The sequence below is a fragment of the Coloeus monedula genome (genome assembly GCF_965178545.1).
Source record: "Coloeus monedula genome assembly, chromosome: 24".
Taxonomy (NCBI): Eukaryota; Metazoa; Chordata; class Aves; order Passeriformes; family Corvidae; genus Coloeus; species Coloeus monedula.
In genome coordinates this window covers 1,023,465-1,093,966 of record NC_138804.1, presented here as the reverse complement: position 1 = coordinate 1,093,966, position 70,502 = coordinate 1,023,465, and the positions used below count along the sequence as shown (strand labels likewise).

The 70,502-nt window shown below is 55.7% G+C and overlaps 1 protein-coding gene across 1 annotated transcript; it reads right to left on the bottom strand.

Moving 5' to 3' along the window:
* Nucleotides 1–11,865: 11,865 nt before the first annotated feature.
* RUNX3 (RUNX family transcription factor 3) lies at nt 11,866–56,309 on the bottom strand (the record flags this gene model as incomplete). Its single annotated transcript, XM_082296519.1, has 6 exons — nt 11,866–12,389; nt 23,211–23,375; nt 38,628–38,732; nt 43,155–43,311; nt 44,270–44,514; nt 56,252–56,309. 6 exons carry the CDS (start codon nt 56,307–56,309, stop codon nt 11,866–11,868), a joined length of 1,254 nt encoding a protein of 417 aa, XP_082152645.1.
* Nucleotides 56,310–70,502: the final 14,193 nt, after the last annotated feature.

Sequence of the window (70,502 nt, the reverse complement as noted above, 5' to 3'; positions counted from 1 at the left end):
GACTCAGGGGGTGAGGTAGGGGAGCAAAGAGTTGCATTTATTCCCTCCACCTGTATATTTTTCCCAAGCCTTCCAACAGCAATCGGGAATGCAGGAAATGCTGCATCGAAGGGGTCTGAATTTGCCAAAACTGTGCCACGAGTCAAACTTACAAAGCAAAGTTTATTTGTGAGGTTACAGCAGGCTGAGGTATCTCCTTGGAAGGGCTGAGTTCTTTAAACCTGTCCCAGGCTGGTTTTTTTTTCCATCTCTGCCTTTTAAAGTGACTGGGCTTGGGAAGAGGGAGAGGATTCATGGAGAGGGGCTTGGCTTTAATTTAATAAGGGTTTTTTTCCCCCGTAGGCAAATGCTGGAGCTCTTCAAGGCACAGATCAGGCCCGGGCTGGGTTACAGAGGGGTCTTTGAGTGGGATAATTTCAGCTTGTTTGGAGCCTTGGGAGGGACCTGGGGGGGCTCAGCCATTGCCCAGCTGTGGCTGCCCAGCTCCAGAGGGGCTCAGCACCACCCGAATCTGTGGGATGCTCTGTGGGATGCTGGTTTGGGATGCTGTGCTGGGATGCTGTTTTGGGATGCTGTGGTGGTCCATGGCCACACAAGGACCTTGGTTATTAACCCAGCCCAGCTCCGTGTGCTAATTAGCAATTAACAAAGATGCTCAAATCCATAAAGGCTCCGTGGGGGTGTTCATAACCTCTCCACTCCAGTGGCAGCTGCTGTGCCCCTCGTGCCAGGGGAGCACATTAAAACTTCTTAATTAGATATTAAAAAATTAATGATATTTGTATTTCTTGTGGCAGGGGGGAGCCGGGTGCTGGGTTTGGCTTCTTGCTCGGGGCTCTGGGCATTCCCAGCTTGGAACCGGCCTCGTGTCTGCTGCTGGTGCCTGCCCGGAGTGAGAGGGGAGCGTGTCCCGTCCTTATCCCGTCCTCATCCCGCCCTGGAGAGGCGGCAGCTCCTCCTGCCTACGTGAGCTCTGGCACACTCCCGCTCTCCTCAGCTCCCGGAGCTGGAGCAGGGAGCCGGGATAGGAACTGGGATGGGCAGAGCTGTCACCCCCTGCCCTGGCAGCCCAGGAGCTCTGGAGGGGACAAGGAGAAGCCGCGACTCCGCGTTGTTCCCACCCTTGGATGGGCTCATCCCTGCCTGGGGAAGCGCAGCCCCATGGCCAGGCTCCCATGGAACCACATCCCATGGAACCACATCCCATGGAACCACATCCCAGCCCCCCAGACCGCTGCTGCTCGGACCCCAGCACCCGCGGGGAGCCCGACTCGGGGAGCAGCTCCAAACCCAGCTCCAAACCCTCTTCCCAAGGCGCTGGGTCAGCACGGCACGGCTGGGACCGGGGTTTGGCACCTCGTGCTCGGCTCCCTCGGGTTTATTCAAATCCCTCTAATCGCAGGGGAGGAATCGAGGATAAAGCCAGGCTGGGAGCGCTGCAGGTGCTCCCCGGGAGCGGGCAGCGGGGCCGGGCACCCGCGGTGGCACCGGGCCACCACAGCTTGGGTGGCCCTTTCTGGGGCGGCGATTAATGAGCGGTAATTGAGCTGAGCTGAGGCTGAGCTGCCACCTGGGGAGGGGCAGGGACAGCGATAGGGGCGAGCACGGCGTGTCTGGGTGCCCCGGGCACGGCTCAGCCGGCCCGACCGGTCTGACCAGCCCGGCACGGTGCCCAATTTCGGCACCAGCCGCCCAGGGCTGAGCTCGCACCTCCTCCTCCCCCTCCCGCGTGCCCAGAGCCGCACCGAGGTGCAGGAAAGGGGTTTGGTTTGGGGTTTCCTGCAGGAAAAAGCACAAAGCCACCCCAAAATGCCAGTTCGGGTGGGGTTTGTGTGAGGAGGGGAGCGCTGGCTTCTGGCGAGGTCTGGAGGGTGACACTGGTGGTGACTTGGACACAGCGGCAGAAAAAAGCTGGAATAAAGCTGCGTGCAGAGATCCCTGTGGATGGCTGGGCCCTGGGGACATTCCCTGGGGTGGGGGTGACCCCTGGCTCAGGAGGGGACACGGAGCTGTCTCAGCCTGGCACCGGAGCATGTGCAGCACCCTGCGGCTCCTCGGGCATCGCTGGCACCAGGTGAGCTTGGGGGTGATGGAAAGGGGCACCTCAGCTCTCTCCAGCCCTTTAAACCTCACCCTCAGCAATGCCAAGGCCAGGAACCTACTTTACACTCACTAAAAAAATGGAATTAAATTACATTAAAAGGCTGATCTCCTATAAAACGGGATTTAGAAAAGCCACCAGCTGGCACACCCAGGAGCAGGGATGGAACAGGGCAATAAAATCATCTCTTTAGGCAATCTCCACAAAGCTGGAGATGATTTAGAGAGTTGGAAATGCCTCTCAGCTCCATAGCTCAGAGAGGTACGTGGGTGCCTGCATGTGCTGAGTGACCCCGCTTCCTCTCCATGGAAAAAAAAAATTAAAATCCCCCTTGAAGAAAATTCCTGCAGCGTTTTCCACCCATTTCTTTTCCCCCCACATGGATTATCTCCTCTGGTTCCAAAGCCACAAGAAAATATCATCACAGTTTTAAACCGAAACCTCAAGGTAAATAAAGGAAAGGGTTTGGATCTGCACCCAGCCCTCTCCACTTCTATCAGGGAGAAAAACTCCGGTGCAGTTCCCCGCCGATATAAGATAGAAAGGTGGAGAACATTTTTTAAATGTTCTGAAAACATTCCATCATCTATAGGAATCAAAGCCCCATTGAAAGCTACAGAACCCCTCACATTCGAGGGTTTTAATGAAAACCAAATTTTTTTTCAGGCCTTGTGTTTTTCTTTGCGAGGATTTCCAGGGGAATACAACTGGAGCAGGGGGCGGACGTGGGGAACTTGGCTGGAGTTTCTCCTGCCCCAATAGGGCTTTCACTGTGGGGCTTTTAAAAAATGGTTTAAAGATAATATGGCCTCGTGTTTTTGGGCTTGTCAAAGTGCTCTGGATCAGCACTGGGTTATTTTCCACTGGAAAATAAATGATGGAGCAGGGGCAGGAGGGGAGTTGGAGGTCTTGGGCACTTGCCATGAGAGAAGGGCTCCCGAGGTCGGGCTGCCAGGCTGCGGGCAGGAAAGCAAAGACCAAATTCTGGGCTTAATCTTTAATGGTGTGGAGCTGGGCAAACCTCCTGCCTTCCGTGCCAGGGAAAAACATCCCCTGAGCTGCAAACTGCCCGGCCCCGGGAGCGGAAACCTCTGCCCACCCTCCTCGGAAAGCAGCAGGGGTTGTGTCCCCGTGAAAAAACTCGGCATAAAAACCCCCCAGTTGCTTTGGGTCAGCTGAAAGGCTGCTGGTAACAAACATCTCTTTGGTCTGGGTTTGTTTTTCCCCATTCCTTTTAGTCTATCCCCACGTGGAAGTGCTGCTGTGATGAGGATGAGGAGATGAGGATGAGGAGGATGCTGGTGATGAGGGACTGGCAGAGCTCTCCAGCAGCCTCATCCACAGCACGGACCTTCCCTCGGGTCTCTCCCTTAGCCACCAGTGCCCCAAATCCCCCGGAGTCACTCCGTGCCCGGAGGGGCCCCTGGTGGGGTTCGGGTGAAGTTCTGTTGCCGCCCCAGGCGGGGACAGGGTGCTGGACCACACAGGTCCGAGGCAGCACAAGGGAGGGGTGCAGGGAGCCCCAAAAATGCCCAGTGACAGTCGGGGCAGCCTGGGGAACCTCAGGACTCGCAGGAACATTTAATCCCCTCGTTAACGTCCCCCATTAGAACAATTCATTCTTTCACTCCGGCTTAAACACCCAACTTTGCTTTACAGCTCATTTCATTTATGGCTGAGAAATGAAATTACTGTATCGATTTCATGGCAGACAGAGAAAAAAAACCTGGGTGTTCCCGGCCGTAATAAACCCACGGGCTGCAAAACAAACAGCAAAAGCTGCCAAGGTGGGGTCTGGGCTGCAGCCACCCTCGGGACACACCGGGAACAGCACCGGGAGCTGCACCGGGACCGGCACCTCCGGGACCGCCCTCCGGAGCCAAACCCAGCTCTGCTGTGGTTATTTTCCTGCCCGAATTAAAACCCTCGCTGTGTATGTTTGCAGGGACCCGGGGGCTTTGCAAATCGCTCGGATGGAAAGGAAATACTGCGCCTGGTAGCGCTGGTGTGAAATATCCCTCCTGGAGCGCCGCCAGAGCCCGGCCGGGGCTGGGGAAGGGGCTCCCGGCATCTCCGGAGGGGGATCACTGAATCTCCGTGCGGTGATGGAGACCCCGAGCTGATCCTTGGCCGCCCACCCCGTCGGCATCGCGATGTGGGTGATCCCAGGGCCGGGATTTGGGTCATCCAGCCCCCAAAATATGCCTGGGGTTTCCTTGCCCTCCTGCTTTGCTGCACGGTGGTGCTTTGGGCAGGAGCTCAGGGCAGCACCCGCTGCTCCCAGCGCTCTCCTGATGCCCCGGCGCCATCCCAGGGGTGGTTTGGTTGCCCAACCAAGAGTTCCGTGGCTTTTCCAGCCCCGCCGGGCTGAAGGCACACTGTACTGCCTGCCAGGAGCCCAGGGAACATCACCAACAACCCCAGCAGCCGTGCGAGCGCCCTGCCTGACCCTCGGGGGCTGCAGCAGCGGGGGGGACGCTCCCAACCCGCTCCCCAGGCGGATCCCGCCCCGCCAGCGCCCAGCATCCCGGGGGGAGCGGCGCATCCCGAGGGGACCCGCCGGCCGGGGGTGCCCGGGTGGGGCTGGCGGGAGGCGGAGGGAGCTGCGGGTGCTGCGGGTGCCTCCGGGAGGCTCCGGGAGCCGCCGGGCGCGCGTCCCCCGCCACACGGGCCTGCCCCGTCCCGCGTGAGCCCGGCCCACGCAGCAGGTGCCCGCCCGGGGCGCTCACCTGGGGGATGCTCCGGGACGGCCCCGCGCACTCACACACGGGGCGCGGCCCCGGCTCCCCTGCCCGCCCCTCCTGCCCTAATTAGAGCCCGCTATCGGCCCATCTAACGCAGTCCCAGGGTTAATGAGGCCTCGCTCTCCGTCGTGCCCTGCCCCGGCGCTTTGAAGTGGAGCTGCGCTCAGGGCCGGGTGTCTGACAGCGGCGGGATCCCGGCGCTGCGTCGCTTAACAGCGTTTTTAGCTTCTGTGGGCTAAGCCAAGAATAAAGACTCACATGAGCCTATTTTAATTTAAACTCTTCTGATCTTCCAGCCCAGCCCAGCCTCTGCAGAAGAAAACACCTTCGCTGCGTCCCAGGCTGCTGCTGGCAGGAATTAACTGTTACACGGGGGCCTTGGTTTGCATGGACTAAAAAAAAATAAAATGTGCGATTAAGCCACAGAACAGCACACGAGGTGCTTGCTGAGGCTTTCAAGATGTGGTTTTTGGGGCTGCCAGCGCCTGGATGCAGGTCTTGGTGCCATCAGGAGGTGACACGGTCCTGCTTGGTGGCATCTCTGATGTGGCTCAGGGCTGGAGGGGTGGTGTCAGGACAGGCTGAAGCTGGGGACAAAGAGCTCCCTGAAAAATGAAACCTCCTGAACAAAGCAGCCCCTATGACCACGGAACAATGTTTTTATTGGGTTGGTTTTGTATTGCATCAAACTGGAGAAATTCTGAGTTATCAGGAATGAAGGATTGGGAGGTTTTTTTAGGGTTTTATACTTTGGGCACTGGACCAGCCCTCCACCTGCTGCTCCTCTCCCAGCTCCCATCCTCCCCAAGGCAGCACTGAAGGAACAGCCAGTTGGGGATCCCAGCCAGCAAGTCCTGGCCTGGCCGTGGATTTGCCCTTTATGGATCCTGCGTTAAGAGCTCCTGGCTTTTCCAAACAGTGGGAATGGCACCAGTTACCTCTCAGGGGTGGGAAGGGGACAGAGCCCAGAGAGCCCAGGCTGAGGGGGCCAGCGAGTTTTGAAGAGAAGCAAAAAGTCTCATTTCTGTGCCTGTCCGGGAATTAAATGGAGGGGAAAAACCCCCCAATCACTCCTCTATATAAAATACACGTATATAAATGTATATAAATATATCTCTACCCCAAGGCGCGAGGTCCTGCTGAGTAAGTGGATGTGAATGACGTGTAACCCAACACTTGCCCAGACACCCTAATGAATTTTCCATGTTTTCCATCATTTAGCTTCTAAATAGGCAGCATTCACAAAAACACCCGGCCCAACCCCACAAACCTCCCATCCTTTCCAGCAGGAAGGCCCTGCAGCAGGATTAACCCCCCGTGGATGCCCACGGAGGTGATGCCAAAGTGGGAATCTCACTCTGTTCCAGCTGGGTGCCCACAGGTCCACGGGGTCCCTGGTGGTGCTGGATGGGTGCTCTGCACCTCTCAGGGCCATCTGGTTCCATTTCAGAGGAACTGGATTTCATTCCTATTTCAGATGAACAGAAGTGGGCCTTAATGATGCTGATTTGCACATTTGGGCACGGTTCATTAAGGGCTTGATGTGGGCAAGGCAAGAGACAGGATCTTTCCCCTACATCCTGTGTAGCCCCAGAATTTGTGCAAGTTAAAAGATTATTTACCAAGGCAATCTGGACACAACAGAGTTGTTGAAACAGAGGCTGGGCTTTAGAGTTCGGGCTGGAATGAGAACATAACAAGTTTTTTGCTGAGACTTTTGTTAGCTCTGATCTCAAAGGAAATAGTCTTCATTTTCCCTAGGAGATTTTTTAGTCCAAACTCCACACAATTTAATATCTGAATGCTCAAAAAATAGCTTTCCAAGCTCCAGCTATTTTTTTTCCCTCTTTCAGTTTTCTGTTGCAAAAGAAAACCCAAACATTCCTGCTCTGACTGCCCCACTCTGTTGCTTCCAGCCCTGTTTTTCAGCGTGCCCCTGGAACAGTGGGAGTCCTCAGAGCCTCTGGGAGAGGCTGATGCACCCCACAGCCCCACACTGCTGTGCTGAGGTCCAGCTTTCCCATTTAAATTCATCAAATTGGGGCAAAACCTGTGTGTAAGCACAATGCAGCAGCAGCATGTTGGATGTTGAGCGTGGTAGGTGGCCTGGGTAAAAATATCTCCCATATAAAAACATCAGCCTTATGAAAGTATCACCCATATAATCATACAAATAACAATAATGCCGATATAAAAATAATGCCCATATAAAAATCACACCCCTCTGGCCCTCAGGTGCTGGGCACATTTAGCACCATCAGCTCCCTTGGCCTCCCATCAGGATTTTAGGTGCTCTTGTTCCCCTGGCACTGGTTTGGTCCAGCTCATCCTCATCCCCTCCATGGGCACCAGCACCAGAACCACTTGGCAGAGGGCTTGGACCCCACGGATCTCATGGATGATCCACTGCATGTCAGGACAATAAAATCCTTTTTATTTATCCTCTTCATTCCCCCTTTTCCTTCTCCTTCTCTCTTCCCACAGCAGCCCTAACCGAGGCTGCGAGAAAAGCACGGATCCGTTTGGAACAGAAAGTTCCTGTAAATAACAGCTACACCTCAGGGTGTTTCCTCTCCCGGTAGCTGTGAAGAAAAGGCAGCTATGTCTCGGGTTTTCCTTGGAACATATTCCCGCTGGCCAGGGCTGAGGAGCCGGGTACGAGCATTTATTGTGGTTTGGTTTGGGCTTTTCCTAATTTTTTTTCTTTTTCGTTTTCTTTTTTTTTTTTTTTTTTTTTTTTTTTTTTTTTTTTTTTTTTTTTTTTCTCTTTCCACTCAAACGCCGCTGTGGGCTACGCTCACGGAGATGCTGCAGAGGGGAGACAGAGCTTTGGGAATGGCTCATGAATAATTCTGGCGCTGAGTGCCCCGGCTCCTCGGGAGCCCCGGCCCGCAGCGCCTTGGCATCGGATCCTATTGTGGGCTGGGATCTTTTTCGTTTTGCCTTTCAGCTGTCATTTGGGCTCCGGAGGCGAGCGCTGAGTGCTGAGGAGTCTGGGCTCGCTCCGCCCGGGAGTTTGGGTCCTGCTGGATTTGTGTGGAGCTTTTGCGGCTCGGGACGGCGCTTACAGGCGGAGAGCAGGGAGGGGATGCAGGGATCACCCCACCAGGGCTGCCCCCAGGCACGGGGAGTGCTCCAGACCCCTCTGGAGAGGTTTAAATGGGTTTTCAAGGAGCTCAGGTCATCCCATCGCATCCCATCGCATCGCATCCCATCCCATCCCATCCCATCCCATCCCATCCCATCCCATCCCATCCCATCCCATCCCCATCCCATCCCACGCCATCCCATCCCATCCCATCGCATCCCATCGCATCCCATCCCATCGCATCCCATCGCATCCCATCCCATCCCATCCCATCCCATCCCATCCCATCCCATCCCATCCCCATCCCATCCCACGCCATCCCATCCCATCCCATCGCATCCCATCGCATCCCATCCCATCCCATCCCATCCCATCCCATCCCATCCCATCCCCATCCCCATCCCATCGCATCCCATCGCATCCCATCGCATCCCATCCCATCCCATCCCATCCCATCCCATCCCATCCCATCCCATCCCATCCCATCCCATCCCATCCCATCCCATCCCCATCCCATCCCCATCCCATCCCATCCCATCCCATCCCATCCCATCCCATCCCATCGCATCGCATCCCATCGCATCCCATCCCATCCCATCCCATCCCATCCCATCCCATCCCATCCCATCCCATCCCATCCCATCCCATCCCATCCCATCCCCATCCCATCCCATCCCCATCCCATCCCACCCCATGCCATCCCGTCCCATCCCCATCCCATCCCATCCCATCCCATCCCATCCCATCCCATCCCATCCCATCCCATCCCATCCCTGCCTGCTCTCCCCCTGGACACCCTTGGGGTGCCAAACTGTGGCCAAGAGCAGCTCCCAGGCACCGGATCTGGCACCGGGGTGTGCTATGAATGAGCGGAAAATCAGAGCCTGGAGAAAGAGCAGCGCGAGGAACTTTTCTCTGCACCGGGGCAGAGCAAGAGCCCCGTGAGGAGCCTCCCCCTGCCCCGGGCACGGCCCCCGGCGAGAAGTGACAGGCGGGAGGCAGCGCGGCCACTTGTAACCATTTGTTTATTGTTCCACATGGCATTGACAGGATTACACGGCGGCCCGAGGCCACGGCCACGGCCATCGGAGCAGAAATGACCCCATCCCAGAAAAGCAGAGCTGTCCCCCGAGCCGTGGCTCTGTCCCCACGCCATCCCCGCGGAGCCCGGCCGTTCTCAGGGGAGCCAGAGCAGGGAGACTCCTCCAGCCACAGCTTTCCCTAGGACTTCTCCAGGAGCAGCCCCTCCTCTTCCTCTCCCCCTCCCCACCTCCCCCCTCCCCAGTGACAAGTGCTACAGGTTAAAAATTGGGCTACATATTAAATATAGGGCATTACCTTCAGTAGGGCTGGGGTATTACACAAATAACCACATTTTTTGGTATCACTAGCATTTTTTTTTTTAATGTCCATCGTGAGACACCATTAAAAAACCCAATAACTTTAGCCTTCTTTATCTACAAAGATCTCTGATCTCATCTCCTTAGTCTGGTGTTATTTTACCCTGCACATACAAGTATTAGAAGCATTATTAAGAATCGTATCCTTCAACACATTTAAGAATTATATTATTATAACAAGTAAGATCAAAAATTAGATTTTATAGTTAAATATTCTGTGAGCCAGACAAAGGGGCTTTACTGTACAAGCGATTGTGCATTTAAAAAAAAAAAAAAAAAAAGCAAATTATAGTGCAAAGCAAAAAACATTGGCCTGTCTCGTGACCATTTGCATACAACAGAGGTGCATCTATTTACACCTTCACATGACAATATGTCATAAAAACAACATCGTTGCCATTCTTTTTATTATTTTCTCTTTTAAAACTCACTACAAACAGTCTTAAATTAACCTACAACTACGAATGCCTTGTTTCCTTTGTGCTTTCAACCAGTGGGATGGGATGACAAATGTAAAAAGGCATCAAAACACAGGCTGCCCTGTGCAGCTCCAGAGCCAGCGTGTGCCGGCGCTAAGGCAAGGGGAGGTTGCAGTTTTGCTGGGGTAAGGCTTTTAAAAAAAATTATTATCATTATTATTATTATTATTATTATTATTATTGAAAAGAGTTGTTCTTTGTTGCTTATGGAACTCTGAGTGGTCATGGCAGCTCTCCAGGGCAGCCAGGACGTGCTGCTCCAGCCTCGCCGTGGTAGTGCAATTACAGCGCTCGGTGCTGAGGGTGACCGGCTGCCAGCTGGGAGCTGGGGACAGGTGACAAAGCTGGGATGGTGTCACTGAGGCACAGGGGCTGGGAGGGCAGCTCTGGGGGCTCAATTTTCTTAGATTTATGGGAAATTTTTTTAAAAAGGTGTGCTTACTGGTGGCACTGGGACTGTCCTCTTGCTGCGGGAAGGGTTCTGCAGGGCAGTGGGTACTGCAGTTATGGATCCCCAAGAACCTGTCTGTTCTGGCACCCTCAGCCCTGCCAGCACGAGGAATCCTGAATCCAGCCCCAATTCCCATGCCAGCAGAAGGCACAGCTGGCCTGCTGGAGGTGACAAACCCTGTGTTGTGCATCAGAGCCAAGCCCCTGACCTGGCCTTGGAGAAGCCCACACCACCTCTCCAGCTGCCTCCCATCATGGCCCTGTTTGGTTGCAATCTCTTTGGTATCAGCTGTGAGGGTGGGTGGTGCTTGGCAGACCTGGTTCCTGCAAATGCCACCTGATGCCACTGCCACCAAAGGCACCTTGAGTGCCCCCTCTTCAGCTTATTCCTCTACAGCAAGATCCCCGTGCTCGGGGTCACCTGGGGGAGGGACAGGAGGGTGAGGGGATGGAAAAGGCTGCACAGAGTCAATTCACAACATTCCCACCACCAGAAGTTGCTCCTTTCTCCAGATCTCAGGGCTTTCAGGATGAACTGACACGCGTGAGTCAGAATAAGAAGTTGTGTTAATCCTCTGTGGGTGAACATGGGAAAGGACTGTAACAGAATTGTGATGCTTTGCCACTAGCTGTGAGTGTTGCCACTGAGAAGGGATGAAAGGAACACCTGGAGAACGGTGGCAAGGCCTTCTGAGCCCCTTGGAAGTGCATCTCAAACATCTTGGATTGTCCTGAAAGCCGCCTTCACTTCAGCCACCATCACTGAGGTTTGCTAAGGGGAGCAAAGAGCTGAATGGTGAGGTCAGGACAAGAGAGCAAACACACAAAACAAAACATCTCCGTAAAAAGTACATCTCATGTGTAAACATAGAGGGGAGGGGTCGGCCAGGCCCGGGGTCAGCCACGTTACTGATTGACAAACGACGACAATGACACGAAAATGAACAATACAACCTCTGTCGTCAACAAATAATAACAATAATCACATCACAGCTCCTGTTCACATGGCTGACTGAGCCCCAGTGCCCCTGGCTGTGCTGCAAACCCCACTGCTCTTTGGTGCTCAGGGACCCTTCACCAGAGGGGAGGGAAGGACAGGAGACAATGGGGGGTTTTTTTCTATTTTTTCTCCTTTTTTTTTCAGTTCGGTCCTCCTGCACTGGCAGAGAGATGGCTCGGACGACTCCCTGGTGTTTTCTCTTCTCGGAACCATTTTGCAGAGGAAGGGTGAGCTTCTTCTCACTTTTGAATGCTTTATGTGGGGAAGAGGTGTGAGTGAGATGAACGAGAAGTGTTCTGCAAGTACCGAACATCTGATTCCACATGTCCTCGGGGTTTTTTTCCCTATGTACAGTCCACATACCTAAAACATACGGAAGGAACCACATCAAGCGACACATTCAAGCCTCGTGGGTGTTCACCTTGAAATGTAACGAAGGTCTTGGTCCATCTTCGCCTGATGTTTGCATGCAGAGGATCCTGGTTTGCTTTGGGTTTGGGAGACTTTGGTTTACCTTTTCCCTCGGCATCGCTTTGGTCGCTCCCAAAAGGAGCCACGATGGTTGATTAAGTTAAAGACATCGGTGCCCCGCTGAGTTCCTCCTTAGTAGGGTCTCCAGACGGACTCATCCATCCTCCCCGTGGTGCTCATGGTGGTGGGGGAGTTGCTGTGGCTGCCGTCCGCGTCCACGCCGTCGTTCTGCGCGCCCAGGCTGGGGTTCATCAGGTTGTTCCCTGCCGAGGCGCTTGTGCAGGACGAGAGCATGCGGGTGGGCGAGCGCTCGCCTCCCGCCACCATGGAGAACTGGTAGGAGCCCGAGGACGTCCCGTAGTACAAGTGGTAGGGAGAGGGGTTGGCCTGGAAGGGCCCGCTCTGGTTCTGCGTGGAGCCGGGGTACGGGGGCGGCAGGTAGGTGTGGTGGAAGCGGGTGGTGGTGGGCATGCTGGTCATGCTGATGCCCCCGATGCCCGTGGCAGAGGGCGTGGCCGTGTAGGGGAAGGCGGCGGACATGGCGCCGGGGTAATGCATCCGCGGGTCGGAGAAGCGCGTCTCCGTCAGCGCCGGCAGCGTCGGGAAGGAGCGCTCGAACTGCCGCGGGTCCGAGAAGGGGCTCAGCTCCGACGTGCCTGGCGGGGTGCAGGAGGAGAGGGGGTGGTTAGATCATTCCCAAGGAATTAGAAGGAAAAGCACCTCTTGGATCTGCCAGGGAAGAGAGCTGGGGGGACTTATATAAAAACCCTAAACCCATTTGTTTAAGTTGCTCCCATTTCCTGTCCTAAAATTTGTTGTTTCCTATCCAAGAAGGGACACGGCTAAGCTGACTTCTCTTAGGGGTCTATTCATCTCCGGCAGATTAAAGCAGCACACCCCATAAACACAGAAAAAAGATGTTTAGCCATGACATCAGCTGTGTAGTAAATAAATGGAGGCAGGCCCCAGACGGCCGGGCCCTGGGATCATCCATCCCTGCTGTATACACACACACACACACACGGAGACAGGCAGGAAAAGCTGGAGCCCAGACCAGCCTGCTAAGCCTTCTTGTGGGTGGCCTGTTCGTGCTGATACCATCAGGGGATGGAGCTGATAAACACACAGCTGAAAACTCCCAAGCCAGGAGCCACAATATCCCTCTGCTTGAGTTCTCTGTGTATTTTTCTCCTTCCAAGAGGATAAAGAGAGTGAGAAATTCAGGCTCTCTGCTGGGGGAAGGGAGACTCGGGGCAGCGTGGTGGGGATGTTCCCCAGCTCTGTTGGATAATGGAGCCCCTCATGCCTTTTCCTGGAGGGTCTAACCCCAAAAGGGGTCACAGCCAGCTTGGAACTGGAGAGGAACCTTGGCTTTGGATCCCATCCTCCTGCGGGAAGCTAAGGTTAGAGGTGGGAATCCACAGCAGAGGCTCCTTTGAGGAGCTGGAGGCATTCCTGTGGCTCTCTCCGCTGTCCCAAGGCTGGTGCCATCCCCAACAGAGCCCAGGAACCTCTGGCCTCCGTGAATCAAGGCAGGGAGAAATGAGTTTTGTGCTCCAAGCAGAGAAGCAAAACCTCTGAGACCTCCTTTATTTTCCTCTTGTTAAAAGCAGGGCCTTTCTCCTTTGCTAGTGGGATGCCATCCAGCCTCCAAAGTGACTTTTTTTGGTCACATCAGCTGGATTTTGTATCCCTCAGAGCAAGAGAATGCGAGGTGAGTATGCTAAACACGCTCATTGGTTTTGGAGATGCGTATCCATACAAACACACACACACAGGATTGTGTGGCTGCTCTGCATGCACAGGGACGTGTGTTTTAGACTTTTAATTACAATGAAGCATTTTAACTTCTCAGGGCTGGTGTTCCAGGCCCCGAAGCATTTCCCCAGGAGAAAACACTTGATTTAATCCCTTCCAGCTACCCAGTGACACGGGCACGCTCTGGAGGAGCAGGTATGGAGGGGATTTGATGTGAACCTCCCTTCTGATCCCAGGTGAGTCCTTCAGCCGTGGAAGGAGAAGGGGAGGCGAGCATCCTCCCTCCCCTGCAGCCCTTTTGCGGGCGCCCGGCAGCGCCTGCCTTCCCACGCAGGCTCCACAGAGGGGAAAGGCGGGGGAGCACCTGGTTTGTGAACGTGGCTGTGGCTTTGGGGCGAGATAAGAGAGGAGCAGCTCAAAGCTGTCCCGAACCGCACTGCTCTGCACACACCCGGCGCTGGAAAGCGCCCGTGGAAGCGTGCTGGGCCGTGCTGGAAAAGCACAGTGCTGGGAAAAGTGCTCCCAACCTGATTTCACAGCCCAGCAGGATGCTGGGACCCATCCCAGAGCCGTGCTACGGCCACAGCTGCTGCCAGGCACTGGGAGCTGAGGTTTGGAGACCAGCTCTGCAAGAAAGAAGCAGCCTGACCACAGCCCCGTGGCTTTAGCAATCCAGCAGCATCACAGCTTGAGATAGGAGCATGGCACAGAAACCCTGCCTGCACCTGGGCTGGAAAGAAAAAGTGCTGTTTTCTGAATGCCTCCCCCAAAATTCAGCAGACCTGCACTGAGAAAAAGCAGCCTCCAAATCCCCCTCAGCCCCCAAAACAGCCAGATTGCTGCTCGCTGCCTTCCCAGATGAAAATCTCCAGTGCTCAGACCATGCTCCTTCATTACTTTTCACAGCTCCATAAATAATATTCCATAAAATGCAAATCGAAATCAAACCTGAGCGCTCAGGGCACATTTCCCTTTTCCTCTACAACGCACTCGAAGAGGGTTTTTTTAGAGGCTACATTTTATTGGCCTGAACTTGCACTGTTTGGCAGTGGGTCCCTGCTACTAATTTAGACAGGAGTGTGTAAGAGTGTTAATTACGGGCTCTGTGTGCGCGATGGGCACGGCACAGCGAGGCCGTGGGGTCTGGAGATACTCAGGTACTGCCTGCCAAACACGGGTGGGCAGAGAGGGAGCTCTGCCAGGCTCTGGACCCCTGGAGAGAGCACTCTGCAGAGCTGGGAGCTGCGAATTTGGATCCCTCAAAAAAGCGAATCCCTCAGTGCGAACCCCTCAAAGGGAACCCACACCCAGCAGAGCCATGAGGTGTCCGAGTGGCCGTGACCAGCTCGCTTTCATCCCCGCCGGCCTTGGGCTCTAAGTCTGACCCAGAATAAAGCTCCGTGACCGGTATGAAGTTAAAAATAAACCCTCAAACCACCCCAAAAACAAAACCCCGGTGCCCCGGCCCGCGCAGGGCCCTCCTGAGGCGGCCGCGGCCCCGCCGCCAGCAGGGGGCGCCCGCCGGGCCCCGGTGAGGCGGGAAGGAGGCGGGAGGGAGGCGGCCGCCAGAGGGGGCCGGGGCCTCGCCTTCGCCTCAGGTCCGGCACCTCGGGGCTGCCCTCTGTCCAGTGTCCTTCACCTCGGGGCTGCCCTTCTGTCCAGTGTCCTTCACCTCCAGGCTGCCCTCTGTCCAGTGTCCTTCACCTCCAGGCTGCCCCTCCATCATGTCTCCTTCATCTCACAACCGTCTCTCCAGCTCAGCACCCTCACCTCAGCATCCCCTCCATCCTGGCTCTGTCACCTCAGGGTTTTCCCTCCATCCCATCTTCTTCACCTCAGGGTTTCCCCTCCATCTTGGTCCTTGCCTCAGGGCTGCCCCTCCATCCCATCTCCTTCACCTCATGGCTGTCCCTCCACGCCAACACCGTCACCTCACAACTGGCCCTTCTGTCTTGGTCCTCGCCTCAAGGTTTCCTCTCCATTCCATCTCCTTCACTTCAGGGCTGCCCCTCCATCCTGGCTGCCTCAGATCAGACCCACACAGCCCCAGCCCCTGCCCTGCATCCGAGGAAATCTCCATTGAAAAAACCCCAGCGAGATCCAAATAAAACATGGCCATTAATGCCCTCCATAACCACCTAACTCAGCAGCAAGAACTCTTTGTCACAGCCAGGATCAAACAGCAACCTGGAGCAAGCAGCTGCTGAGAAAAGCCAGGGAAAAAGGAGTGGGTGAAGCTGCACACTCAGACCCCGTGTTCCCTTTGGAATCACAGCTGAAAATGGGCTTTAAAAACCCCATCTCGCCGTCCCCTTCCCCAGCACATCTCACACACATCTGCTCCGTAGTGCTGCCTCTGAGGATTTACTACGGTTTTCCCTCACTTACTCGTTGTCCAGCCCCCATTTGCTTTTTTGGACCCTGGCAATACGAGCTTGAGTATTTCAGTTGTCCAGTTGCCAATCAAAATATTTGAAGGAAATGTTTATTTTCTTCTCGAAATCACACCAGCTGCTGCACTAACTGAATAAGCCCATTTAGCTGTAAGAATTTAACCATTGTAAGAGTGAATTGAGTCCCCCAACTACTCCAAAATCTGACCCAATCTATCAGCGGAAATGTCAACGTTTTGGATGGGAGTTTGGGGAAGTGTGGAATGTGTATTAAATAAAAGCCATGTAAAGGTCAAAGCCCTGATTAGTAATGCCACTGTCTCCTCCTTAGGGCTGAGCTGCCCCGGGGACCGCGGAGGCCGGGACACACCCCGTGATTTAATTGTGCAGCTGCAATTTGCACCTTTTGAGGACCCCCAAGTCCCCCTGCACGTGGGGCCGGATAGAAACAGGCTTTGAAAGCTGCTCAGCCCCTTTCCAGCAGCTCTCTCTCTCTCTGCCTCGGAGACAATACAGGTCTTTCCTTGGGTGGGTGGTGAGGAGATAAACGCAAAGAGATGCCCTGATGGGAGCCAAACCTCAGCTGGGTCATGGTGGTAAGGGCTGGCCATGAGGTGGGAAGGGCTGGTTCGTGAGGCTGCTAACCACAGAGGTTTCTCTGGGTGTGTTCAGCCGTCTCCCTTAAGACCATGCTGGGTTTGGGAGCTGCCTTGGATGGAGTGGAACTGGTCCCTGCACCCTGGCTGGGTCAGGGCTAGTGGATGTGCTCTGAGGTCGCTGGAAGCCTCGAGGAGATGAGGCAATGGACCCTGCAGATAGTTTTAGGGATTAATGTGCATCCATCCCAACGGAGCAGTGGGTGCTTCCACTGGAACACGTCTGCTCTGCCTGGAGGGAGGAAAGGGCAGCAAAAGCAATGTCAGGACATCTTCAGTGCTGCAGGGACACCTAAACAAGCAGCTCACTCCGGGCACGTGGCAGAGCACAGCACCGGGGCCTGATGTACAGCAGGATCATCATTATCAGATCGTCTGGCTGGGGCCAGGCAGCGACGACGAACGTGTGGAACCTGAGCAGCTCCTCAGCACCGCAGATGCCACCCTCTGGTCCCCACCTTAGAGATGTGGAGAGCGCACAGCGGCTGATGAACGCAGTCAGCAATAAACATGAGCTTGGGTGGGTGTTACACAACAAATACTCCCAGTGTGTGAGACACACAGAGGATAAAGGGAATTTAAAGGGAACTTGATAATGTGGCACTCTCCAAGTGGGTAGAATATAAAATATCTTCAGTCTGGCCGTATATCACTGTTCTAATTCTATGCATATGTGCGCCTTGCAAAATTGTCATGAAAAATCTACCCCGGGGGAAAAAGCTCTCCTTTCCTGTCTTACTCCACAATGATTGACGACAATGTAAACACTAATGATACTTTATGCTTCTGTATATAACACACCAGCATGTGTGTGACGAGTGGGGACAGACATTCCTGCTCTGGATATATGTTTGGCTGGTTTTCCTCTACTCACTTCTGTCATGTTGGACATCCAAAACCATCTTTGAGCATTTTTCTGACCTTTGTCCCTCTCTGCTTCCTTCCCCTGATCACAGCACTCCATGTGGGAGCATGGAGAGGCAGGTGGCCAGAGAGGGAGAGAATCTCCATGGGAAGGTGCACGAGATGCATCTGATCTGTGAAGCCCCAGCTCATCTCTAGAGAAGGCGCCGCTCTCCTCCCCACCCACGCATGCAGGCACGCTCTCACGCCTCTGTCATGTATGTTAACAAGTTCATTTGTTTCCAAGTCAGAGCCAACTAAAAAAGAAAACGGCCCCTTCCTCCCAGCCCACGTAAAATAGAGCAAAATATATTTTGGGGGAGGAGGGGAGGTGTTGAAAAAAAAAGGAGGGTGTGAACAGCATCCGTTGTTACACGCCCATGGAGCGCTGCTCTGTATCTGATAGAACCAGCTCACTAACTGGGTGCACGGACTTCCTCTGCAGAGTCTGAAAAAAACCCAAACCCCAAACCAAAACACAACAACACACAGGCCCTTATCACAGCATCGCCAGGCACCACCTCAACACTGCCAAGCACGTTTGCTGCTCAGTTTTGTGATTCTCCCCGAACACCATGTGCTGTCGTGCACACACACACATGGCCCCAAACCCACCCCGCTGAACAGCACAAACCCAGCTCCTGGGTCCCCTCCCAGCACTTTCAATCCCACCCCAAATATGCTGGGCAGCAGCAGAGCAGGGAAATTCCCAGGTGTTCCCAGCTCAGTGAATCATGCACTGCATCTCAACCTCCTTTGCCAGCCCTTCCAGGTCCATTGGGATGCTCCAATTCACTGGACCCATTCTTCTGGGGAGGACCCTGTTCCTAATTCCAGTGTGGATTTATCCAGAACCATTTCAGCCCCATGTCCTGTGCCTGCAGTGTCCTCCCGAGCTTACATTAGCTCCTCTGCCTCGCCGTGCTCACCCCCTCGACGTATTTACACAGAACAATCAGCTCCGCTCCCCGCCTGCCCTTTGCTAGACTAAACAAGCCCAGCTCTCCCCGCTTCCTCTCCCGGCACAGCCTCGCTCATCCCAGAGCTCTCTGCCCGCATCCCCCTGCCTGGCACATCCCCGCAATCCCCGCCGCTGCATCCCGCCGAGCTAATGAATAACGGTGCTAATTGGAGCGGGTGGGTGGGCTGAGCAGGGATCGCAGGCACTCCCCTCCGCCCTGCCTGCGCTTTGCTCTTTACCTGTATTCAAAGGGTATTAAAACAAATTAACAAGCCCTGACTACATAAAAGGAAGCTGCTGGATTTACAACCCAGCCTGCAGCTAGACCACCTTGCCTGCCGAGCAGGTTTGGGCCAGGCCACGTCTGCCATGGGAATCCCACTGCGGAGGGGTGATGGCACGGGGGGCTGCAGCGGCCAAGAGCCCGGCAAGGCAGCGGCACCCCGGGCTGGGGGCTCCCCACCCCGCTCTGAGTCTGGCACTGCGGATCCCAGCACACTGGAAAATCCCACGTTAAAGGCGGGATGGCAGCGCTGAGGCAAATTCCGAGGGACTCCTTGCTGTTCTGTAGGGATGCAGCACCCTGAGCTGTGGCTTGGGGACGGCCACACGGGCACGGCACAAACGCAGCGGTCATGGGTGCCTGGACTCTGTCCTGGGGGAAGCTCCCATCCAGCACTGCTCTGTGGTTCATCTGTGACAGTTCCATGCCAAATTCACTGAAGGGGCATCACAAATGTAACGGAGAGGAGCAGAAAAGCAGTTTAAAGATAGACACAGAAGCCTGAAAGCAGGCAGGAAACCCATCTCGAGCGTGTTCCTTCCTTTGAGGCTGAAGCTGAATCCCACAATATGTTTTCTTCCCACTAATGCTTGCCTAGCTTCCTTTGGAAACAATTTAGTCTCTGCCCGTGGTAGAATGTTTTTATCCATTAAGAAACGGATATTTTAAAGAAACCATAAGTCAATCTGGACAGGGATTAGGAAGCAGCAATTCAGTGTATTTGCTGGGCCCATAATTCAGGACTTAACCTCAGAGCAGCCACGTTGCATTTCGGAAACAATAGGGGCACTTGCTGCCTATGCCAAGAGGCTTCTTAAAAGTAATGTAATACTTTAAAAATGTATATTTAAAAAGAGAAAGAGAGAGAAAGACTTGACTTTAAATGGCGAAGCATTCTGCTGATGATAAAAATGTTGCGCTGGCCTGAAGTACTGGATTGGGAATGAAGCTGGTTAAAGCTGAGCAGTTTCCAGATCAGGAGATCTGAAGCTCCTCACCAGTGAACACAGAGTCTCCCAAAAACCATTCAGCAGGCACTGGGGCTAGGAGAGGCTTGCAAAAGGGTCCAGTATTTACTGTCCTCCCTGTGAAACCAAGGGAGTTTGGCTTCTCTGGAGCAAAAAGAAGAGTGTGCCAGGGGGATGTGAAGTGCATCAATCAAAACAGCTCGCTCTGGCACCGAGGAGATCCAATCTAAAATCCCTTTGCAATTGTCCTGGTGAGCGCAAGGCCCCTCAATGCTGCTGGACAATGCACACAATTGCTTTTGAGTGGTTGAAGATGTTTCCACCACAGAACTCAAGCGTGGGCGGTCCTGCTCTGCTGCACTGGGAACAAAATGGTTCAGCCTGAGCCACTGCCGAAATGTGGGCAAGGGAGGACACGGAGAATTGGGGGCTGCTCCTGGGGAGGACGTGTGTCTGCCACCATCCCACCCCCCCTGAGCCAGGGGGCCCCGAGCCACAGCTGAAGGCAGACAGAAGAAGTCCCTTTAACATCTTGCTTCACTTCTGAGAGCTACTTGATTTTTTTAAGCTAAAAGGCAAAACTCGACTGAAGCAGGCACGCAAGGCTCTGGCTTCGCATGCCCCGTAATAAGGAACCATTTCAAGCCATCCTAATGACAGCTTGGTGTCTCGCTGCGGGGATGGCAGAGCTGGGATTGCAAAAGCTCAGATTTTCCAGACCTCTCTGGAGAAGCATTGGGCCAAATCCTGAACAGAGGCTCTGCTCAGTTGAAGCCAGGGAAGCAGAGCTGGATGAGGATGGGGGTCTGCCTGTCTGACCTGCCCAGCCACTGGGCCAGATTCTCATCACAGCTACAGGGGATGAACCCAGAGTTACCCTATTTACCCCCCTAAAGCAGTGCAAGTGGGAATGAGATGGTGTGTGCAGGCTTGCCAGTGTCCATCCCATTTGGGGGCAGGCATGGGAAGGGATCAGGTCTCTGCCCATCTGAGTGGGGCAAGGCAAGGCCAGAGCCACTGAAATACCCTGACAGTGGAGAGAGCAGGATCCGACCTGCTCAGCCTCGGAGCTGCGCTCTCTCCTCCCATATTTCCTGGCATGCCCTTCAGGAACCATCGGCTTTCTCTTACCGGGAGGGTTTTGGTTTGAGACCATTTAACCTCAGGATGATCATTTTACATGGGGGCTATTTATAACCTCCAGGGGCTGCTTTACTGAAAGCCTCTGCGAGTGGCTGAGGGCCAGACCCTTCTCCCACTCACAGCAGCGTCCTTGCTGTGATCTCCACCGCGGCCACGGCTTTCGCTCCCAAGGAGGAGAGATTGGACTGGGCCAGAGCAAACACATCTCCCAAGAACCCCGCTTCTCCCAAATTAAAACACTGTCTCCTGCCTGTCTAAAAACCCAAACTCCACGGGCTGTGTTCAGGGATTTGGGGTGCCGGGATCCTGCCAAGGCTGTTTCTGAGCATCCCAGCTCCCAGCCTGGTTTTGCCAGGAGCGGATTAGGCAGCTTGTACAAACTGCTTGGTCAGCAGAACAGGGAGGCCGAGCACCCCCAGCACACGAGTGGAGGGAGCCGGGCACTGGTGGAGAGAAAACCTCCCTGGCCTCCTTTTAATCCCTGCACAGGGATGCTAAAAACATTAACCTTGGGAAGCACCCCCATCAAAGATAGCGGGGGCTGGATGAACCCCAGCCTGCCCCGTCGCCCCTCCCAGCTGGTATCTCGTTCTGCTTTCCACTAATCGGCCTCTCCTGTGTGTTACCCAAGAACGTGCCAAGTCGTGAGAATTACAGGCCTGTTAACTCCCCTGTTATTCTTGGCACGGGCCGGGCTCCACTTGCTCGGGTAAAAATTATGATCTTTGTGAATAAGCTGTGTGTGTGCGAGAGAAAGAGGGGTTTTAAAAATTATGATTATGATTGGTCATAGCCAGAGCTGTGTCAAAAGGACAGGGCTGAGATGAAAATTACTGAGCTGGTCCTGCTCCGAGTTACGCTGGTAGGAACCCACAGTCATTTTAAGACGGTTCCTCCAACTTGGGAACAAGGGAGCCAAGAGCAGAGCGTGCACAAACCGCCTTTTGCAGCATTCCTGGGACTTCGGATTCACTCCGCAGGAATGATTTCAGAGGCTAATTTTGTGTGTCTCCACTCCTGCTGTCACTTGACATTTGGGAATTTGGCAGGGGCGGTAGCTTGTGGCCAACTTCATTTTTTTTCTCGTTGAATTTGTGTCATCACCTGATTCTTTGCTCCAAACGACGCTCTTCGGGTTTCTGGCACTGCAGGGGGCTGTGCTAATTTAAAATACAAATCTATTTTTCTTCCCCCAAGAATCTCTTTCTTTATGATGTGGCCAACGGGACCAGCCTGGAAAACCCTTTCTCTCTCTTGCTTTTGTAAAAAAACTCAAATGATAATCCTACACAAAATGCCCGTGTTCTTCTCCTAAACTGTGCTAATATCAACGAAAATTCCAAGCATGGAGATTTGCATTTCAATGAGAAATAAATTAAATTTTCACTGTAATTTTGGGTTGGGAGGAGCAGCGCAGCTTTTACAGTTCGGCTAACATTTTCAAACATGTTTTTACACCCAAAACCCCCTCTTTGCCAATGACACCGAGCCTTTCAAACAAACACATCCCTTCTGAAAATGCAGCACGAAGGCTTTGGGAGCTTTTTCTAGGAAACCTTCCCAGAAGGGCCACTTCTCACCAAAATTCCAAATACAGACAGCTTAAATGCTATTCCTTGACCTGTTAGTATCTCTGCTGATTTCTGAAGGAAAAGAACCAGTGAGACTAAAAGTGCATGGAAAAGGAGCACGGAAAAGGACAGGAGAAGAGTCTCTTAATTCATCCTGGTGGCATCTGCCTGTGCAGAGAGATGGGAGCAGCACAGCAGCTCGATACTTCCAAATGCCTTGCTTAGTTTGGGACTGAAATTCCAGGATTAGCAGCCTGATCTCTCTCAGGTAACTGCAGTGGCAATTCCTCCCCCTGTCCTGGCAGCAAGCTGCAGATTCCTGGGGAACGCCCAGGGACTCGGGCGCTCGTTGCCGCTGGCAGATCTGGGAAGAGCAAAGGCTCTGTGTGTGTGTGTGTGTGTGCCCGTGCAGGTGTGCATCCGTGTGGGGAATTATGCTGGAGCTGGGCGAGGGATCACCACACTTGGCACCCACACAATGATAAGAAACCGTTGGGATTAGCATGTAAAGCACGGAACAGCCTCTCTGGCTGATGCATAACCATAGCGCGGCTGCCTTCATGTCAGAGGAGCTGCTGGGTTCAAAGTGTGCTGCTCTCATCTCCCTTGCGCTCCTGCTGCTCAGTTGTTCCTCAAAACCCAGATCTCATGGTGCTCAGAGTGATTTAATGGGTGCAAAAAGGCTTCCAAGGTCAAGAAATCCACACAACCCCCTCCGTGGCGCCTTAACCAGGGGAGAGCCGGACTCCAGCTCTAAAATACCAGCCACAGGGCTGTTCCCACTCAGCCATGTCAGGAACACGAGGGTTTGGGGGTGACACTGGGACACCCAGGCAGTTACCTTGGATTGGAGTTTGAGCCTGGGAGCCGAAGTGGCTCGGGGTGCTGAGGGATCCGCGGGGGTTGGGTGTTGTCGGGGTGACTCTCATGGACTGGCGCAGCCGTTCCAGCTCTCCGTAGCGGTCGGTGAAGGGTTTGGCTTGGTCTTCCAGCTTTTGTCTGTGCCCTGGAACATGATAAAAGAGTCTGGTATCTGATCAGTTCCCCTTTGGCTGCAGCACCCTGGTTACACAGGGAGCCAGCAGAGCCTCTGTCTCTGTGGTTTGCTGCTATTCAATGGGTGGCAGCCCCGGCAGAGAGCGGCTCTCAGGGGAGATGGACACAGAGTGACCCCCGGGGGAGGCCCCAGATCATCCAGGAAGTCTCTGGTCAAGGAGCTGGATCAGGATGCCCCTGCCCGAGTGACCAGCCTCCACCAGCCCTCACTGATCCTGAACATGGAGGGGAGACGTGTAAGGCAGGAGAAACCATGTCCTGGTGAAGTGGGGACCGGGGAACCAGCAAACATTGATTTTAAGTATTTTCTACAGCGTTTGCTCATTGCTTAAAGAACAAACTCTCATCTTACTCCAGTCCTCTCCCAGCTCTGCCCACCCAGCGGGGTCAGAGCCAAGTGGGGCTGGAGGAGGCACAGGAGGGATGGGATCAGCCCTCGCTGGTACCACACCTTGGCCACCTCACTTTGCTTCTCTCTGTTCCTCTTTCCTAGCCTTAAAACGAGCAGACTAATCACCCACCTCCCCCAGGCAGGGCAGCAGCTAATGAGCGTTCCTAAAGCACTCCCAGCTCCTTAGGTAGCAGCTGCTGGCACAGGGCAATAATTATTAAATTTATGCTAATTGTCCTGAGGCGAGAGGCGCATGAAATGCACTTGATACATAACTTTCACATTTTACTGTATTAATCATCGCCAAACGGCTTCGCTCTCTCTGGGCCGGATTCCAGTCTCAGTTACACCCGCACAAAGCTGGAGGGGCTCCAGAGGAGCCTCAGCTTTACATCAGTGCGGGGTTCAGACCTTGGTTTCTCCTTGTGCCTTCCCTGCTGCAGCCAGGCTGCCCCACAACACCCCCAGCTCTGCAGCTGCTGCGAAGGGACCTTCCCAAGGTGGCACCGCCTCATCCCGGCACAACCCCAGCGCTCAGGGGCACCGGAGATGTGCAGGCACGCCGGGAGATAGGCTGGGAAGAAACCCTTCTGCAGCACTTCAGAGAGCTGGGCCTTATCAGATCCTGCAGCCCGACATTCACCAAGCCAAGCTCAGTTCTTGGTGGCTTTTAAAGAAGAAAAGCAAAGCAAAGCAGCGCGTTTAAAAGGCGATAAACTCAGGCACCTCTCGCTCGCACCCCCCCTGCCCTTCCCCCTCACATCTGCACAGCTCTGTGAGCCCGGTGTCAGTTTATAGCAAAGTCACAGAAAGTCCCCACACTTCCCCCTCTTTAAATCCAGCATCTGATGTTTCCTGATCTCCCATTTGCTCAGCTCAGGCTGCACTTGCCAGGCTGTCTGTGAAGACGCCGCATGGCTGGGATGGGAGGGAAGAGCATCAGCTCCAGAGGGGAACTCACACGCCCAGCTGGGCTCCCACCAGCAAACCCCTCCCAGCCACAGTTTCTGAGGGGCTTTGACCCCCCTCTGCCATCTCCACACGCACCAGCCCCTCCAAGCTCTATAATCCCTTCCAGGGGTGTGAGAATCCAAACTGGACGGAAAACATGCTGGCACCAGAGAGGAAAACTTGGTGAGGACGAGCCCGGCAGAAAGCAAAAACCCAGCAGTATTTTGAAAATGTATTTTCCCTGCTGTGTGAAGTAAACCAAGGAAACCTCAAAGCAATGCCATAAACGATCTCTTCTCATCTCTGTGTGTCCCCAGACCTCAGGCACCTCTGCATTATCCAGGGCCTTTGGAGTCAGGAACAGCATCAGTCACACGTTGCTTTCCCCAGGGGAAAAGTATGTGCACTGAGGTGTCTTGTTTTTGCCCACATTTTATTATTTCACTATACAGTTAAGCACAGAAGAAGAAAAATAGGGTTATATTTCACCTTTAACCAGTTTTTTTTGGGGGGCAGAGCTTCACAGGAAAGCCAAAAGGACTTCAAAGACCCAGAAATCGAATGGAAATTAAATTCCCTTCCTCTATCTCAGCACAAACTCTATCCTGTGGTGGTATCTGGCATGTGACGGGGAAAATCCTGAAAAAATATATCAAGTGATCTCTATGCTGATAATGTTTTTAGAGATTATTCAGCCGTGCAACCCGACCAAGGACTTCATGTGGCTGTGTCATGCTGCACTGTGGTTGCTCCCGTCCCCGCGCTGTCTGAACACGGGCACAGCCCCGTGGGCTTTGTTACCCTCGAGCAAACACCCTCTAGAAGGGGCTGGTTTGTGGGGAAACCCACCAATTACCATCAAAAGCCCCAAACCCCTGAAACTATCTTGCTGAAAAGAAAGTGGAAAACTTGATGCAAATGTAAGTCAAGGCGAACACGGGGGTGGTGGGATCAGGGCTCTTCCCAGCTCTCCTAGACCCTCTCCAATCTGTGTCCCCACATGTGGGATCTGGCAGCCCCAAACCCTGTGAAACAAGGCAGAGAATGAGTTAAAAAACCACCAACTTGGCCTGCCAGCCCTCTTTAGCTCAGGCTGTCTCCCCAGGACTTCCTGCCGCTTGTCACTTAGGGCTGGGGACGTCAGACTTTGTCACGCAAGAGAGAATCGCTGTTAATGGGTTTCTTTCATCAGAACAACCTGAGCTTTTTAATTTCTGCAGCGGTTGGCTTCATTAAAAGCCCTTCCCCATCTGCCCACAGCTGTCATGGAGAGGAAACCAGTGAACAATAGCTCATACCTTAGAGAACAGGAAGGTGGTTTCTACCTTCACCCAAGCACTGACTCAAAGCCTCCCGAAGCCAGTGGGCGGATTTTCACTCAACTTCAAACAGCCCCAGCCCTCATCCCAAGAAATCTGTCTGAGAAGCCTTAATCACCTCAGCCTGTGAATTTTGGGGCACAAAAGCTGCTGCTGGGGTTGGAGATTCTGCACTGCATTTCCAGCTGGGCCAGCGCTGGCTTGCAGGTCAATATTTATGGAAACAGCAGAGCTCAGTACGATCAAATGGTGGCAGCTCCTGACCTTGGGCACTCCTTGTCAGCAGCACCAGGGTTTTAACGCTGGATCGGGTTTCAGAATCGGTTAACTCCAGTATTGAACATGACATGATGTAAACATTGACAGATCACCTACGATCCTGATGTAATAACAAGATCTGTATCAGCATATCAAACAAACGATCCCATTGAACACTTCCCAGCTGGAAGAGCCGACGTGAATTTGACACTTTAGGCCAGTAATAAGAAGCATACTGGAAGTTTTGGGTGTTTCCTTGGAATGCAGACAGCGAAGCAGTGTGTGCCACACGAGCTCGAGCCCTCAGAGCTATGATTTAGAGACATGCTTTCTGCATTAAAATATTTCAAAGACCAAACAGAGCCTGCTCTTCCTTCTAAGAGTGTGCAACCTGATGTGGCTTCCCAAGCCGGGACTGGGATGGGGTTTCCAGGCTGTGGAGGGGGAGTTCCAAAAAGCAGCTGATTTTCCCCAGATCACTGAGATGCAGAATATAAAGTTGATCAAAGGTACAAAGGAGCTCCAGGAACTTGATGGCTCGAGTGACACCAAAATCCCACAGCTGAGAGATTTGCTTCAAAAAACCCCTCCCTGGGGTGAGTGGGAGCCCCAGCCCCCTGATTTCTCTGTAGATGAAGTCAGATGAGAGCCGAGGAGCTGCACAGTCTCCTCCCACCCCTGCTGGGCTCAGAGCTGGGTGTCACGTTCATCCCCAGCCCCTGGCTCAGCCCCGTGCTGCCGGGGGCCGGGAGAGCAGATGTTGGGAAGTGGCTTGGCCCTCCCCGGGAGCCTGGCTGCGGAATGCTGGCGGCAAGCTGGAGCGGAGGAAACGCCGAGGGACGCTCATGAACACACACACACACACTGCAGATCAGTGCCTCAGCCCCACACAGGAGGAGACGAGAGCCAGGAGAGGGCATGGGCTGGCACAGCAGCTTGAGCCACGCTCAGCCACCTTCAAAGCATCCAAGCATCCCCCTGGCATTCCATCGTCCTCCCACCAAAGCTCCCACCAAGGCTCTGCCCAAACATTCCCAGCCTGACTCCAGGGCTGAGCCAAGCTCACCAGGAGCAGTCCCTGCACACAAAGCCATGGCTTCGTCTCTACACGTCCGTGAGAAGGGACCACAAGAAAGCAATCAGCAGTGGATAAACTCCATCTCAATGTGCAAAACACCTTTCAAATCCCTGCCGTAGCCCTGGAAATAGGTACTTCAGAGAGACACGCCAGTCCTCTGCAGAGGCTGGAATTTTTCCCCAGTCTGAGTCTCGGCTAGACTATCAAGTCCCAGCATGTGCTCCAGAAAGAAGCCACATGTGAAACTCCTGTGTTATGGGAACAGCAGGCCTGTCCCTTGCAGCAGATGCTGGGCTGGTTTCATCTTCGCACACCTCTAACACAGGGCAAGAACATCGCTCAGGTCCTCCCTGGAATCCCACCTCCAGCTCGAGACCTGCCAGGGGAAATTCCCAGCCAAGAAGACTTCGGTGGAGCCCCACTGCCAGGGAAGGAGGGAAGGGAGGACAGTGCAGAGCAGGGAGCTGGAAGGGACTCAAAGATGACGCAGGATGACGGAGGTGCCCTCCGAGCCCCGGTGAGCGCCAACCCCACTGCTAAAATCAGAGCTCAGGAGTTCACAGGAGGGAGCAGGAGGGAAATGTTGGGAGGCACCGTCCCTTGTGCTGCTGAACAAAGTCAGGCACAGATAACTCATTATTCACATGTTTGAAGTTGGCCTGCTTACGCCATTTGGAAGGAGAATCAGTCACGGCCGGGCTTTGCTTTGGTTTCCTCTGGCTTTCGTGAGACACTGCTGCTACTGTGTTTCTGCAGCTCGGGGAGAAAGGGGAGTGTGGCGCAATGCACCCCGGCTCGCATGTCCTGGCACAGCGTTTACACCAACAACCAAAGGAAAATAATATTTAAAGGGGTGGGGGAGAGAATTAGGAGGGGGGAAAAAAAGGAAAAAGAAAAAAAGGCTGCTAATTTATAAAGCTTTTTTAGCTGGTGGTGGTCTGAGATGAATTGGCTGCCTCTAAAAGGATGAAAATAAATATCCCTCTTTTTGAAGGAAATAGGCTGGCTCCGGGCCAGCTGGCAGGAAGCACAGAGATATGTTGCATTTACAGTAGGTTTTTTAGTGTCTGAAGCTCCAGCAGCGGGAGAGATGTTCGTTCTGGGCAGGCTGGTATTGATTAGGAGGCTTTGGGAGCCCCTGATCTCCTCTCACTCCTGGCTTAGTGCTGAGACTTTGCCTCTGCCTCTCTCCTTGCCCACCCTGTGCCCGCCCTGGTGAGTCTCTGATAAACCCTGTCGGGGCCTTTGATTGTGCTGGGAGACCCCAAAACTGAGCCCTCTGGAAGGAAAACAAAGCAGGGCATTAATTTAAACAGAAATCCAGAGTAGTGCTTCCAAAAGCTCTGGGGACGGGAGAGCTGTGGCCCGTTCCCAAATCAAAGGGAACATCATGCCCAAATTTCCACGCAACTGCTGCTCAAATGCCTGAAGGACTCGGGCTCTCCATTCCCAGAGTTTCAAGAGTCTTTCTGGATTTGCAAAAATATTTGAAGCCCTTTGGAACACAGGGAAAGCTGGGGGCATTCTCAGCAGTGGGTAAAATTCAGCAGGTTTAAGCATTCAGCCCACTTGTGCCTTGTTGAGAACCCTCACCAGTGCTTTCCTGCCTTTTTCAATCCGTAAGAACTCTGAAAATCTGCCCCGAGACTGCGGAGCGAACAGGGTGGGGGTTAAAAGTTGTGATTTACAGATGTGAAAGCTGCAGCCCGGGTGTCACAGAGCAGCAGGTGGGTGCACATCTGCGGGAAATCGGGCAGCTTTCAGAACAGGGTGCAAAAACCACCAGCCCTGACGGCCTCTCTGCAGTCACTCCCCGTTCCAGGAAGGCAAAATTCACTTATGGGCTGTGACCTGGTTCTCATGGAATCAGGCAAACTCCCTGATTCCAATATTCCCAAGCTGGGTGCTGGGGAGGAAGCAGACAGATCTCAAGGACATCCAGCTGGTATTGCCTCAGCCCTGGCTGAGATCAGATTTTCAGATTCCATAGATCCATGGAGAGATGCCAGTCCCGGTGAGTTCCTGCTGCTATCTAACAACCTGGACTGGGACCTACCAGTAGAGCTGGTTTCTCCCAGTTTGCAACCTGTTCCATTAGGGCAAGCACATCACATTCCTTGGGGTGACACTGGTTAAGGACACTCTGCCTGGGATGGGGAGGACCAGCTGCTGGGTTCAGCCCTGTGCAAGGAATGTGCCGTGGTTCAGCTGATGGAGCTGAGATGTCCCTGGCGCTGTGGGGAGGGAGCAGCACTTTGCCAGCCCAGCCTGTCCCGTTGGGAGCAGACCTGAACTTTCTCAAGGTTTGAGGATGCTGAGCGCTGCTTTTCCCCTTTGCCCCAGGACAGAGCTGGAGCTGAGCCCTGGCATTTGAATACTGATACCCTTGATCCCAGGACTGAGCTCCAAGCTCCATCTCCAGAGCCTGGCTGGAATTATCCTGCTGGATAATTACAGCTCCTGCTGAGCTTTGCACGGGAAGGAGGAGCCCCAGAGGGATGGCACCTGCACAGCACCCTCACCTTCCCTGCATCCTCCCCAAAACCACGGGAGCAGAGCTAAGCACGGGAAAAGGGGCTGCCTGCTCCCACACCTGATTTGGGGATGGGGAACCTCCCAGCACGGAGGTTCCCATCCCGCTGCCACCATCCCCAGAGGCTGGGAAGGGCACCAAGGACACTCCCTGCTCACTGTGCTCCTCTTCTTCCCCCCCTCTCTGCCCCCTCCCACCACGGCACGTAGAGACACTGGAAAGAGTAAGAGAAAATAATGCAAACTCATGTCTGAGCCCCTTCCGCTGCAGGAGGTGATTGATCTGGGGCTGACTGCAGGACAGGTGACTCCAGCAGCGGAAGAGAAGGGTCTTAGGAACTGAATTTCATCTCATTCTGAGTCAAATCCTCTTCCTCCCTCCGCCACATCATTAAAGTGATTGGTTGCGCTGATAAGCCCTTTTGGGAGGGAGGAACAAGATGTGTCCTGCCTGACATCTGATGTGATCTTGCGGTTTTGTTTGATAGTTCTGGTCCTTTAGCTGTTGTCTTCCCTGAAACAAAACTTGCCTTTTAGCACTGGCTGTATTTTCCCCCCCTCTCTCCTTTCCAATCTGTGACCCTTTGCTCTGTCCTCCCGAGCTCCCCAATCCTCCCTGAGTGAGCTGGGGCCACGCTGCATTAACAACCCTGCAAATCCTCCCTGGCAGCCTCCTCCACATCCCCTGCTGCCCACCAGGAGTTACAGACAGGTAAACTGAGGCACGGGGCAAAACGCTGCTCCTTTGGGAAGGAGCAAAGTTCACCAATGGCCTTGCTGTGATGCTCACAGATATTCCTTTTTGCTGCCACCTGCCTCCCATACCAGCCCACTCATCCTCCTGCACAGCTCCCTTTGGATCATGCCACTGGACTGAGCAGGAATTTCTTTTGCTGTGTATTTGAACAGCCCCCGGCACAACCCGACACAGAGCACCACCAACATCCTGGAAAAAACCTTCAATGTAATTAATCCCCCAAACATCCCTAGATGACCCCCAGATCCCACCAGAAAACCCTTTCGCTCAGTTTAATCTCTCCCAATTACTTTATCAATGCCCATTTCTCTGATTCTGAGTTACTTCCAATGCCACCCCAGGGCCAGGTTTGCCTCTTCCACCCCAGCCCAGAACTGTGCCCTGAGGTTTTCCCAAAGCTTTCAAAAGCAGGACGTGTTGCAACCAATTCCAACAAAGATTCCTTTGTAGGACGCAAGCAAAAATAATTTCCCTGCTCTGACTCCCAATATTGCTGCACTTAGAAAATATTGGCCGTTTTCAAGCAAAATGATTTCGAAGTTATTACGCAGCAGGCGATTGGAAAAGAGAGGTGGAATTTACTGTGTGTGGCAAATAAAATAATGAGAGGAGTGGATTTACTGGAGCCCAGATAATTTCAGCTGCTTTATTATTCCTTTTGAGGCTGGATTACAGCCTCCAGCTGCAGCACCAAAGGCCCTGGTGATGCAAACCCAGTGCTTGGAGCACTGTCAGGCAACTTCCATTCCTGCTCTGCTCTCCCCAGGGAATTCTCCACACCCTGGTGTCCCCTGGCACATCCCCGTGTCCCACTGAGGGGCCGCAGGTGCCCCCTGGGGCTGGGGGTTTTTGTCCCTGAGGGGTTTTTATCCACCCCCAGGAGCCGAGCACTACTCCCCCTGGCAGGATTGGCCCCAGCAGGGTTAACTGGGATAGGAACGGGAGGAGGAGGTGGTTTCACATAATTGCCTTCCCTGCGTGTATGGACAGCGGCCCCACTGCCCCAGCAGGAGCACAGGGCCCTGGACGGCCCCGGCGCATCCCAAAGGGGGCGAATTTCCCTGCTGGGATCAAAACACGTTAGAGATGGGAATATAGAGAGAGAAACCTCCTGGGCAACAAGTGCCGACCTGCAGAGGCTCCTGCAGGAATTGAGGAGCCCCAAGGCTCCCCCAAAGGCTCCTGAATGAACCGAAGCCCTTCCACTCCTGCAGGCAGGGCTGGATCAGCACAGGGAGCAGACACCCACGAGCTGCACGGGCTCCATCCCACAAAACCAGAGGCTGGAGCACAGCTGGGATTAGTCTGATGTGTCAGAGCACCATCCCAAGAACATGCACAGGATATCCAAGGATATCCCAAGGGAAGCACCACGGCAGGTCCCTCAGCAGCAGGAGCCATGCCAAAGCTCCGGGGTGGGTGCACGGAGTTTCCTTAAACACCCTCCTCAAAGGGCCTCGGCAGTGCCAGAACTCAGGCAATGGGGAAGCCATAAAGGGCCACGCAGGATTTCCTCCTCTTCCTCCCCAGGGAAGGGGACAGGGCTCCAGAAGTGGGAAATCAGCTTGTTTTAAGTACTGAGTATTAAATTAGATTACAGCAATTTTACATGGACAAATCACTGTCCAGGAAGTGCTGAGGTCATTTATTTGTTGAAATTATCTTGGATTGATTTTGCTGCATCTTTTTTTTCTTTTATTTTTTCCTTCTTTTTGCCATTTCCCTTTTGGTTTTTTTTCCTTCCTTATTCCCAGACAATCTGGGAACTGTCTGTGTCTTTATTTCTAGGTAAGGACAAGCAGGGAAATAAAACAAAAGACCTCAATAATACCCAAAACTATCACCCCACAGGAGCAATTCAGCACCGAGTCTGCTTTTAATTACAGAAAACATCTCCAGCTCAAGTTTTACACAGCTCCACGAGGGAGCCTTTTGGCCAAGATAAAGATCTGGAATTGGACAATACTGGCACAACCTACCCCTGTCCTGGGTCTCCACTTGAGCTTCTGAGAGGCACAAGACCCTCCAATAATTTATTCTCCAAGCAATTCCCAAAACTCTGAGGACAAAAGGTGCAGAAAGCACAGGATCTCTGCCTCGAGGTCCAAAAGCTGCTTGTAGGAATATGGGAACAGGGGATCATCTTGCCCCTGCTCATCTTTGGCTCCCATCCTATAACCCCACTCCCTCTTCCTCACCCTCAGCTGTTTCAGGCTGTCCCCACTGACACTCGTCTGCCACTCAGTAAATCCCAATTTCCCTGTGTCCCAGGAATGGGAGAACTCCAGGTTTTATTTCGCCCTCTCCAGACTCGCAGAGCTGCCATCCCAGAGAGCATCATCCCAACCTTCCCACTGCGCTCCCAAACCCTGCAGAGCTCTCCCAGCTCCCCATCTCCCCTCAAAGTTACTTCAAATCATAACAAGACCTGTATTTATCCCTTCTGAGGAGCAAACACAGCACAGATTGACACGAATCCCCTCGGAGCACAGGTCCAGGCCACACAGCATCCCGAGGCAGGCCTAAAGCCCCCCAGGCTGAGAAGCCGCTTTGCTGGGGGGTTCCCAGCCCTGCACAGATAATCCACTTTTCCCAAAGGTAACAGGAAGGTTTCAGTTTCATATTTTCCTCTTCTTTCCCCCAAAACAAAGAGGGAAGCCCTAAGAGATGCTTTTTGTTACAAGCAACGACCAGGACTCAGAAACCTCACCAGAAACCATCCCTGCTTTGAAAGAATCCAAAATTTAGCACAGAAATAACCAGCTCTGTGATACATTAAAGAACATGTTGTACTTTTGGTGGCATTGAAGCCATGAAGGCATGAAAATAGGATGCTGCTAACCAAGTACAATACTGCATCTCTCTTCCCCTCCCTGAGTCAAACAGGGTTTCAGTTTTGCTGTTTCTGGGAATAAATCTCAGCCACGAGGGATGGGGAAGGCAGACTCGTTTTTCTAGCACAACCCTGTGCTTCTTTTTTCTCTCTAGCTTCCAACTGGAGCTTCTACTAGGAATAAAAGGGGGAAAAAATCCCTTCTACTGGCAGGTGTGGGTTGGAATAAGATGGTTTTTAGGGTCCTTCCCAAGCCTGTGATTCTGTGAAAAGCCTCGCAGCACAGACTCCTCTGAACCTGAGAAACTGATTCAGATGCACCCTCAGTCAATAAATAAAGAAGTGAGAGAGGCTTTTGCAGGGTGGTTTGCAGCCACTCTGCGGTTCAGGGAGCCGGGGCCGGGCCGGGTGTGGGATGGAGGTGCCATCCCAGGGGTGAGATCGGGCTGTGGGCAGCGGGGCTGAGGTGCGGCCGGGGCAGGTCAGGACCCTGCTTTTATCCCTTCAAGGTGGAGAGAGGAGCCCCAGCGAGCTGTGTGTCATCCCAGGGAGTGCTGAGAGAACCCTTCCTCTTCCCAGGTTCCCAACTGGGCAGCACAAACTGGGAAGAGATGTCCCAGCAGCCGGGCTGGGGCACCCAGGGCCACGGGCACCCTCCTCCCACAGCCACCTCAGCACTGCTGTTAACAGAGCCCAGCCCAGGCTGGATTTACAGACAAGGTTTCCCCTTTCCACTCCATCTTTCTCCCAGTTTTTTGCTTTTTAACCTCATATTCAAGCCAAGAGCTCACAATGCATGAGGTGAGGGCAACCAGCACCCACCAACCACCAGCCCCGCGGGGACAGCGATGCCACAAACACCTCCACAGGCAGGGACAGGGGGGTCCCACCCTCTGCTCATCCCAAACTCTGCATTTCTGCTCATCCCAAACTCCTCATTTCCCAGCTCAGAGCGCAGGGCCGGGCTGTGAGTCCTCGTGGGAGGGAAACCCTCGCTCAGCTGAGGCTCTGAGAAGTCTGAAAGCCAAAGAGCAGCAGCGGTTCCTGGAAATGCCTCGGCACCGGGGGAGGTGAGAAGCCTCCCACCCGCTGGCTACGTGACAGGACAGCAGCTGCCTGGGGGCAGCCAGAGCCTGGTGGGGGCAAGGAGCCTTTTTTGGGGAGGAAAAAGCAACCACTGAGGGAATTTGGGGCTGTGCAGGATGGGCCCAGCCAGAAAAACCCTGCAAGGACAACGAGGTGGGAGAGGGGATGTGAAATGCCCACATGCCACAAGCCCCCTCCTCCCAGTCCAAGCCACGCTGAGGACACGTTACTGCCACTCATTGCGGTCACACCAAGCAGGGACATGACTGAAAGCACGGAATCTCTGATGCACACCCCAAAAATGAACAGGGCAGGAGGCCCCAACAGCCAGCACGTCCACAGTGCTGCCAGGGCCGAGCAGGCAACGAGGGGGGACACAGGGATCCCGTGGGGACAAATCTTGGTCTCCCTCCTCAACAAGGACAGCAGGGATGGGGTGGCAGACAGAAAGAAGGGATTAAATCCAGAAGGGATTTAGAAAATGGGGAGAGAGGTTAAAGACTGAATGGTGGCAAAAAAAGAGTCAAAGAGGGGAGGAAAGGAATTTAAAAGGGGGGAAAAAGACTTTGCACAAGAGTTCTGGGCAGAAAGGGGCTGGAGCTGTGAGAAGGAGCTGGGAGGGAGAAGGGAAAAGTGAGAGCAGAGAAGGTGAGAGCCTTGAGAAGGAAAGGAAGGGGAAGGGAAGGCAGCCAGCAGTGGGCTGTGAGGGGGAGGCCTGGGGATGCTCCCATTTCCCCAGGAATGGACTGAACGTCCCTGTACAGCTCCCAACCGTTCATTTCTCCCTGTTCTGCCTGCTGGGGGTGATTTTGCAGCAGCTGTGGATGTGAGAGGGTTTTGCAGCAGGGCTCCTGCTGAACACGGGGCTGCAGAAAGGGGGGGAAAGAAGGAAATTCCACAGGAAGTTCAAATATTTTATTACTTCCTGTTTGTACAAAGTATGTCAACACTTGGCACCCGCTGTGCTATTTGTTTAGAGCTAAGGTGCCAACTTGACAGAATGTCCTTTTTTTTCCCTCCAGATCTAACCCAGAAGGAGCTGGAGCACAAGGAAAAGGAGCTCAGAGTGAGCGGGGCACTGGGAGGAGCCTGGCTTGGAGGAGATGCTGAAGGAAAGCCAGCGCTGCTGTCACCCCTGGTGCTGCTCCTGGAGGCTCCCAAGGGAGCCTCCTCCTGCGCCAGCTCTCCTGCTCCCTCTTTCCCTGGCAGGGCTCTGCCCGTCACTCGCTTCCCTGGGATCTCCCACCCACCCCTGCTCGGCCTCAGACTCCTCAGAAGTTTTTTCTGGGCACAGCCTGAGTTAAAAGCCTTGCTCAAGGGCTGAGATAAAGCGATGGGCCAGGGCAGAAGATGAATGGGATGCTCAGAGGTGGAGCCCAGCCACAGTTCTGGCCCCTGGAGCCCACAAGGACGTTTGCTGGAGGGATTCTGCTGCAGCTGAGAAGACGCTGCCCAGGGCTTTCCCAGGACACCCAGACAAATGGCCAATTCTTTCCACGTTAAGGATGGGTTTTGTCCTCTCCACCAGCCCCACATCAGCCTCCAGCCCTGCCCAGTGCTGATCCTCACAAGAGGAGCCAACACACACCGTGGCCCATCTTTTGAAGCCAAGAAGGGGAAAAAATTCCATGTATCCACACACAGATTAACATATGTGTTAAAAAGTGTATATAATAGATATAAATATAAAAATTGCAGCTCCTGCTGGCAGCTCTCACCCCCCCCACAGCCAAACAAGGCAGAGCAGCACCAGCCACGGTGTTTGGCCCAAGGTGGGGATCACCAGGGCTGTGCCAGCCCCAAATGCCACGCCGGGTGCCAGTGCTGGCACTGCCAGGGTGCTGTGCCCGGGAGCCACCCAGTGGCAGGTGAACCAGGAAAACCTCGGCTTTCCAGGATCATTTTACAGCTGCTGTTTCCACACCCAGGGCTTCTGCAGAGCGGGAAGGGGGGAAAGGCGTTATTTGATTTTTTTTTTTTTCCTTTCGAAATTTTCGTCTTCATTAGAAAATGTGGCAAAAAAGAGATTTTCTAAAAAATGTTTTTCTTCCACTGGAACTTCATCAACCATGAGTTCAAGCCCCAGGGTCAAAGTGGGAGCCAAAACATGACCTTTACTGCCAACAAATCTATGATTGCCTGAAAAAAAATCCCAAAACAGACACAAATTGGGTCTGAACCTTTTTTTATCAGCAATTTATGGGCTGGGGGGTGCAGGGATGGGGGGAAATCAACCTTTGGGGGCCACACAAGGCAAGGGCACAAGCAGCAAATAAACACCACTCAGATCTCCTCAAGAAGCCGACACTTCCAGCACATTTGGAGGTGCAGAAATCATCACCAAAAAAAGAAAAGCCCCAAAAACTGCTGCCCTTGCACCTGGGCTGTGTCCCACAGAGGGCATCCCTCGGGCACCCCACACCAGAGCCAGGACAAGCTGCTCCATCCTCAGCTGTGGCCGAATTGCCACGGCCTCCGTATCAGAAAATTGAAATGAGGGATGGGGAGCTCTGGGGTGAAATGCTGAAATTCAGGAGGAACGGGTGTGATTCACTGGGGTTTGGCTGTCGGGGAGGCCAAACCAAGCTCCGGGAGTAGCAACTATCTCGCCTTGTATTATTATTTATGTATTCCTGATGATGATGATGATGATTATTATTATTATTAGAAAGGCGATCTGATGAAGCTGATAAGGGGCTGAGCCAGCAGTCAGGAGGGCTGATTTCTATTCCTGACACTCCTGGCAGAGTTGTGAAATTCCCTGCCCAGCCCCAGCACCCACCACGACCCACAGGTGCTCCACACCACGGACCTGCCTGGTGTTTCTGGCTTCAAAAAACTCCCCACAACAGCAGCGTTGGATTTCCTGCATTCCAGCTTCCAAATCCATCCTCGACAGGCTCCAAAATAAAATCGAGGGGGAAGAAAATCCACCAAAGCTCGATGCAAATGAAACCCCCTGGCCGAGGTAGCAGCCTCCACCTGGCCTGACATCAAGGGGCACCGATGGCCCGGCGACAGCATCAACAGAAAATGTTTTCTGAGGCGTTTTTCGAAGGATCAAACCGCTTCCCCTCAATGTGGGCACTGACAGCCTCACACGCAAAGGGAACAAACTCGGCTTTATAGTCCCGGGCTGGTGCCGAGCGAGCAGGAAGGTGAAGCCGGAGCGAAAAGCCGGAGATGGAGGCCCCGGGGACAAGGTCCCACCGAGCAGGGGCGTCCCACAGGGCAAATAATCCTCGTGGCGAGAGGAAACTCCCGCGGGCGACAGCTCAGAGCGTTTCCCTGGATGGCTGGGAGCGCCGGGGGGAGCTCCGAGCAGCCCGACGCCGAAACCCAACGCAGCCAGGGCAGCTCCCGGAGCCTCCCTCAACCACGAGGCACCATCCTGCCCCCGGGAGAGCCTCCCCGATCACAACAGAGACGGTTCTGCGGTCGCAGAGTCTCTTTGGTTTCTCCAGGCTCAGCCCCCGGCCGCGGGCGCTGCCAGCCCCAGCCTTTGACAGCCCGAAAGCGAAACCACCGCGAAGCCGAGGTGAAGGAGCTGTGCCAGAGCAGACACCGGCTCAGCACCGCGGGAACCTGCACCGTTTTTAGTTTAATCACCAGCAATCAGCCCCAAGCCGAGCACAGACCTGATTTCACAACTCCCCGAACCCCCCCGTGCAGCGCCAGGTTGGGTCCTTTGTCCTTTCGCCATCGAAGACCAAAGAGTTTTCCCAACATCCCAACCCGGAGCTGTAAAATTGTCCCTCCAAGATGGGTCAGGGAACAGGGCAAGGAGCTAGAAACCATCCCTCCGTGGTGGGATACGGAGCAAGAGGCAGGGAGGGAGGGACACACGGGGAAATCCGAGCAGCAAACGGTGCCTCCCCAAGCCCATCCCTCAGCTCCGAGCGCCGGCTCCGCATCCTGCACCCCTCAGCCAGGGGGAGCTCGGCCCCTGCACCCCCTCCCCGCAATTATCAGCTGCCACATCCAACCCTTCACTTACTCCGGGGCTCCCGGGGTCCGTCCACGGTCACTTTGATGGCTCGGTGGTAGGTGGCCACTTGCGTGGGGTTGGTGAACACGGTGATGGTCAGGGTGAAGCTTTTCCCTAAGGACGGTGGGGAGGGAGGGAGGGAGGGAAAAAAAACCACAACATGAGTGAGGATCCTCCCCATGGGTTCAGCTCCTGTGGGAGAGAGAGAGGCTCCTGCCCGAGCGGCTCGGACACAAATCCCCGCACACATCACTGCGTTTAACGAGCCCTGATTGCCGGGACACAAAGCCCGGCGGCTCCCGCTGGGGCTCCGCTGGCTGCGGCAGACACAGCCCTGGAGCCGCTCCAGGGCAGGAGCCGGCACCTTCCCGCATGGAAAAGTCACTCGTCCCCCCTCCCCTGCCCTGTGCCCGTACCGACCCCTCCACCCAGAGCAGCTTTCTGGGGTTTTCCCCCTCGGAAGCTTCTCCTTTTCCCGTGATAACCCAGCCCTGAAACAGCGCTGGATGTGGGATCGCCTCCGTGGGGGGATGTGGGGCCTGGTGCCCATGGGATGCTCCCTTGGGAAGGAGCTGGGGAGGTGGGATCAGCCGGCAGGAGACTGGGGATCCATGGCCTGGTCCCTGTGGATGCTCCCACTTGGAGGGAGCTGTGCTCGGCCTCAGCACCCACGGGAGGGTCAAAAACTGGGAACTGCAAAATGAGAACTGATTCCGGCCAGCTTTGGCCACCAGAAGTGGTCACCAGACAGGCAGGGACTGTCCCGTCTCCCAGCCCTGCCCAGAGAGCAGGAATCTGCTGCTGGGAAGGGCTTTGGATACCCTCAGGGGGGTTTCAGAGATGCTTTTGAAGCACCGAGCTTGTCACCTTTTATACAAAAAACCACAAGGAATAAAGCAGTGAAAAGCTCTTGGGATCCAAATTTTGCAAGAAGAGCCCCCCCTTGCCCCAGCAGAAGTTTCCATCCGCAGCCTGAAAATGCCTTTATCATCACAGAGGGTGTTACCACCCCGACCCCAAACCCTTCACCTCCCGCAGCCTGGGCATCCTCATGCCAGCCCGTCTGCCCTGTCCCTGCCTGGCTGTGGCTGGAACCCGATATCCAGCCGAGGGGAGGCTGCGGGAGAACAGAAATCCCCGCAGGAAGGGCCTCAGCTCTCCCTCAGGCTCCCCAAATTCAGGAAACCCTCGGGTAAAGGAAGGAGGCTGCACAAACCACTTCTGACCAAGCCCCCAGCAGCAATCCCTGCGGGATTTCAAAGGTCTCAGGTACTCCAGAGGGCTCAACCCCAGCAGGATATGAGGAATAAACCTCTGTGTGATGGATTTCTGCTCCTCCAGCCTTTATTCCTCTAATAAAAGCAGTAAGAAACCACCTCCTTTCCCTTTTCTCCTAAAGCAATCAGGGGTTTTCAGATCCCGACCATCACCTCTCCACAGGGTCGGACCTGAGAACATCCACAGCAAAACAAAACAGGATTTATCCAGCTAGGAGGAAAAAAAGGAACAAACCGAAAAAATGAAATTATCTCCCGCGGAGAACACCCTGGAATTATCCCAGGTGGGAGAATTCCTCCAGGGAGCACGGAAAGAGGGGAATGCCGGCTCTAAAACCGACAGCAAGCACCAATCCCCGCCTCACCTCGGCTTTCCAGCCGGGACTGAACAACGCACAAACCTTCGGCTGATGTTCTGCACAGAAAGGAGGGCAAAAGAACTGTAATGCTGTCAGTGCGAATCGCCAAGGATACAGCCCCTGCTGCCAACCTGCAGGGACGGGACGGGACGAGCCCGCGGAGCCCGGAGGCTCCCGGCGCCGCCACGGCCGCGGAAAAAACAACCAGCACCGAGGGTTTGCTGGTGAAACCTTTGCAGAGCCAGAGCCCGGGATGAGGAGGATGAGGAGCGATTTATTTAGGGAATTCTGCAGGAGGAGAGGGAAGGGTTCGCAGGCAGCGTGCGGGAAAACCCGGCTGTGAAGCACAGAACCCCAGAACCTCCGTGTGCCCGTTTATACTGCATTAAAAGGGATTTATTTTATTTATTATTATCATTATTATTATCTTTAATTTTGTATTCTCCACGGAAAACAACCTCCCTGCCTCGGAGTCCCTCGCTGCAGACACAAACCCAGCCCGGGCCGGTTCTGCCTCTCTCAAACCCTGAACCGAAAATGATGATTCTGCCCCAGCATCATTTTTACTCATTTCCCGCCTTCTCAGGAAGCCGGGCTGGGGTTTCTCACCCCCACCGTGCCCCGGGGTTGGATCCCGGCTCCCGGGCGGGTTTGGGAGCACCGCCGGCTCCAGGGGATGCTCCGGGGGTATATTCCAGCTGGGAGAGCAGGCGGGGGGTGCAACAGGGATTAGTTTCATTTTATACAGCTCAATCTGAGCAAAAAAGTCTGGGGTTTTTTCCCCTCTTTGTCTTGCACATGGAGATGGGAATTTATTTTTAGGGGGGAGTTAGGAGCGGCTCTTCCCAGCTCACAGCTCCAGGGAATAATCCCTGACACCTTATTACTAAAAATACCCAAATCTGGCCCGTTTCGAGTCGCGTTTTCCCAAGGAGAGCCTGGCTGCCGGGGGTTTTCCAGGCTCCTGCAGCTCGGGCACACGGCAGGGCTGCAGCAGGATCCGTGTTTACGGATCCACACGTCCTCACTTCGGATTTACACAAACATTTGTACACACACAGGGAAATATTCCACAGCGACTCCAAATTTCTGCCAGAATAAATGAAAGCAGCACCGGGCTGTCAGGGATGGAGCCAAACAAGGCAGAGCGAGTGTGACACCCGGGATAAAAATTCAGTAGGAGCGATTTTTCATAGTAAATTGCTCTGGAAGAGCCCCGCGCTGGGAAAGCAGCGCCAGACACGGGGAGTGAAATCCACCCTTCACACGGGGAGAAAACCCCACTGAGCCGGCCCCAGGGAACCCCGGTGGGGCTGTTTCTCTCTGAATATGACAAAGCCTCATCCCACAAGAATATGTAAAAAAAAAAAAAAAAATTAAAATAATTAGCGCCCGAGCTCCGCCCGTTAGAGGCAGCGGAGCTGCTGCCACTGCTGTAATGAGCGTTGGGAGGACTCTGCCCGAGGAAGGAGTTTATTCACCGAGGGCTTTATGAGACCAAACCCCTACTAATTCCGAGCCTGAGAGTGCAGAGGAAGCAAGTTAATAATGAATTCAAGAGTCACGCTGAGATTGGGTTGAGTTCAGTTTGGAAATTTGTGCGAGGATGAAGAAAAAAAAATTAAAAAGCCCAACCAGAAAGAAAAGAGCCTAAGAGAATAATTGATTACAGAAATGAAAGCTTAATTCATAAAAGAAAAACATTTTCCATCCATCAACCTGCAACCAGTTAAGTGGGGAGTTTTAAAGAAACTGCAACATGGAGAAGGAGCCAACAGGAAAAAGGAAATGTATGAAAGAATGTAAACTATTCAAGTTTCATAAAGAGGAACAAGTAAACAGTTATTACATGCAAATAATTCCTAACATCACTGCTTTTAATTAATGCAGAGAAGTCAAAATATATCTGACACTGTGTGTACACATTTGAAGCCTTTGAGAAAATGCTGCCATATGGCCATTAAAACACAGAGTTCTTATTCGGGTTCAAATGCAGAATTAAGTGCTTCGATCTGCAGCGTTTGTTGGTGATGAAATGCCGAAATTCTATTTATACCCTCGGAAACTCAGGTACGGCGAGGGCGGGCTCGTTTAACATTTCCAGGGGGTTTATTTCCCCCTGCTCGGATGGCACGGACGGATTTGTTTGGGAAAACCCGGGAAGCCAAATTGCCGTCCTGCTTTCCCCTGCCACAAGCGTGTGGAAAACGAGCAGAATCCCCCCCGAGCACCCGCAGCTCCCCGTGGAGCAGCACCCGCTGCCTCCGTGCCCGTGCCAGGCCGAGCTCTGCGTTATTATTTCACTTTAAACTCTTGATTTTCGCTATTTAAAGTCGAGCTGCCAGGTGGGGTTTGCCCACCGAGCACCCCCCGCTGCCTCCTGCGTGATGGGAGAAACTGGGGAGGATTCGGGCCAGGGCTGCTTTATTTGTATTTAGATAGATTTATAAATATTTAGATATATTTAAGTCTGTATTTTAATTTTTTTTTTTTCCTCTGCACCTCCCATTCCCGACACCTCGGCAGAGAAGAAGCCCTGGGAGGAACGAGGTAGAGCTGCCGGCAGGGCCGGGGCTGCTCCCGCATCCCTCCCGCATCCTTCCTGCATCCCTCTCACCCCTCGGGAACCGCTCTGAGGCTGGGGGGCTTCTCCCGGCAACAAAGCCACGGTTGAAATAAAATATAACATAGAATAAATCGAAAAAAAAAAAAAAAACAAACCACCAACCAAACAAACCGACCAATAAATTTTAAAATAAAATTTAAAAGTAAAATAAAAATTATAAAAGAAAAAAAAATTTTAAAAAAGAGAAACCTTTTTTTCCCCTTTTTCTTTTCTTTTTTTTCCCCCCTCTAAAAACCCAAAGAAAAAGGCCAACCATTTCCTGGCCGGTACCTACCCCTGCCGCTTCTCCCAACAAATCTGAGGTCGTTAAATCTCGCTACTTGGTTTTTCATCACGGCAGAGGCGTTGCGCAGCTCCGCCGAGTAATTCTCGTCGTTCCCCGCCATCACCGTGACCACGGTCCCATCGGGGACATCTCCGAGGGCAACGACCTAGGCAGGGCCAGAGCATTTTAGGCTAAAATTAACCTTCACCGAAGCCAACCTGCGCTACGCTTCCCCCTCCAAACCCGCACAAAAAACCCCAAAGCAAAACCAAAAGCAACCCCAGCCGCCGAGGAAGGCTGAGAAAATCGGAGGGGGAAGAGGAAAATGGGCTCAAAAAGGGTTAAAAGCAGACAGGGTGTCCGCGGGGAGGGGGTAAAGGGGGCGTCAGGCCACCCTCGGCCCCATCGGAGGAGCTGGTGCGTTTATTTTGATGGATTCGGGATAAAAATAAAGCGCTGCCGAGCGCGGGGCGGCCGCGAGCGAGGCCCCGGAGCCCCGCGCCCGGCCCGGGAAAGCGCCGGGACCGGCCCGGCCGGCGGGGAAGGGCCCCCAACCCTCCCGGGGAGCAGCGCTCGGAGCTCCCGGGGCCGGGGGAACCCGCTTTAGAGCCCCCCTCACCCCGCCGGCCTCCCCGGGACTCCGCTGCCGCCCTGCCCGGCTCCCCTCGCCTCTCCCCGGATGGGTTTTGGCTTCCCCCGGCCGGCGCCGTCCCCCGCGGGGGTAGCGGGGATGCCCGGCCCGGGGGTGCCCCGGCGGGAGCCGCGGGGAGCCCGGGAAGCGCAGCCCGGCACCGGGGCTTCAGCTCTTCGCTCGACTTTTTTGCAGATTAGATCTCCCTTCCCTGCCTCGCTCTCCCTCTCCCAGGAAGGTAATTAACCTCCATCTCATTAAACTTCAAAGTTGCCTGAGCGCTCCTAACTGTACGGAATATCTAAGATGCCGTGACCGCGGGGCAATGCGGAGACTTGATTAAAAATAATAAACTGGGCTATTTGATTAAAAATAATAACCCCGGCTCCTTCGGCGGTGATGTCAGGAGCGATTTAAAGCGAAAGGAGCGGAGGGGAAAGGGCGAGCGGGTCGCGAGCTCGGTCCCCGCGAGCCGTCGGGGCTCGGGACTTACCTTGAAGGCGACGGGCAGCGTCTTGTTGCACCTCCAGTGGGACGGCAGCACCGAGCACAAGAAGTTGGGGCTGTCGGTGCGCACCAGCTCGCCGGCGTGGTCGGCCAGGACATCCACGACGGAGCGCACCTCGGGCCGAGCGCGGGCGCCCGGCGCGGAGGCCCCCAGCGCCCCGCTGTTCTCGCCCATCTTACCGCAGGGGAAGGCCGTGGACGGGGGAGTGAAGCGCCTGCTGGTGCTCGGGTCTACGGGAATACGCATCACAACGGCGGGCGTCAGGGAGCCGGGCGGGACGGGCGGGCACCCGGCGGGGCTCGGCGGCGGGCGGCGGCGGCGGCCGAGCCCCGCGCTGCCTCGCTCCGTGCCGGCGGAGCGACGTCCTCGGCGGGGCGGCGCGGGGACGGCGGCGCGGGGGGTCGGGTCCCGCGCGACTCCGGGGCTCGCCGCCGGTGGGTGAGCTGCGCTCCGTGCCGAGTCCCCGTGCCGAGCCCCGCTGCCGGCTCCCCGTGCCGAGCCCGAGCCCCGCTGCCGGCCCCGCCGCGCCGCCCGGTACCGTATTTACTGCCGGCCCCAGGGGGGCGGGGCCGCCGTGACGGACGGGCCGCTCCGCCAATGGGAGTCCTCGGGGGGGCTCTGGCCCCGCCCACCATCGCTCTCCCGCGGGGAGGGGGCGTGGTTAATGCCGGTGTGGGTGTGGCTTCGCGGGAAGGGGCGTGGTCTCGCGGGACACGCCCCCCCCGGGCGCACGTCGGGGCTGCTCCGGTGGTTTCTGGCCGCCGCCGGGGAGGTTTTGGGGTGCGGTGGGGCCGGTTTGGGGCCGGAGCCGCGGCCGTCCGGAGCGGCTGAGGATACAGCGCGTCCCCGGCCGCTGAGCGCTCCCGCAGGCGCCGCGGCCCGCGCCTTCCCCGCGGCGGCGCGACTGTGGCGGGGCGGCGGGAGCGGCGGCCGCGGGGACCGCCGTCATTCGCGTCCCCAACGGGACGATTCGCCGCACGGTCTGCGGCTCCCAAACCTCCGCCTTCTGCCCTCCCCAAAATTGCGAGCCATCGCATCCCCAGCGGTCTCGGGGCGCCCGCAGCCCCCGGCAGGTCTCTCGGGGCTGCGGCTGAGGGCAGGGCCGGCGGCTCCGGCCGGAATCGTTGGCGAGAAAATTCGTGGCGAAGCCACCGGTTCTGCGGGAACAAACACAACGGAGGCGGCGGCTCCCTGCGCTCCGTGGGTGCCCCGAACCGCGGGGCGGGCGGGGCAGAACCGGCAGAGAACCGGAGGGGGAACCGAGGGAGAGGAGGAGGTTGCTGTGCCCGCGCTGCTCCCCGGCTGTTTCCCGGGGCTCGACTCGGTCCCACGGTGTTTTTGCAGACCGGCACGGTCCGTCCGAGAGTTTCCTTAAAACAAGCCAAACTAAAGCCCAACACCAAAAAATTCCTTTTTCCTGGACTCTTTTCACTCAGTAATGAACGATTTTCCTCCGCCAGCCGCGGTGCCTCGAACGGCGAGCCCGGGCCGGGCTCCGCCAGGCCCAGAAACCCCCGGTGTTTCTCCAGAAGAAAAACAACAACAACAACAACAATAAATACACTTTTTTTTTTAAAACGACGAGCGGCGGCTCCTGCTCCGCAGCTCCCGTTACACCCCGGCAACCACCGGCATCCGCGCCGGGCCCGCCGGGGCCGTCGAGCCGCCGCCGGGAGCAGCCCCGAGCCCCGCCGGCCCCGCGGGTCGGGCCGGCCCCCGCTGCTACCGGCGCTCAGATTCTGTCCTTTTTAGGTGAAAGCAGCCGCCGGTTCAGTTCTACTTTTCGCCCCCCGTTTGCCAGCGGGGGGAACCCGCAGAAACCCCGGGGCGGGGGCAGAGCTGCGGGTGGATCCGGGGTTTGCCGGGGGTCGGGCACGGCCCGTCCCGGTGCCCCCGGTACCCCCGGCGGGGGCACGGAGCGGTGAACGGGGGGCACTCGGCGCATGCGGGACGAGGCTGCAGTTCCGCGGTGCGGCCGCTGGTTGGCACCGGGGCTCCGCCGGGGCGGGATGGGATGGGATGGGATGGGATGGGATGGGATGGGATGGGATGGGATGGGATGGGATGGGATGGGATGGGATGGGATGGGATGGGATGGGATGGGATGGGATGGGACGGGATGGGATGGGATGGGACGGGACGGGACGGGACGGGACGGGACGGGACGGGATGGGATGGGATGGGATGGGATGGGATGGGATGGGATGCTGACACCCCCCGGGCTGCTGACACCCCCACACCATCCCGCGATACCGACACCTCCCGCCCCGCCCGCCCCGATGCTTCTCTTGCCCCTTCCCGCTGCTGAGCTGACCCCCGGGGCTACCCCGCCTCTGCCCCCGCCCCGCCCCGTGCCTGTCACCCCCCGGGGCCGCGGAGGGCAGGGGACCCCGCACGGGCAGGTGGAGCCCCGCTGGGGCCGCTCGCCCCGTCCTGCAAGCGCCGTGGGGTGATTTGGGGCTGGGTCCCTGCAGGACCGAGGTGCCGCCCTGCAGCAGGACGGGTCGTTCCCTGCCTTCGCTGATCTATCACAGCCCCGCCATCCACAAATTCCCCTAATCCCTTTTTATATTGGGAGCAACCGGTCGGAACGGGCGCTGAAGGCATCACCTGGATTCCCCCAAGCACCATCCCAGTGCCTCCCCGAGTCACCCACAGCTGCAGTCCCGGGTGTGCTGGGTACCACCTCCTGCTCCCTTCCCCAAATCCTCTCTCTCACCGCTCCCTGCCCTCCCAGCCTGCCCTGTTCTCCCCTCAGGGTGGCGGGGTGCAGGCTCACCCCACACCCCACAGTAGGGCCCTGCACGTAGGTGCTGACTCGCAGCAGTAGGCGATGAGACCCAAGCCACAGAGCTGTGACAAACCAGGCTCCCCACAACCTCAAAACTGTCCGGAGACCTCCCGAGACGCAGAAGCAACCCCGTGGCTGCTTCTGCAAGAGATGTCCAGCCAAGAAAAGCCACCCCAGCGCTCCGGGGACCCAGGGAACTGCGCCCAAGGAGGAACGAGTTTCCGTCTGAATTCTGCTTTTCCAACACAGCAGGATCCAGAGCTTCAAACAGGCGGCGGAGCTCCCGCTGCTCTGGTCCTCCGCAAACCAGGAGATGTCGACACGTGGGGATTATCCCTCCACCGCCCTCCCCGCACTCCCGAGGAGGTTAATAGAGTATCAGACCCAGGATTTGCATGGGCCTCTTTACAAACACTCAAAAGCTACTGTTCGCATCGCGGGGAGGTCAGCAGCTCTTTAAATCATTCCTCACTGGGATTACTTCCCTTGCAGGCTCCTCTGTAGTTTTTAATTCATTTGAGCTGCTCTTTTAGCAGCAGACCCTCTCGTTTCGACAGCAGAGCGGCGAGAGCAGAGGCTCATAGGAAGCTTTCTATTAAAAATTCATCGCAAACTCTCAGGAGCTCGGCACTCAGTAGGGCCAGGCGGGTGTCTGGATCTATTTTGTAGCTCAGGGAAGGGGATCTGAGAGCAGCACGCAGGGAGGGAGCGTGCAATTCATTCATAAATCAAACAGCAGATGCCGGGGCCAATGGGGTGCACGGTGGTGACAATTTTTAACCCCTGAGTGTCACTGCTCGAACGGGCTCCCACGGGGCAGGTCCGGGCGCTGGGGGCAGAGGCTCCTGCAGGAGGAAGCTGCAGGGCTCAGGGGGAGGAATGAGGGCAAACTGGGCGAGGAAAAGGCAGCGGCTGCCCCAGACATAAATCAGGGAAACCTCGTCTTGGGCAGGGAGCAGCTGCCAGAGCGGCCCCAGGACGGCTGCAGCGGGGCTGCCTCGGGCTCTGCTGTGCCCCGGGGTCGGGGGATCCCGCAATGGGGGCCCTGCCCAGCCCCAATCCCAAGGCTGCAGTTTGAAGGCGGATCCTGAGCCAGGACATCCAGTAACCCCCCGGGAGCCGCAGCTGCCCGGTCCCACCTCGCTGTGCGTGCACAGCCCTGGCGCCCGAGGTCCTCGCTTGGGGCAGCGGGAGGAGGAGGAGCAGGAGGGAGGCTTTAGCCAGAGTTTCAGATCCTGGCATGGAATGCTGTCAGCAGGGAAATCACTTTGAGATTCCCACCTGGCTGCCGGGCCCAGGTTTCATTCAGCAGCGTTTGAATGACTGCAAAACGCTGCGCTGGAGAAATCGTCGTCAGTGACACTCCTGACGGCTTTGGGGCTTCCCAGCTGTCCCCCCATTCGATACCTGCAGGTTTTGGTACCAGCCCTCATCTCCATCAGCATCCCCAGGGGACAGCCCGGTGCGGGCACAGCCACACCCGCCCCCTCCTCCGCTCGGGGCGGCAGCGGTGGGAGCCACACGCAGCCAGCGGGGCGGCTCAGCGGGATACAGGAGCAATCCCGCTGCCCTTGGGGGATTTGTCACCTCCCAAGGGGATCCGGGACCCTCTGTCCCGCGGCACCGGGTGCGCTGTGCTGCGGGTGTGGCACAAACCGCCCGGGCGTGTGCAGCGCCGGGGGATGAGAGGAGGTTTTCAAAAGCTGCGAAGTGACTCGGGAGCACGAGTGCGATTGACGTGAATGCTGCGGTTGTGAAGTCACGAAAGTGCCATTCTTCATTGTTCGGGGCCGCGATTCTCCTCTCCCCACAACAGCCCCGCGATGAGGAGCACGCTCGGGGCTCACATCCTCTGTGCTATTGATAGCACGGCCGCGCTTTTTGGAGCGTGGGTCCCATCTGCCACTTCCACTCCTTTTTAAAAGATCCTAATGACTGTCAGATCCTCTTAGTTCTTAATTAATTTCAGAGTTGGACTGCAAATAGGAAACAAGGCAGCTTTTGCCCTTACGCATATGAATATTACTGTTCCATTTAATGTGGTTATGGGTGGAATGCTGTTATTCATTCCTGCCTGCAATAAAAGCCACATGTTTTTAAAACTTTGCACTTGAAAAAACTTTTAGGAAAGGGATCAAGTATGCTTTGTATGCATGGCATGAGATAAAAACTGGTCATAAATATTCAAAGAACAGTTAGAGCTTTATGCTTGATTTAAACAAGTGAACAGAGGAGTCCGTCGGCTGGGGCGAGAGCAGAATGAAAGCCCAACACTCCTTCAAGAATGTGCTTATGCACAGAAAAGGAACCATTCATGCAAAGGTTATGGAGCACCTAAGGACACCCCATCTCTCCTCCAAAAATGCCCAAAGGTGCGGAGCACAACTGGAAACGCTGAGCTTTGTTCAGAGCTGCTCGAGTTCATGGGAGTTTCTCTCTCTGAGGGGGTTTCGGAGGAGTTTTAGGGAGGGGTGACGCCGCCTCTGCCAGATCCTGCAGGGAATGAGGGCTCTCCTGGCTGGAGATACCTCCAGCGTGTCGATTCCCCTTGGAAGGCTCCTGGAACCCCTGGAGAGACCTTCCCTGGAGCCCAGCACAGCCAAACCCACCCGGGAAAGGAGGGAGCGTCGGGCTCCTGTCCCACGGAGGTGCCACCGGAGCCCGGGGTGCTGCCAGACCCTCCAAAACCCTAAACGCGACAGGGGGAGAAATTAAAAAAAATTCCAAAGGAAAGAAAAAGGGGAAACGTCTGGATGGTGAAAAGAGGAACCGAAAGGCACGTGACGGCGAGAAAAGCACGACGGGCGCAGAAAAACGGGGTTTGAGTTCTGACTGCAGGGAGAGGCGCTCGGAGCAGCTCTGTCACGGAAAGGCTCCTGGGCAGAGCTCCAAGGCGCAGGGAAATCCTCCTGCACGTGCTGAGCAAAGCGCTGCTGCAACAGGGAAATGCTGCAGAGCGATGTTTCTTGCCTTGGAAAACCGCGGTGCTTTGGTAAAGCTGGACCCAGCACTCGCTGCTGTCCTGGAGGGGTAGGAAATCCACCCCCTGTCCCCGTGCATTGGCTGGAGGGGCAGGGCTGCTGCCCCAGGAGCATTTCCCCGACAGCCTGGCCCGAAATGTTGGGATGATTCCGGGTATGAAGCAGTTGGCAGCGCTCCTGTGCGTGGGGCTCCTGCAGGATCCTTGGGAAGGGTCAGCATCCACACACCAACCAGCGGCCAGGGATGTGCCTGAGCCCTGCTGGGGTGAGGGAGCTGTGCTGGGCTCTGCTGTGGAAAGTTCCCTTTGGGGAAGTCCAAGGTGAGGAGAGAAAGTGACCCCCGGGGAACACAATCCCACAGGCTCAGCCCCATCCCTGGCCAGGGCAAACCTCGGCCCGAGGCCTCCGTGCGGGGTTTGTCCCTCTCTGTGAGGACAGGAGGGGGTGCTGACCCCCCCAGCAGGGTCTGGCAGCTGCCTGAGACGCTGCTGGTGTCAGACAGGGAACTCCAGTTTCCCTTTTGGCTCGGGTCTCGAAGAGGTCACGTCTCAGCAGAAGCAGCTTCACAGCCAGGCAAGCACTGCCCAGTTCTGCTGAACTGCTCCGTGGGACACCAGAACCGCCAGAGGAACCCAGGCTGCTCACCCTGAGGGCACCCTCTGGTCTCAGAGACCCCCCCAGCTGTGCAGGGTCCCTGTGCATCATCATCACCGTGCTCTGAGGGGATAACAGGGCTGTGCTGTCCCACCCTGACCAACCGCAGGGCAGTGGAGAAACCTCTGGGCTCAACTTCCAAAGCCCTTCCTGAAATATCCTCTGGCTGCAGGTGTAGAGGTTCCCCCTCTCCCAAAGCTCAGCCTGTGCCTGGCACACCATTTTTGCCAGGTTCATCTGCTTTTTGCCATTATTCACCACTTTCACTCCAAGAATAACCCCGGGGTGTGATTTCTGCTCTGACTGGGCAGGCTCTGGGTTGTCCTGCCTTTGCTCCTTCCTCAGATTGTTTTTTCCTCTACAAACATTTTCTTTCACACCTATCCTTCCATAAAGGCTCTCATGGATGTGACTTTGCCCAGCACGGCCCACCAATGAGCCTGGAGGTTGCAGAGCAGCTCCCAAAAAACCCCTGAGAGGGCTCAGTCTGCGAATCCACCCGACATTTACACATCCCCCGAGGCCCAGACAAATCCCCAATTTGGGGGAATTAGTCACAGGCTGAAAACGAGGCAGGAGGTGCTTTTCTGCGCTCTGGCTATGAACTGAGACAGCTCCAGCTCGCTGTTATTTAGGGCTGCTGTTAAGTCACTGTTTGCTTCTCGTCCATCCCCGGCAGCTCGGGAAGGGAACTCGTCCCCAGCGAGCCCAGCTCATTCATTAGCGTGAGCTCATTGGGGCTTTAGCAGAAGTTTCTTATAAAAGTTCCTACGCAAGCAGGAGGTGCCTGGCTCAGCTGCCTGCCACCACGGGAGGCTCCTCACCCAGCCCAGACACGGCCTGGGAAGTCACAGAGGCTCTGGAGCAGTTTGGGACTGGGGATGAGAAATGGAGAACTTGCCCAGACAGAACGGGAGCAGCTCTGGGTCTCACGCGGGCAGAGAGGGGATCTGGGCTGGGAAATACAAATTCAGCATGTCCTGAGGGCTGGGCCACCCTGCACCTGCCCGGCCCTGCAAAACTGGGGGGGTTGGGAAGTGGGGTTGTGGTTTTCCCCCAAGCTGGCTCTGGAGAAGGCCTTGGCAGGGCAGAGGAGATCACGGAATCCTGGACTGGTTTGGGTCGGAGTGACCTTAAACCCATCCAGTGCCACCCCCTGCCATGGGCAGGGACACCTTCCACTATCCCAGGCCGCTCCAAGCCCCGTCCAGCCTGGCCCTGGACACTGCCAGGAGGTTGTTTCACCTGCTCTGGCAGGGAGTGGGGCTGTCAGAACCCCACAGGAACAGGGCCAAGACACTGTGGGTGTCCCCTCACCTCCCCCGAGGACTCAGAGCTGGGGCTGCCCCTCCCAGCCTGGCATTTTTTCCAAAATTCTATGGGAAAAAACCTGGAAGGCTCCCTCATTTTCCAAACGGACCCAGGGCCAATAAAAAGAGCTGTTTAATTACAGGGCTCAGGGCAATTGGGCACAAAAATGCCCCGTGAAACACGGTGTGGCAAAAGGGAGCTGCAGAGCCAGGGCTGGGTTTGGAGCAGCACATCTGATTTAACCTTCGGGTTCCCTGGCTGGAACTTTCTCTGCCCTAATGAGGGAGAACAGCACAGCCTCTCCCAAATCCCCCTAAGGAGTTTATTCCTGACTCCGAGTCACTGAAATCGCCGTGCTCTGCCCCTAAATCATCTCCAGTTTGAGGGAAGCAGCACAGCCCCTGCCTGGCATTTAATCCCTGCCAGGCTGTGAACAAACAGCTTCCCTGGCTTTTCCATGGATCCAGAGCCCCAATCCCAGCTCCAGCATCCTCTCGCACCACCCCGGCCGAGCGTGGCACGCAGGGAGCAACATTCCCCTCAACATTTCCTAAGCGATACAAAGAGGAACGGAAGCAGGGAATATTTCGGTGTTTGGGATCGAGCGGAGCTTCCTCCGCGGCTTCTTTGGCTTCTCCCCGGGAGAGAACCCGAGCTCCAGCTGGGATATTCCTGCGGCAGCCGCGGGAGGCGTGTTCTGCTCGGGAATGGGGCTGCTCCCGGGAATCACCCCCTTGCTGGCTCCGGGGATCACGGCGCGGCCGCTCCAGCCGCTGCCGGAGCTTTTCCTGCGGGAAAACTCCCTCCAGCGCCCGGACAGACGCACGGATGGAGCTCCGTGCCGGGATGCTGCACCCGGAGCCGCGCAGGGAACCTCCCGCAAAGCCCTGAGCGAGGTTCACTGACTAATTAATTATCTTTAAATGAGCAGCTCAGCCCGGGCCGTGGTCGCGGGCAGTTTGTCGCAGCCGCTGTCCGTCTGTCTGTCCCCGCGCCGGGCTGAGCCCTCCTGCCCGCGACCCAGGAGGAGCCAGGGCAGGCTCCGGGCCGGGGCTGTGCCGCTCGCACCATTCCTGCCGTGCTGTTTGGGGTTTTTAAGGAGTTCTTCTAACAAAAACCACGCAGGCGCTAAAATCCCATCCCGGCGTAGCCGCCATAAACACGCAGCGGGGGGAAGAGCGGCCCCGGAGCCCTAAATCCCAACATCAGCGGGAGAAAAGAGCCTTGGAAGGTGTCTCCTCCTGGCTGGGGCGCGGATCCCTCGTGGGATGAGAATCCCTCACGGGATGCTCCTTGCTGGGATGAAGATGGGACCCTCCAGGGGGGCAGGAGGTCCCTTCCAGTGTCACGGGGATCCCTGAACCTCCCCAGGCGCAAACACAAACCCTGGAGGCTCAAATACAAACCCAGCAGCCTCTTCTCCCTCCATCCAGGATTCAGCAATCCCAGTCTTTACGGGACTCCCCTGCACGACACGGTTTGCTGAATAAAAGCCCAATTTCCAGCGTCTCCCTTCCCAACGGAGGCCTTTTATTTAATTATTATATATCTCTCCCTTCTCCTCCTATGTGGGTTGTTTTTATATTTTATTTTACAATAGCCCGGGTAATACATTCCTCATGTTCCAAAGGCTCTCGCTGCTTCCAGTGGCAATGGAAAATCCTTGTTTCTGGTTTATTTCCCGCCCCCCCCCTTTATTTTTTTCCTTTTCTTTTCCTTTTGATATGTGGAAAATACCCCCGGATCACAGACGTGTGGGCTGTCCCACTGTCTTGAAAATAATAATAAGAAGAAGAATAGTAAGAAATACTAAAGGAAAGCAGTTTTAAAGCTGAGGAAGAGGGGACACAGCCATGGCTGGGGACAAACAGCCCCTGTGCCGAGGCCTCCCCGCGCCCGGGGCTGCCGGGGATGGAGAACTGACTCACGGATGTGACATTTGTGGTTTGGTGACTGAGGCACAGCTCCTGCCCTGCCCCGGCACCTCCGGAGCTCCCAGGGGAGCAGGAGCAGCCCTGGGCACGAGCCGTGGGGTGCTGGGGTGGAGCAGGGGAAAGCACAAGATCTGGCCTCCAAAAGCAAGGTTTATGTCCCAAAAATTGGGTTCATATCCCAAAAATAGGGTTTATATGCCCAAAAATAGGGTTTATATCCCCAAAATAGGGTTTATATCCTAAAAATAGGATTTATATCCCTAAAATCGCTGACTGGAGGCAAATTCATTTCTGTCTCTGCCCAATATTTTACTTGGACGCGAGTCCAATCTGTGCAAACGGGGACTGGTGCCTCTCTCCTTCACCCACCCCCCAGAAAGCCAAAAAAATCCCTTTTCTACAGTAAAAAAATTCACTTTTCCTAACCAACCTTTGGGATTTTTCGTTTCATGCCCTAAATATTTGCACAAACACCCCCCCCATTTGCACGGACGTGCCCAGAAAAGCAAAGCCAGACCGTGGCTGGGGCTGTTGCATCCCCCAAAGCCACGAGGAACTGAGATGAACACCCCAGGGTGTTTTGCAGCGCTCACGCCGGTCCAGCCGGGCAGGAGAAGACACTGAGCTCCTTAAAACAAGGATTTCTTGCCCTAATCCTAAACAAATGTTTCACCATTTGGCCACGTTCCAGCCTTGGTGCAATGGTTTAATTCTCCCCCATTTAATAAAAAACGATGTCTGAGACAAAGATGTTTATTGCTTTTATGAGTTCCTATTTGTGTGGAAATTGCAGACAGGACGTGAGATTTCTGCTGCTCGCCGGCTTTTTATTTTTAAACAAGTGACTTAAACCCCGACGTTTCTTCATCTGGCTCAGGGAGGGAGAAGGAGAGATTCAAAAGAAGCCTGCAAATGGTTTTTATAAATTTCTCTTCTTTCCCTGCCACGGGACTGCCTTTAATTAAGTTCAGGGAGTACAAAGGGCACGGCTGTGGTGGCACCGGCTCCGAGCAGAGGGCAGGGACAGGGACGTGGTGCTCCAGGATGGGCTTGGGAAAGCCAGGCTGGATTCACTCTTCCCTTTCCCTCCATCTTATCCCGTCCTCATCTCATCCACATCTCCATTGCTCATCCCTGGAATGCCCAAGGCCAGGCTGGATGGGCCTTGGAGCAGCCTGGGGCAGTGGCAGGTGTCTCTGCCATGGCAGGGGTGGCACTGGATGGGCCTTAAGTCCCTTCCAACCCAAACCATTCCGTGATTCCGTGCTCCCATCACATCCCTGGCTCCTTCTGCTGCCTCTCCAACACCTCCTGCTCAGATGAAACCTCAGAGGCAGCGTCACAACACCACCGAGCCACCACAAAGGACACAGAACCTTCTGCATCCTCCAAACCAGGCCCAAATCTGCTCTGCAGGACCAGTTTCTGGGTGTCTTGCTGTGCTTTGCTCTTTGGGGGGATCCACGGCCCCCCTGCCCTGCCCTGCTGTGACCAAGGCACCACCCAGCCCCTCACGGCCACCATCAGCTCCACCTTTTCTCCTGAACCACCCCAGGAGGGGAAAAGGTTTCCAGAGCTCTTCCTGACACCTTGGCGAGCACCCAGCTCCTTCCCACAGCACCCAACCCAGCTGCCCCCGGCTGCAGGGACATTCCAGGAGAGGACAGGGGTTGTGGAATGAAGGCAGGTGCAGTTTTGGGGATGTGAGACCCTGCTGGGAGCCGGGGCTGAGCAGAGGAGGAATGTGGGGAGCAGTGGCCCTGCTCTGACGGGAGGTTTGTCCATCCCATGAGGGCTGAGAGCATCCCAGGGTGTGAGGAGACACCAGGAAGAGCAGGTTGGGCAGATTCCTCTCCCTGAGGAGTTATAAATTCAGCAGAAAGGCGCAGTTGTGTGTTTGGATGTTTGGAGTGTCATATAAAGTCAATATATAAAATATTAAACTTTGAGGGCAGCCCCGACCTCCCCCAGCTCTTCTCCCCTTCCCTGGTGCAGCACCTGGGGCTGTTCCCACCAGCATCCAACACCCCTGGATCAACCAACACCCCAAACCCAGCCCAGCCCTGGCCCTTCCCAAGGCTGCAGCTGCACGGAAACGGGAAAAACCAAACGGGAGCAAACCACACCAAACCTGGAGAACCACGGCAGAAACCCAGGAGAGGAGAAAAGCCACGGCTGCTGGTTTGGTGTGTCACCAAAAAAAAACTCACTCAAATAAACACACCCCCAAAAAAACCCTCAAATTAATACAAAACCCCCAAAGATGTTTCCTGTGGAAGCGCCCAGCCGGACTCACCGCGTGGGAAGGAGGAGGAGAAGGTGGCCAAGGACTCGAAGATGCTGTTGGATCCCATCCTCTGCGTCCTGCAGGAGGAAGAGGAGGGCTGGGAGAGGCGGCAGCGAGGAGGAGGAGGAGGACGAGGGGGAGGAAGCCCAGGTAGCCCAGGCTGCTGGAGGTTCTGTGGTCGGCACGGCAGAGCCCCGGCTCGGCGGCGTCACCTGACCCGCGGCGTCAACGGGGCCCCGGTGGGGCTGTGGCTTTGGGGTGCTGAGCTTTGGGGTTCTTTTTTTCCTACACATCTTCCTCTAACCGATCATTCTATGGTTTGTAGCTGGGAGGGCTCGCTGGGGCTCGGGGCTGGGCGGCGGACGGGAGCGGAGGGGGCGTTTCTCCCTAATTAGTGAAATTGTTGCCTTACAACAAACGAAGCGAAGAGCCCACAGATCCCTTAATTGGGTGATTGAAGTAATAACCCATTTACAGGCCGTGGTTTTCTGCCTTTTCCCCCACATTCACCACTTGTCTGGAGCCTCCCAGCTGGGTACGGGCTCTGTGTGCCGAGACTGCTTCCATATGTGGGGATGGAGGGTTCCTCTTCCCGAGGATTTGGTGGGAAACGGGATTAAGCGAAAAATAGGAAGCACATGGAGCAGAATAAACAGTGCTGGCTGCAGGAAGGGGAGCAGGGAAGGTGGAGAGGGATGGAGAGGAGGAGGAGGAAGGCAGCGGGTACAGCTGAGCTCCTGCTCTGCACAAATGACAGAAATTCATTATGAAATATACTTTCAAAGTGATAAAACCAATCTGTAATGAAGTAATGAAGTAATGAAGTAATGAAGTAATAAAGTAATAAAGCTGTAGAACAGGCACAGCAAACTTCCAGGAGCACCTGAAGAGGCTCCTTCTGCTGGCACTTTTCCCACTGGGAATTGGAGCCGCCATCAGATGCTGCCTTGCCTGGGACTGGGGGGGTTTTCACATAAAAAATTGGCATTATCGCCCTTAGAGATGAATTTTCTTTCCCTAAATAGGAAGAAATCGAAACATGAGATTGTATTTGTCCTTTTTCTCCCCTCGTAGCAAAGAGCAAAGGCAGCTGAGGAGAGCAACAGACACAAACCAAGCGTGAGCCAGCGGAACCCACAGGGCCAGAGGCAGAAAACACCGAACTTTGGGGCACACAAATGTGATTTTAAGGTGTTTAGAGTGGGAGTCTCAGCCAACACCTGGCTTAGGCCCTGCTGAGGCTGATGAGGAGAAAAGTCAGGATGAAGAAGAGGGGAAGGTGATTTTAGGGTATTTTCCTGCTCCTCACATCGCAGGTGCTGGGTGGGAGCTCTGATCCAGCTGTGCTGATTTACACCCTGCCCAGATGTCCTCCAGGGGAGGCTCTGGATGGGGCTTTTCCTCTCCATCCGCCTCCCACCACCCCTTTTTGTGGCTGTACCACCCCTGGACACGGTGCTGACCCACTTGGCACAGCCAGGGCTTCTTGTGGTTCTCATGCGAGCTACAAAATCAACCTTCATCCTAAAATTTCTCATCCTGCCACTTCCAGTCCTGCTTTCCCTCTTGTGGGGCTTTAAATCAAACTGCTCCTGGTCACTGCTGCAGTCAGGGGTGAGGGGAGTTCCAGGGCTTCTTCAGCCTGCCGGGTTTTCCATGTGTTATCCAGGGATGGTTCCTGTGGGGCAGAGCCAGCACATCAGGGAGATGAACGTGGCACAGGCAATGCACTTAATTACATTTAATTGCATCGAGGGGAGAGTCATGGACATCCCCAAGGATTTAGATCCAAAACCCCTGCCCAAAGCCCCAGGAGTGATTCAAGGCCCCAAAGCCACTTCAGGAGCTGAGGCCTGGCCAGGGCAGGACCCTCTGCCCGAGCCACGAGGCCACAAAGCCACATCTCTGCCCCAGCGCCCAGGGCCATGGGAAAGCAGGCATGTGATCCCTGTGATCCCTGTGATCCCTGCATCTCCACAGGCACCACCCAGGAACAGCTCCCGGCTGTGTCCGGGCTTCTCCTGGCCGGCGCCAGGCCGCTCTGGGAACGCCAGGGCCGGGCACAAAGCCGGCGTTGTGATCCCGCTGCCTCCAGAGCCTGGAGCAGGGACTGGCCAAGGGATCACTCCCATTCACCCATCCCTGCATCCATCCCTGCATCCCTCCACCCGTCCATCCATCCATCCATCCATCCATCCATCCATCCATCCATCCATCCATCCATCCATCCCTGCATCCCTCCACCCGTCCATCCATCCATCCATCCATCCATGGATCCATCCATCCCTCCATCCATCCATCCATCCATCCCTCCATCCATCCATGGATCCATCCCTCCATCCCTCCATCCCTGCATCCATCCCTCCATCCATCCATGGATCCATCCCTCCATCCATCGATCCATCCATCCCTCCATCCCTGCATCCATCCCTCCATCCATCCATGGATCCATCCATCCATCCATTGATCCATCCATCCCTCCATCCCTGCATCCATCCCTCCATCCATCCATGGATCCATCCCTCCATCCATCGATCCATCCATCCCTCCATCCCTGCATCCATCCCTCCATCCATCCATGGATCCCTCCATCCATCCATCCATGGATCCCTCCATCCATCCATCCATCCATCCATCCATCCATCCATCCATCCATCCATCCATCCATCCCTCCCTCCCTCCCTCCATCATCCCTCCCTCCATCCCAGCTGCCTCTTTTCCCCCTGCAGCCCAGGGAAAAGGGGGAGCAGCTGGGGCTGGGAGCCGGGGGTGCCTCTGTGGGGATGTGGTGCTGAGGTCCTGGCGGTGCTGGAGCTGGGAATTGATGGAAGTCAGGGAAATGGAGCTGGAACTCTGCTGGAGGTGCCTTCCAGGAGGGGCCGGGGAGGTGGAGGCTGGGGGACTCTGGAGTGAGTTCTGGGGGATTGTCCAGAGGAGTGACCGTGGCTGTGGGAGAAGGGGAAAAAGCACAAAAAATTTTAAACCCCCAGATTTAGGAGGGAACAAATCATCTGAGACACCTTGGTGACACCTTTGGCTATCTCCAGAACCTGTAGGAGCCTGGGGACAGAGGTGTGGGCAGAGCAGGAGGATGGCCCAGCCCCGAGACCGCGGGGAGGGGAGGGGAGGGATGGCAGCAGAGCCGTGGGCCGGCGAGCAGCTCCTTGGGGCTGCTGGCATCACGCAGCCCGGGAGGGACGAGCAGCCCCCGGGGCCAGAGCCGGCCCGGCAGGGACAAGCCCCGGCGCCGGCGCTGGCCAGGCCGGGTCACGCCGCAGTGCCACGGGCAGGGCGGTCACACCAGTGGCCTCTGCCTGACCCGGAGGTCACGGGCACAGCGGGGAGGGCTGGCGGTGACCCGGGGTGACAGCCCTGCCCCAGCACCCCCCCGGGGTTAAGCGCGTTTGGGGCATTTCCCAGCCAAGTGGGGCCAGGAGGTGCCCACGGGGCTGAAGCAGCTTCCAGCCCTACAGAGGGAGAGTCTGAAAATCCCCCAAACCTCAATTCATCCACAGAGCACGAGGAAATTCACTTCCCTTTTTGGGGTTAAACGCTTCTGAAACAGCCCGGGGAGCAGCCAGCCATGGTCTCCTCCCGGCTCAGCCGCCGCTCTCGGGCAAAACAAACAACGATTTATGGCAGAAAAGGGGAATTTTTGTGTCTGGGCTGAGGTCTTGCAGTGTGCACACTCCAAGGAGAGCTTCCTGCAGAAGCTGGGATGATCCTGGTGGTGTCACTTCGAGGAGGATTTGTGTAAAACACGAAAATAACGGGCCTGGATTGCAGAGGAAAGGTGGGAATTGCACCTCCTGAGCAGGAATTTCTCATCCCACACTCCTGCTGCTTGAAGGGTCTGATCCATGGGCCTCGTTGTCCTTTTCAATCTTAAAATCCAGATCGGAAGGCTGGGAAAAATTTTGATGTGTGGTCACAAAATAGCAGGAAATATTATTTTATATCTTTATATAGTTATGTAGTGATGTATTATTAATATTAAAAATATTCATATAGTCATGCAATTGTGGAAGAGAGACCTTGAGTCACCAGGAGCCTTCCTATTGTGCTTAAATATATAAATATATTTATAAAATCACATATATGTAAATACATAAAATATAAATATAATGTATGAGCATATAGAAAAATATAAATATATATATAAAAAAATATATATAAAACCATAAAACCATAAAATCATAAAACCATAAAAGTATAAAAATATAAAAATATAGAAGTATAAAAATATAAAAATATAAAATATAAAAATATAAAAATATGAAATATATAAAAATATAAAAATATAAAATATATAAATATATAAATATATGTATTTGAATTAATTTTTAGTTCCACTGAATTATTGCCTGCCCTTCACAGAGCATCTCACTCTGGAGGTGTCTCCATCGAGAAAATTCACATCTTTTATCATCAAAAACCTTTCGCTTAAAACAGCTCATTTTTGAAAAAAAAAAAAGCCTAAGTCGGAGCTTGGCTGAGATTCAGCTTTTTTTCCACGAAAACCTCATTTTTCCCACCCATTTCTTTTGCTTTTAAAGTTTCGCCTCCATCCTTAAACTGAAAACTGGCGTTGTTTGTGTCTCCAAGACCCCCAGCACGATGCGTTTGGCCTCGCCTTTGCCTCGTCCCTTCCAAACCGTGCTGGGCTAACGCTGGACCCGCCCTGAGGGGCCTTTTCCCACCTCAACCATTCCATGATCCCACCCCAAAACGTGAGTGGAGCTGAAAACACCCCGAGAGCCCCCCCAGCTCCCCTGGGTCAGCCGGGCCCCACGAGAGACTTCACTCCATGGCAAGGGCTGGGGGCCCCTCTGAAGGGCTGCAGACCCCCAAAAAGGTCTGAAGGTGAAGGGCTTGTGAAGGGCTGGGGGTTCCCAAAAAGCCTGGAGGTCCCTCTGAACTTCTGGGGCTCCCTGTGAAATGCTGGGGATCCCTCTGAAGTTCTGGATGTCCTCAAAAAGGCCTGGGAGCCCCTCTGAAGGGCTGGATGTCCCCATGAAGGGCTGAAGGTCCCTGAGAAGGTCTGGGGGCCCCTGAGAAGTTCTGGGGGTCCCCATGAAGGTCCGGGGGTCCCCATTAAAGGCTCTGATGATGGCTCTGGGATCACGCCGCACTTTCACCTTTCAAACCCCAAGCTCTTGCCAAGATGCAGCAGCGCTGGGGGCAGGAGGGACAGGAGGGACAGGAGGGACAGGAGGGACAGGGGGACAGGGGGACAGCAGGGGCAGCAGGGACAGGAGGGACAGGAGGGACAGGAGGGACAGGAGGGACAGGAGGGACAGGGGGACAGGAGGGACAGGAGGACAGGAGGGACAGGAGGGACAGGAGGGACAGGGGGACAGGGGGACAGGGGGACAGGAGGACAGGAGGGACAGGAGGACAGCAGGGGCAGCAGGGGCAGCAGGGACAGGGGGACAGGAGGACAGGAGGGACAGGGGGACAGGAGGGACAGGGGGACAGGAGGACAGGAGGGACAGGGGGACAGCAGGGGCAGCTCCATCCCCACCTCCCGCCGCTGCCCTTCCCCTCCCGGCCGCTTTCACAGAAACGCCGCGGCCCCGCTGCTTTTCCCCCCCCCCGGCACCTCGGGCTTCTCAGAAGGGCCCGTCTGCCCCTGCACCGACAGCTCATTTACTGGAAGGGCGCGGGGGGCCCCTGGCACGCTCCTTCCTTTCTCACCTCTCGGGTTTTTGGGTCTTGTTTCTTTTTTTTTAATTTTTATTTTTTAATTTTCTTTTCCTACTTTTTTTTTTTTTTTTTTTTTTTTTTTTTTTTGGTGACACTTTCCTAGCAAGAGCCCAGCCGCGTCACCGTGAGCCCCGCGGCGGAAGCAGCGCTTGCCACGAAGGCGGTGGCAGGTGCCACCAGGCAGGGCATGGCTACCAAGAGCTTGGGCTTGGCCAGCAAACCTCGGGGCAGCACCCGCGGCCCCTCCGGAGGGGTTTGGCGCTGGGAAAAAATTCCCCTGTGGCGTGTTTTTTTTTTTAATTTTTTGGGGGGTGTGGGGGGAAAGGGGAAGGTGCGCGGGAGAGGAAGAGGATGGGGGGAAGCGCTGCTCGGTCCGGCCGCGGCTCGGGGCTCTATTTAAAGCGCAGACCGTGGGAACCTCCTGCAGACGTGCGGTTTGGTCTCTCTGAGCGCAGGGACTCGCTCGTGTCTTCGCTGCCGCCGGGTGAGTCACAGGCACGGCAAGACAAGGGAGGAAAAGGAAGAAACCAGAAATTTTTTTTTTTTTTTTAATAAAATAATTTTTTTTAAAAAGCGCCCAACGCCGGCCCCCAGCAGCGGGAATTGGTGCTGCTGCTGCCTCCCCGGCCCCGCAGCGCATCAGGGGCAGACCTTTCCACAGGATAAAGCTCCAAAAAGGGCATTTTTTCTCCTCTTAGAACAGAAAAAAAATGTCACCTGTCTGAAAAAAAAAACCAAACCCAAACCCAAAGTAAAAAACCCAAAGCTCTTCGCTGAAATGGGATCCCCTGGGAGGGGCTGGAGGGATGCTCAGGGCACCTCTGACCCCACGGGGACACTCGGGTGGCTCCGGGACCCCCGGGCAGCTGCAGGGGTCGAGAACCCCATCCCCAGGGAGGGACCCTGCAGGTCCCAGCCAGCAGTTGGGGTCCCCCCAAACCAGGAGGGCCTCAGGTGACCCTGGAGGAGCAAAACTCTGCTCTTGACCCCACGGGTTGGACGAGGGGAGGGGGAAATGCACATTCAGGGTTTCCAAAAACGTTTTTCCTTCAAGACTCGCACATTTCCCTGCAGAGGGATCCACCAGTGAGGGAAACTGAGGCACAGCCCACGGAGCCTTCCCAGTTATCCCCCAGCTGGCTCTCAGGCTCCGGGTGGAGCCACCCAGGCTGCCGGAGCGGCATTTTTCGGGGTGAAAAGGCCCCTTTTTGGCTCTCTCGATGCCGTCAGGGGTGACGTGTGAGACCCTCAGAGCTCCCGTGAGGAGCCCCAGCAGGAGCGGGGGGTGGCTCTTCCTGGGGACAACGTCAGCACAAAGCCACCCACGGGGACTCCAGTGGGTGCTGCTGACGCACCCGGGGGCACAGGAGGGGCAGGGGGGGCACAGGAGGGGCTGGGGGGGCACAGGAGGGGCTGGGGGGCACAGGAGGGGCTGGGGGGGCACAGGAGGGGCTGGGGGGTACAGGAGGGGCTGGGGGGGCACAGGAGGGGCTGGGGGGTACAGGAGGGGCTGGGGGGCACAGGAGGGGCAGGGGGGGCACAGGAGGGGCTGGGGGGGCACAGGAGGGGCAGGGGGGGCACAGGAGGGGCAGGGGGGGCTCACGCCTCCCTCCCAGGCTCCCCCTGAAACGAAACCGCTCCGGGATTGAAACACTGATTTCTTGTAATTTGCTCTGAATCAGTTCGGAAGGGCCACGTTCGCAGGTGACTCAAGCTGGGGTGGGGGAAACCGAAAAATAAATCCCAGGGCCACGTTTCACTCGTGTTTGGGGGGTACCAGGGCAGGCTGGTGTGGGTGACAATGGTGGCAGTGGGTGACACCAGCACCGAGCCAGGGCCAGGGTGGAGAACAGGCTCCTCTGAAAGGAAAAATCCACCCCAAATCCAGTTTGTCCCAGTTCCTGAGCGATTTTGAGAACCGCGAGAGAGCACATCAAGGATGCAAACCTAAAAAGCAGATCAGAAAGGGAGAAAAAAAATGACAGCAAGGTTTAGCTCTGGGCTGGGAGGAAACGCTTCCTTTCAGGCACGGACTTTTCTACGGTTTCAGAGTAGAAAGTAACAACTTTGAGCGTTGGAGCGACTTCCCCCCAGCTGTCCCGACAGCCTGAAGGGAAATCCAAACTCTCACCACCACCCTGTGGGGCTGGACCTGCGCATCCCCTCGGCGTGGGCAGCTGGGCCGCCCCGGGGAGCCGTGGGCACCCGGGGACAGCGGCAGGGGAGGAGCGGGGACGGCGGCTCCGGCTCTGCCCTGCTTGGAAGGATTCGAAACCTGGCGGCCGCAGCCGCTGCTGAACTTCGCAGGAACCCTGTGGTGACACAGGCAGGGCTGAGAGTCCCTTATCAGTGACCCAGATAAGAGATGTGAAAGCAGCCCCGCTCAGGGACCCCGCTCACCCCGGGGCACGGCCCCCGCCAGGGCCGAGGGTTGCGGGGAGCCCCAGCCCGCATTTGGGGCGTCCCTCTGGGGTCACACCGCTGCCGGAGAGCCAGACCGGTGTGGAGTTGGCTTTGCACCGGGTTTTTTTTTGCCCCAGAACCGCCGGGGGTTCGCTGTGGGGAGCGCAGGGAGGGGTGAAGGGCTCAGGTGGGTTCCCCTCTCACCCCAGCACCCTCTGCTCTGTCCCGGGGCCCGGAGGAAGCCCAGAAGGGCCTTTTCGCCCTCTAACTCGAGCAGACAGAGCCGCTGCATGGAATCCCGAAATGCTGAGATCCCGAGCTCCCGAAATCGCCGTTTTTCCCGGCCATGCTGCAGACACAACCGCGGCAGCCGCCGGCGGGGCTCCCGCAGCCCCGAGCGCTCCCCAAGCAGAAGTTGGAGGCGTTCTGGGGAAGTCGCCGGCGGGCGGGGGATGGTTTGAGCCCCCCGAGGGCCGGGGGGGCGGCTGGAGGGAAGGAGATGTGGCTGCCGGTGACCCCCCCCCCCCTCCCACCTGCAGCGCTCCGGGGCTCGAATAAAAACCAGCGCTGCAAGCCCGCCGGGGTTTTCCTTTCTGGAGAGGGTTTGTGCTGAATTACCGACACTCAGGGCTGTGCTTCTGCCTTCTCGGAGCGTGGAGGGGGCAGGGGTAGCAGGGGGTGGATGGCAGGCACGGCTTTTCCCTTATTTCCCAGGTGGACAAGGTGCTGGAATCCCTCGGATGCGGTCCCAGATCACCCCCAGCGCTCGGAGACCCCCACTGCAGAGCCCCAAAATGCAGGTCCGGGGTGTTGGATGGCCTAAAGGGAGAGAGGGAGGACCGAACCTCAAATCAGCTCCGGTTTTACAGGGAAAAGCAAAAGGAGAAAACATGACCAAATAGAAAAATAAAATCCCGACAGACAAAACTCTGCAAAATGAGAGGTTTTGGTGGTTCCCAAAGCAAGGGGCCGGGCAAGCCTGGTCTCTCTGCTCCTCCCGTGGCACCCACACATCCCAGGGCTGCATCCCCATCCCTGGAGTCAGGAGGGATCAGGATCCCTCCTCAGCCACATCACGACAGCGGGGACAGAACTGCAGCTCCCCGAGCCCAAAACACGACAGGTCCCGTCCCGTCTCCCCTCCTGGGGTGGATCCCAGCCAGGGGCTGCGGATCTCAGAGGTTTTTCCCCCCAGCCCGCCCCGAGCGAGGCTGCAGCCGCAGCAGCACCGGAGGAGTCGTTCCCCAGGAATCTCATAAACACTTCCAACCGCGGCCGGAGCGTTTCCTCGATCGCCAGCCCCACACTTTTCATTAGGAATTACTTATTAAACAGCGAGCAAACCTCCCGAGGTAGAGAGGGCTTTATGGAGTCGTCGGGAGCGAGCTGCATCCGCTGCTCCGTGGGCTCTGGGCTTCATCAGCCAGGGCTTCTCGTGCCGTTTATAATTAAATGTTCAGTGCCTTAAAATCCAGCACAGCAAAGATCAGGGGAGGGGATCAGGGAATGCTCCTGTCAATGGTTTCTGCCCCGCTGCTGAAAACACCTTCCCGCGGGCTGGGCTGCTGGAAAATTGGACCAGTTCTCCAGTTTTTCCAGTTTTTTCTTTCTCAGCGGCCCTGCCCAGAGAAGCTGTGGCTGCTCCTTCCCTGGAAGCGTCCAAGGCCAGGTTGGACGGGGCTTGGAGCACCCTGGGATAGTGGGAGGGGTCCCCGGCCGTGGCAGGGGGTGGGATGGGATGACCCTTTTAGGGACCCACTCAAACCATTCCATGATACGATTCTGATAATCCCTTAAATTCCAGCTGAGTGAATTAAGTGCAAGCTGACGCTCAATTTGTTACGCTGCTCTGATATTTTGTTCTGCTCAAGAAAGAGGCTCTGCCAGGATCGTGGGGTTTGTGACCCGTTTAAAGGCAGGGAAGGGAATGAATCCTTCCCTGATGGAAGCGGAGCTGCAGCACCGTGTGGAAATGACCCCAAACCAACCCCAAACTTCTCCCAGTGCATCCCAGACCGGGGTAAAACCTCCCAAATCCGCCGCACACCCCAAAGGACAAACCTCTAACGACAAAGACCAATTAACAGGAGCCTTTCTCCCCGCGCCAGCAATTCCAACCCCAGCAAGGAGAAACCACAGCGCCATTATTTCAGTTCGGTCAGCGGCCTTGAGCTTTTCCACGAGGCTCTCTCCTGCCACGAGTAATTCTCCCGAAAGCCTCGCCCCGATCCCGCTGTGGTGTTGCTGTGGCCGAGTGAAGGATGGGGAGGTCACGGCTGCTGTGCCTTCCCTGGGATGGGGTTTCATTAAAAGGGAGTGACCACAGGATTTCAGGAGCAGCCCGGCAGCGCTGCCCGCTAATGGCTCTCGTGTGCTCCGGCTGCCACCACAACTTCCCCTCCTGGGCGCTGGGATTCGCCTGCTCTGCTCCAGGCTCCTTCCTCGGCATTGCGGGGAGATGTGGGCTCCTCCCGGTCTTCTCCCGAGTCTTTGGGATTCCTGCAGCCTGGAGGAGGACACAGCCCCGCTCTGCAGATCCCTCAGTGCCCTCTGCTCAGCAGCACAACCCATCCCCGGTGTCCCCGAGAGCGTTCCACAGACAGGGAAACTGAGGCACGGTCCGGGAATCGCCCAGGGTCACCTCACAACTTGTCCCGCACCTGGGAAAACACAAAAAAACTGGGAAAACACGCCAAAAAGGGGCTGCTCGTGAAGAAAAGCAAACGTTCTAACACCCCAAGAGGTCCCTCCAAAGCACAGGAGAACCAGGAAAAAGCCCCTTTGGAGCTGGAAAACAGGTGATGGGGTAATTTTGGAATCCCAACCCCCCGCCCCACACCCCCAGCCCCACCAGAGGCTGCAGGGAGCCGTCCCCACGGAGCCGCCTCGGGGCTGGCTTTGCTTTAACCATCCCTGCGTTCCACCGTGCTGTTTCTCTTCCTAAATCTTGCATTACATCGAGAGTCTTTTACAGCGTCTGCAGGGGAGGCCTGGCTGCGGTTTCAGGGCATTTTCTGTTTAACTTGCATTAAAGTGTAGCAGAGTTACAAGTGCATTAGTGGTCCTGCTCCCAAATTGCCGCTGTAACCTCTGCCCCCGGCCAATCCATCTTGCTGACACCCATTAAAATGAGCTCATGGTGCCGTTTTTATGGCCGGATTAAGTGGGGGATCTGCAGCCCGGGCGGTTGGGCGAGGGCGTCACGCTGCTAATGATCCCTTTATTGATCTTTAATGATTTCCTACATTAGGACGAGCAGCATTAGCCCCGGCAGCACGCGCCAGGACACGCCGGGCTGAGTAATTCACTGCAGCAAACTGTGATCACACAGCTGCACGTTCCCCCTCTGTGCCGAGGAACAGGGAAAGGGCAGAGCTGCATTCCCTGAGAAAGGACGGGGAGCTGTTCCCACCCTCTCCCCCGGCTCGGCACCAGGAGTTCTCTCCCTGAAATGCCAGTTCCGAGGTTCTGAGGCGAGGGAGTTCTGCTCCTACAGAGAGGCTGAGCTGAGCATCACCAGGACTCACCCAGGCTGGCTACAAACCCCTCCCCGAGGTTGCCACCAGCACGCCAGCGATGGGAAGGGCCCCAGGATGTCACCTGAGGATGTCACTGGTCCTGGAGAACAGGGCTGGAAGGGCACAGGGAGGTCAGCAGGGGCTGCTTTGGGGACCTTGATGAGGTGTCCTAATGATGCTCCTACCCCACCACCCCACAGAGGTGCTGGAACCCCCTGCCTCTGCTGCAGGGACCTGGGGCTTTCATGTGCCTCCTCTGAGTGTCCTAAAAACTCAGCTGCCACCAGGTCCCTGAGGAGCCACCGCAGCCAGGGCCCTCCCCGAGCAGCCCCAAGGAGCTGCAGGCCTCATGGGGTGATCTCAGTGCTACAAAAAGTCCTAGAAAAACCCTTTTTTCAGGCCCTGGGACAGATGAGCGGCCTAAACAAATGAGGCTGCTCAGAGGCGGCCGGGTTAGAAGCCAAAAAAAGACAAACGGTGGCTCTAAACAAATAAACAAAGTCAAGCAAGAGCTCGTTTGCATCCCTCAGCCCTCGGCCCGACCACAGAGGATATTCTGGGCTGACAGCACAGACAGTGTCTGACACCTGCACTGAACCCTTGCCCCATGCCCCAAACACCCCAAATCCTCCCCAAAAGCTTGCCCAGGGCCGTTGCCACCCCGATGCTGTGGCACAGAGGGCACACTCATTGCTTTAATTATTATTTGCCCGGGTTTGTCCCGTGCCAGGCTGAGCTGCTGAGCCAGGGCTGCTCTTGGTGAGGGGCTTTCACTGGGACCCCATGAAAAGCATCACCTGAGATCTCAGCAGTGGTTCAGGTTCTGTGGCCCAGGCAAAGTGGGGAAAGGAGGGAAGACCTCAGCTGTGCTAAGGAGAGCAGCCTCCGCTTGGTTAATTTAATTAATTAATTAATTAATTAATTAATTTTTTCAGGCTGTTTTTTTTCTAATTTCAGGCCACCCCACGTGGCTCAGCGTGCAGGGTGGCAGTGCGGCCTCAGGGACAGAAAATGGGTTTTCTACAGAGCAGAACCAGAGTAAAAGGCAAGAAAATAAACAAACAAACCCGCCTGAAATAGAGCACCCGGGCATGGCACAGGCTCGGTGGGAATTGGGCACTGCCAGCAGGAAAACAGCCCTGAACCCCAAAGAGATCCCTCAGAGAGCTTGGAGCTCTCAGTGATCCCAGTTCCATGGGGTGCAGCTCCAGCCCTCTCCGTGCAGACCCCCCCCTGTCCCTCCACGAGCCTTTTCCAGCTGGGAAATGCCGTGGATCAGAGCCCTGGGCCCTCCCAGCACGAAAGCAGGGAGAGGGTCTGTGCCTCCCGTGGGCCAGCCAGAGACCCAGTGCCAGGGGTTTTCATCCCATCCCATGGGGTTCTCATCCCGTGGGGCACCCATCCCCATGGGGTTCCCATTCCCATCCCCATGGGGTTCCCATTCCCATCCCCATGGGGTTCCCATTCCCATCCCCTGGGGCACCTGCTCTCATGGGGTCCCCACTTCAGGGGGTTCCCATTCCATGGAGTTTCCATTCCCACGGGGTTCCAATCCCCTGGGGCACCCATTCCCATTCCATGAGGTTCTCATTCCCGTTCCCATGTGGTTGCCATCCCCTGGGGTTCCCATTCTCATCCCCGGGCACCCTCTCCCCGCGCACCCGGCCCCCCCAGCCGAGCGTGGGGCTTTGTCTCCCTCTAGTGCACATCGCTCCAGAGCCGCTGGACAGCGGGATGTGCTGGACAGGGCACCCCGGACACGGTCGGAGCCCCGGCCTCGGGGCTCGCCCACCCCCTGGTCAGCGCACCCACCCCGCCCCGGCCTCCCCCCAGTTCCCCGGAGCGGAGCTGCAGCAGCAGGACAGCCCCACTCACTCCTCCTGCGGCGTGTCCAGGTGTCCTGGCACAGGGAATGGTGTCCGAGCGGAGCCTGCCACCTCCTGAGGGCACAGCCTGGGCACAGCAGCCCGAGAATCCGCCCCCCCTGCGGCTTTGTCACCTCCAGGGACACAACCCCTTCCATCCCGTCCCTTCCGTGCCGGTTCCCAGTGTGTCCTGTCCCACCACCATCCTGGCAGAGGGACTGATGATCCCTGCCTGGCAATACCCAATCCACAGAAATATCCATTAGTCATCTATCTGTCTATTATTCATTTATTCACTGGGAATTTGGAGGCAATCACAGAGGCACTCCTGCTCATTCTGCTATAAAAGCATTTTTGAGCCTCCTCCCTGCCAACACCAACTTGTCTCCCTCGCTTAAAATACATTAATGAGCCATTACAGGGCCGGGCTCTGCCGCCCTGCTCGGGTCCAGGAGCGTCTTCGGAGATTCTGAGATTGATATAAACAAACGGGGGCTCGTTAATGCGCTCGTTAATGAGGGGTGGGCTGGGTGAGGAACGCGGCCTTTTCCACTCCCGGCTCCCCGGGGTCTCGGCCATGGGAGATGTGAATGCCTGAAAACAGTGACAGAGTGACAGAGTGACAGAGTGACAGAGTGACAGGCCAGGCTGTGCCAGGGAGGGCTGGCAGAAGCCACCAGGACCACAGAGCTGGGCCAAAGGGTGACCTCAGCCTGGGAACCCCAGCACAGTGAGGCAGTACCCAGCTGGCACCGACCCAGGCCCTGC